The sequence below is a fragment of the Petromyzon marinus genome, chromosome 6 (assembly GCF_048934315.1).
Source record: "Petromyzon marinus isolate PM22_M1 ecotype Great Lakes invasive population chromosome 6, UKy_Petmar_22M1.pri1.0, whole genome shotgun sequence".
Classification (NCBI taxonomy): Eukaryota; Metazoa; Chordata; class Hyperoartia; order Petromyzontiformes; family Petromyzontidae; genus Petromyzon; species Petromyzon marinus.
In genome coordinates, this window is record NC_133672.1 from 17747457 (window position 1) to 17808404 (window position 60948).

At 46.6% G+C, this 60948-nt stretch overlaps 2 protein-coding genes and 1 long non-coding RNA gene across 5 annotated transcripts; 1 reads left to right on the forward strand and 2 right to left on the reverse strand.

Annotated features, from left to right (window-relative positions):
* Nucleotides 1-9319: 9319 nt before the first annotated feature.
* Nucleotides 9320-44575, reverse strand: LOC116939360 (steryl-sulfatase-like). 3 transcript variants are annotated; one of them, XM_032947603.2, is made up of 11 exons: nt 44447-44575; nt 43347-43451; nt 29889-30049; nt 29464-29585; nt 25361-25483; nt 24074-24497; nt 21567-21703; nt 20380-20517; nt 18127-18289; nt 17037-17158; nt 9320-16019 (listed from the first exon to the last, which is right to left on the reverse strand). In XM_032947603.2, exons 2-11 carry the CDS (start codon nt 43437-43439, stop codon nt 15658-15660), a joined length of 1845 nt encoding a protein of 614 aa, XP_032803494.2. In that variant the 5' UTR covers nt 43440-43451; nt 44447-44575; the 3' UTR covers nt 9320-15657. The 3 variants fall into 3 exon arrangements, with proteins under 3 accessions (XP_032803494.2, XP_032803495.2, XP_032803493.2); XM_032947604.2 differs by lacking the exon at nt 43347-43451 and having other exon boundaries at nt 44447-44572; XM_032947602.2 differs by lacking the exon at nt 44447-44575 and having other exon boundaries at nt 43347-43890.
* Nucleotides 44576-44795: 220 nt separating this feature from the next.
* On the forward strand, nt 44796-56467 carry EMC7 (ER membrane protein complex subunit 7). Its single transcript, XM_032947601.2, has 5 exons — nt 44796-45083; nt 47452-47571; nt 50941-51079; nt 51411-51491; nt 53240-56467. The coding sequence occupies exons 1-5, from the start codon at nt 44851-44853 to the stop codon at nt 53387-53389; spliced, it is 723 nt and encodes a 240-aa protein (XP_032803492.2). The 5' UTR covers nt 44796-44850; the 3' UTR covers nt 53390-56467.
* LOC142923994 (uncharacterized) lies at nt 55004-60743 on the reverse strand. The gene is made up of 2 exons (XR_012941117.1): nt 59944-60743; nt 55004-59252 (listed from the first exon to the last, which is right to left on the reverse strand). It is a non-coding gene; the product is annotated as an uncharacterized LOC142923994 (long non-coding RNA).
* Nucleotides 60744-60948: the final 205 nt, after the last annotated feature.

Below are 60948 nucleotides of genomic sequence, written 5' to 3' on the forward strand. Positions count from 1 at the left end.
GTGAGCTAACAAAGATCGCACGCCCGAGGTACACCACGGAAGCGATTGAGGAGCTGGCCGCAGAGAAAATCCAGCGATACTTAACGCGCACGGCGTGGTGGCAGCCAGACGTGAACTGTACGCGCCTCCCCTTTGATGCCCTTGTCGAGCGCGCGCGCAAATGTGAAAGAATTTCTAGCGAACGCGCACAGCTCCGAGGACTGGGACGGGAGCACACCATCGCAAGTCTGTCCACCGAGGAGGAAGAGGAGGAACAGGAGCTCGCCAGGACGGTAGGGGGTCGGGAAAGGGGGCCTCCGGTATCCCGCGAGACCACCCCGGGATGGGTAGCGGGGATACAGGCGGGCATCGGGGGGATCGACAACAAGGTAACCCAAGTGGACAACAAGGTAACCCAAGTACGGGCACATATGACTACGCTGCAGACTACGGTAGAGACGGTTCAGACCGAGTTGGGAGGGCTGGCTGGGAGGGTAGCCCGACTAGAGGCGGAGTCTGGGCAGCGGCGTACGGGAGGGGAAAGAGAGAGCGGGCGGGGAGGCTCCTACGGGGCCGCCGCCCTTCCCCGAGCATGCTACCTGTGCGACCAGCGAGGGCACCTGGTGAGGGACTGTCCCCAGATCGCTCGCGCTAGAAAGGCGAAGGGGTTAAACGCCAACGCCCCCTAGAGGGTGGACCACCTAGGGGTGCAATCAACGAGGTCCCGACACATATCCACGACAGTGGGAATAATGGCGAGCGAGTGATCTTCACACAGGTTCCAGCGACAACGCCCGTGGACGCGGTGACTCCTGGCGACTGGCTACGGGAGCTGGTGGCAGGAATCACGGGGGCCACGTCGCTGGTAGAAGGGCAGGTTAACGGAATGCGTACCCGGATCCTGCTGGATACGGGGGCGGTGGCCTCGCTTTTGTGCGCGGCGCACTGCAGCGCGGTCGGGGTCGACGTGAGCCGCCTGCAGGCCCCGGACCGTTCACTGCACATGGCGAGCGGAGCCGGAATGGGGCTCCTGGGGAGAGCCACCCTGGAGGTCCGCGTAGGCCACCAGGTGTGCACCCAGGAGTTCTACGTCTCGAGTGTGCTGTGCCACGAGTGTATCGCAGGTACCGACCTCCTGGAGAAGCTGGGGCTCAACGTGCAGCCCCGACAGCGGTGCGCCACCGTGGAAGGCAGCGGGGAACGGATTCCATTCCTGGGACGGGAGCCGAATCGCCCCCGCTTCACACCCGTGGCCGCTACCCTGACGACGGCCGTCACCATCGGGCCGCTCGCCGAGATGCTGGTGCCTGTGGCGACACCCTCCACCGACCCCGCGCACCGACCATCGGGGGAGGTAATGCTAACTCCTCACCCGGAGTTGGCAAAACGATACGGGGTTGTGGGGTCAGCCACGTTGGTAAACGCCGATGGGGGCCGATTGTTTATGTGTGTGTTTAACCCCCACGGCACCCCAGCAATACTACGACGGCGCACCACAGTAGCCACCGTGCACCCCCTACACGCGCGCCACTCCAGCGACTCGGTATTCGCACTCTGGGCGGAGGACCCCGGTCGCCCCGAGGACCAACAGGACCTGGCCTGGCGAGTCGGCCCGACTCCCCACGCCGAGGTCGTCCCCCTTCTTGACGCGGTACACATACCTTGGGCAGATTTACCCAAGGGAGAGGCCGATCAGCTACGCGGGTTACTGCGGGAGTACGCCGACGTGTTCAGCGAACACGATTCAGACGTGGGTCGCACAGATCTCGTTAAGCACCAAATCGACACCGGGGCCGCCCGACCCATAAAGCTCCCCGCGTACCGCGTGGGCGCACCCGAACGTGCCCAGATCAAAGAGGCGGTCAGGGACATGCTCCGCGATAACATAATTCAGCCCTCGGCGAGCCCCTGGTCTGCCCCGGTGGTACTAGTAACGAAAAAGGACAGGTCAACCCGTTTTTGCGTTGATTACCGCAAACTAAACACAGTCACCCTCGGCGACTCCTTTCCCATACCGCGTATCGACGACACCTTTGACAGCCTCGCCGGAGCGCGGTATTTTTCCACCCTCGATCTCGCGTCCGGGTACTGGCAGGTGGAGATGACGGAGGAGGATCGGCCAAAAACCGCATTCACCACCCCGATGGGACTATTTGAGTTTCGAGTACTCCCGTTCGGGCTCACCAACGCGCCCGCGACGTTCCAGCGGCTGATGGAGTTGGTGATGCGGGGCTTGCAGCGGGAGCAATGCCTGATTTACCTGGATGATGTGATCGTGTTCAGTAGATCTCTGTCTGAGCACTGGTCCAGGTTACGGGAGGTGTTCCAGCGACTGCGAGCGGCTCATCTCAAGCTCAAGCCGCGTAAGTGTTACATCGCACAGCGCGAGGTGGGGTACCTCGGACATCGCGTCAGCGAGGCGGGGGTGCGCACCGATCCGGACAAGGTACGCGCCGTAGTGGATTGGCCACAGCCAAGAAACCTGACGGAGATAAGATCATTTTTGGGGCTCGCCACCTATTATCGTCGATTTGTAAAGGGATTCAGCGAGATTGCACGCCCCCTCACCCAACTCACTTCCCCCAAGAACCCCTATCAGTGGACGGAGGCCTGCCAGACGGCCTTCACCACCCTCAAAGACCACCTCACACACACCCCCACACTGGCTTTCCCCGATTTTACCACCGACTTTATTTTGGACACCGACGCCTGCAGCAGCGGGCTGGGTGCGGTGTTGTCACAGGTGCAGGAAGGAATGGAACGGGTGATTGCGTACGCCAGCCGGACCCTGAGCGGGGCCGAGCTGAACTACTGTGTGACCCGTCAGGAATTGTATGCGGTGATCTTCGCGTGTAAACAGTTTCGGCCGTATTTGTACGGCAGGAAATGTCGGGTGCGCACGGACCATTATGCTCTGCAGTTCCTCCTCACCTTCAAGGAACCGCGGGGGCAGATGGCCCGATGGCTGGCGCAGCTGCAGGAGTACAACCTGCAAATCGAGTACCGGGCGGGGCGGACGCATGCAAACGCGGACGCATTATCACGGCGACCCGCGGTGTGTGCTGAGACGAGGGCGGAGGAGGCCTGCCCGTGCTTGACGGGGGGACGTTGCCGACAGGCAACGGATCCCCGGGAACCCGCTGAACCTAACCCCCCCCCCGGCGAGAGAGAGTGCGGTATGCGCCACAGAGACCCCCACAGGTGGAGGCGCGGACCCAGTCGACCGCCCGGCGGGCGCAGGGCCCACGACTCGGGACCCAGCGGACCACCCCGCCCCGATCGGACGGATCCAGGAGGACGTCGGCTGTGCCTTCCCGGGCCTGAACGACGAGCAGCTGAGGCAGACCCAGCAGCGGGATCCGGAGCTGGCGGCGGTGGAAGCGGCCCTGCGGGAGGGGAAAAGCACCCTACCAGGGCCCTGGAGCGGTTGGTATGCCCGGTTGTGTGTGCAGAATGGGGTGGTACGGGAGTTAACCGAGGCCGGCCAGCCGGGGTGCATCTGTGTTCCCGCCCAGGTGCGACCCCAGCTGCTACGGCTGGTACACGACCACCCGCTCGGGGGCCATGACGGGGAACGGCGCACTCGGGAGACTCTGCGTCGCCAGTATCTCTGGCCCAAATTGACGCAAGATGTGGCCGCCTGGGTACAGGGCTGCCGCGCTTGTCAGCAGTGCGGACCGAAACCGGCACGATACCAGGTACCTCTAAGGCCGTTCCGCGTCAGTCGGATGAACCAGCTGGTCGGCATCGATCTCCAGGGGCCGTTCCCATGATCCCACCGGGGCAACCGCTATATCCTCGTAGCGATGGAATACTTCACCCGCTACCCCGTGGCGGTGGCCATCCCCGATAAAACGGCCCTGGTAGTGGCCCGGGCGTTCGTGGAGCACTATGTACTTAAGCACGGGATCCCGGAGCGAGTCCTTACCGACCAGGGTAGCGAGTTCGAGGCCGACTTGTTTCAGGCGCTGTGCCGGGAGTTCGGAAATCCAGAAAGACCGAACCACGGCGTACCACCCCCAGGCGAACGGTATGGTTGAGCGTATGAATCAGACTCTGGCCGGAAAGCTCAAGCGTATGGCGGCCGCAAACCAACGGGATTGGGACGAACACCTCCCCTACGCCCTGTTCGCCTACGCCACCACGGTGCACACATCGACAGGACAAACCCCGTTCCTAATTATGTTTGGTCGTGAGTCTCGTCTACCCGCAGACTTGCTGTTCGGCATTCCTCCACCCCAAACGGAGGAAGGGAGTCGCCCCGTGGAGCATCTGATGGAGACCCTACAAGGGGTCCGGGACCGGGCCTACCCGCAAGGGGAGGCCGCGCATTGGCGACAGGAGCAGAGCACCCGACCCCGCGTGGAGCCCCCCCTTTTCTTGACAGGCACCAAGGTGTGGCTACACACCCCTCGCGTCGGGGCCGGACAGGTGGGGAAGCTGACCACCTACTGGTGGGGACCCTGGACCGTGGTACGGCAGATCTCTCCCTGGACGGTATTAATCCAGGGTGGAGAGAGGGGCCGAGAAACGGTGGTTAACGTCCGCCGCTTAAAACCATGGAGGGCAGCCCCGGCGGGGGAGAACCTCGCCGCCCGAGTACCGCGAATCCCGGTGCCCCTGCGCCACCCGTGCTCGGGGGCCTCGCGCACTACATGGGCCCCGCCGGGCCCCCAGCCCCGAGGCGTCCCGGCCCCGCCAGAGGACGGCGGGGACGCTGCCCCTTAAACCCCGCTGCCGCGGAGTTTGTCCCCCAGCCCCCAGGTGCCGAGAGACAGAAGGAGCTGCTGGAGTGGAGAAGGAGACCGCCGCAGGAAACCCCGAGGACGGAGCCACCTCCCCCGAGGCCAGCCACGAGGTCCGGGCGGATCCCCCGGACCCCGCAGCGCTACCTCGTGGGCGCGGCCCAGGCGAGGTGCTCCAGTCAACACGGGACGGGGACTGGCACCTCGGGGGGCTATGTGATGCTGCCGCCACGGAGCCGATCAGCGGTCGGCCCACCTGCGATCTCGCCGCCCCGAGCGACGAGGCCGACATTGCTCCACCCCACCACCTCCCCACCCCCCCCACCGGAACACACACGCACGCACTCCCCCCACCATTAGAGCGCGTGGGGAGACACCCTGGCCGACAGGTTTTCACCCAGAAGCCCTCGTAAAGGGATAATCTTCACGGTTTCCTGCGGCCAGGGAATTGGACGGTCTCCCCCGACGCTAACACACACCGTGGCGCCGTGACTTGAGTAGAAGTGACATGTTCACGGCGGGGCTGCCCCGCCACCGCGGTTAGTACGCACCTCACGCACACGGGTCGGCAGGGCAGGTAGGGGGGAGGGCGGAGCCACGAGCGGCGGGAAAGCAGGGTCGCCCTCTGGCTGGATGGCCGCTGAGCAGGTAAATTTAGATGCGGACGTCGCTGAAAGCAACGGCCCGGGGGATGCTGGGGTACAGATGGGCCTACCGATTGGCGGGTGATCCCAGCGAGCTGATTGGCCCGCGAGTCGGCACCAGGTAGCCCTTTTGATGTAGAAAGAATAAAGCTAGTGAGGGCGAAGGAAAAAGGTTCTCTGGCTACTCGAGTCAACCCCAGGCCCGTCAACTCCCGAGTCCAGCCGCACGAACGTCCGTGGGACGTATCGACGCGCCGCGAGGACCAGCCGGCGGTGACGACGAACCGTGAGTAAGACAGAGAGGGAAAGAGGGAGTTGGGACTTAGCTTAAGAGGAAAACCGGAGAGGGTAAAGGGGAGAAGGACAGGTAGAGTGTAGTGCCGACTATCGAGAGATAGATTGGTCCTGCCCCGCTGATCCCGACTGACTGGGTTAAATAAGGGCTCGCCGACGCGGTGGAATAAATCGTCGGCGGTTACATAACGGACTGGTGTGGTTTTTGCGAGGGTGTGGAAAGAGAGTGGAAGCGTGGGTGCGCTTGCTGTCGCGGTGGTCGCCGCGTGTGTGGAGCGGCGCCGCGTGGAGTGTGTGCGCTACAAACCGTCGGCTGCGGACTCCCACGTTGCGAGCGGATACCCATCTCGCACGCATGCCCATCGCATAGCCCTTTAAACCCGTTTAATCCAATCCCCCCAATCGCCGGAGTGAGCACGAACGACGTCGCTTACCCTCCGACCTTTAACCCCCTGTTACCCGCGTGTGATTGGTGTGTGGGACTGCGCGGGCGGGGAGCGTCGCGTTTGGGTGCCGGCGAAGCGCTAGCGGGTCCCAGGGCGGTCGAGGGTGATGCCTCACCGGCAGGAAACCCGGACTCGGGGGGGGACAGCACAGGGGGGGGAACAGGAGCACGACGACCTTTCCCCGCCCGGGGAGGAGTGCGGTGGCGGCAGCTCCCACACTAGTGGAGAGTCTGGGAGCGTCGGTACTTCGCGGACAGGGTCGCAGGCAGGAGAGATCCCGGGGGCCGGCGACCATAACAAGTCAATGGTGGAGACGATAGGATGAAGGGATGTCCCTTCTTTATGGCTTTTGGTAAGCCATACAATCTGGGTGGTGTAGACAAGCAATACCCCGGCATCTACAAACTAAGCTGTGTCTGCGGCAGTAGTTACATTGGGGAAACTAAACGACATGTCTCAGACCATGTTCGTGAACAAAAAGCAGATCTGAAACACGGTAGGACCAATCCCTCGGCCGTGGCTGATCATTGTTTTAAGTCACGAAGGTACTTTGCAAGCCCACTGGCTATCAACAAGACAAAGACAATTTTAACCAAGAAGATGGGTACAAACTGATCAATCATTGGAAGGACATTATTAACCAGTTTTATTCATAACTGGATGTGATGTTTCCATCGACTTTCTGGTTTTGCATTAACAGGTTAAATGTTTCACTAACACAGCCACCGTTGCTGGTTTTCCTCGATGTGGCGGTGGCTCTGCGATCTTGCATTGACTTGCTAATCTCTCACAATACAATGGCCACCTCCATAGCTTCGTCTTACATTGACTTGCTAATGTCTCACAAGACAATGGCCACCTCCACAGCTTCGTCTTACATTGACTTGCTAATCTCTCACAAGACAATGGTCACCTCCACAGCTTCGTCTTACATTGACATGCTAATCTCTCACAATACAATGGTGACCTCCACAGCTTCATCTTACATTGACATGCTAATCTCTCACAAGACAATGGTCACCTCTGCAGCTTTGTCTTACATTGACATGCTAATCTCTTACAATACAATGGCCACCTCCATAGCTTCGTCTTACATTGACATGCTAATCTCTCACAATGCAATGGCCACCTCCATAGCTTCGTCTTACATTGACATGCTAATCTCTCACAATACAATGGCCACCTCCGCAGCTTCGTCTTACATTGACTTGCTAATCTCTCACAATACAATGGCCACCTCCATAGCTTCGTCTTACATTGACTTGCTAATCTCTCACAAGACAATGGTCACCTCCACAGCTTCGTCTTACATTGACTTGCTAATCTCTCACAATACAATGGCCACCTCCACAGCTTTGTCTTACATTGACATGCTAATCTCTCACAATACAATGGCCACCTCCATAGCTTCGTCTTACATTGACTTGCTAATCTCTCACAATGCAATGGTCACCTCCACAGCTTCGTCTTACATTGACATGCTAATCTCTCACAAGACAATGGCCACCTCCACAGCTTCGTCTTACATTGACTTGCTAATCTCTCACAATACAATGGCCACCTCCACAGCTTCGTCGTCTTGGAGGTAGCTCTCCGATCCTACATTGATATGCTAATTTCTCACTTTAACATCACTAGCTCCGCCCATTTCGCTTATGACCCTTGGGCTACACCCATTTCAAACCTTTAAAACAGCCTGCCTCAGCAGCTTTCTTGCTATTTTTTCTCCTGATGACAATTGCTTGTGTTGCGATCGAAAAGTCGTATTTTTTTGTTATTTTTGTTATTTTCTTTGAAACTATCTACGTGACTTTACCGAAAGACCCAATAATATGAATTCCTGCAGTCACGGAAGCTTTAAATCAAGATTTGCAACTACTTTGTTTGGTTATTAACATTTATGGCAAGCTGCAGTAAAGGTTAATAACCACTGCATTATAGTATCACGCAGTCTATTTCCGTGAAAATCGCCGTGTAAATATCTACATTTTCTCAAATAATTATAATTGACCCGTCATAATTACAATGATTCCATTTCTCATTTACATTTTGAATTCGTGATGAGAAAGTGTAACCAAGGCCTTTAATATATGAGTCTGATAGTATCATGTTAACTTCACTGGGACACACTGGATGTGTTCAGAGTTATAACCTTGTACTTTGCATTTCACTTTTAAGACTCTGAAAGACTCTTGTGTTCCGAGTGTTAAAAAGGCTTATAGCTAGAATTTCTGCATAATTTAAAGAACGCAGAAACACATTCTCCATCTCCAGAGGGATGGAAGCCCTGGCATTTTACAAAAAGCACATTCCGTACATTCGAAGGCCGATCTGTGAGCAGCTGCAGCAGCTGCTGTATCATTAACGGAGATTTGTCGATTAACCACTTGGGCCAATGCAAATTGTTTGAATCCTGGTCTTAAAAACTGCCTCATCCGGGGAAGCTCCCATTACCAGTGCGGTTAATTAAGCATGCGGTGTTCATCCATGGCTGTTATGTAAACCCTTGAAAAACGCAACGTACGCCGTGCGAGCCGACGATACCGCATGCAAGAGGATTGCAAACGAGGGTCTCCTGCGAGGCTGCAGGTACTGAGGCAGGGAACTTTGCTTATGGTGAGGGAGAGGTCCCCGTGCCTCAGGTGTGGCTCACGTCAGCGATGCACTCGCCGACAGGAGACCCCTGCCTCGGATCTATCCCTCTCCTCACAAAAAACGCACATTTGCCAAACTCTCCATTACGGTATATATATTTATACTTGTAAGCCACTGGGTCCTCTAAAGCGGAGAGTTAAATTCACATTTAAGCTCCATGTTTTGCATAAGGGGCAATACGCATCATTTATATTTGACGAGCTTATTTGCCCGTCCTAGGACGGAAGCTGTAATATTTACGAAAAAATTGAGCAGAGTAATAATTGTATCTTGTGTAAATTTAATGGCAGTGAATCTTGCACGAAAGTAAGTCATGAAACACTTCACTGCATGTCACTGTAGCACTGTATATAACTGACCTCCAATTTGTCCAAATTCACTGCTCTGATACTTTATTGCCTTCTGCTTTCGGTCGCTGGGATTGAAATAAGTTGGAAATCGATACAATATCTGGAAAATCACCGAAAAATGTCTATTTGACCTTAATGTAGAAGCATAAATGAGACTTACCTTTTGTCTCAAGTGCTGAAGAAATAAATAAAGACACCAAATCCACTTTGTTGCTGTGTAGAATTATTTATTAGATTCACTTTCAATAAAGAAACGTCAAACTTAAAGCGAATTTGCGAAAAAAATGTATTTCCGCTCGACCTTCTGCGTGAGTGTAAAAATCCACCCGCTCATGCAAATTAATGATGGGGGGGGGGGGTGTGCATGTGGGGTGACGTCACGCGCGTTACACACAAACAGACATTCTTGGCTCATTATAGCAGTAACTAGGGGTTATTCGGGGGCGCCTGTGGCACCCCTCACAACCATTTACGGCCTCCGGCCAGGAGTGTCACGAAAAAATTGCACGCGAACGACGCATTCACGCAAGCGCCCGATGCTCCGTTGTGAAGTTTTAAAATGAAACATATTTTGAATTGAATTATGTTTTGAATGAATTAGATCATTTTATTTCTTAATTAAAAGCTTATATCATTTTTCGTCGTCGTGGAGGTAGCTCTCCGATCTTACATTGACATGCAAATTTCTCACTTTGACGTCACTAGCCCCACCCACTTCGCTTATGACCCTTGGGCTACACCCATTTAAAATCTTTAAAAACAGCCTGCCTCAGCAGTTTTCCCGCTGTTTTTTCTCCTGATGACGATTGCTTGTGTTGCGATCGAAACGTCGTAGTTTTTTTTGTTATTTTTTGTTATTTTCTTTGAACCTATCTACGTGACTTTACCGAAAGACCAAATAATACAAAGTAGTTGCACTTACGTGTCCGTGCTCGATTATTCACCTTTCCAAAAATCTGGCCACGTCTCACACCCCCAGGGGGTTCGTGCACCCCATGTTAAGAAGAACCACTGCTGTAATATAATGCCATCATTTCTGACCACTTTTCTCCAGGTTAACACCAGGGCGAATAGCTTCAAATCTGAGCACTGACCAGTTGGACAAGAGCGGCAGGGCTTCTTTTGCGGCTCGCCCTCTGTACACCGAGGAAGGTTTTCTGAGAACGCTTTTGGGCGTGGGAACGACAAAGCGTCTCAGTCTCACAATTATGAACTATGTGAATCAAAAGTTTGGATGCGACATCTGTCAAAAAGATGCACCAAGTGTTGGCAAGATTTGTTAACAGCAACGCGTTGTTGGATACATTGATTACACTCAATGTTTATTTCATAATGGTAAATATATTTTCTTAGCATAAGGCTTCACTCTCATAAGGTCACTGCTACTAGTACCTGTAATGGTAGGCTGGATTAAATACATTACAGTTATATTTATATTGAATCAACCTCATATTCTTGGTTCTTTTGGGAAAGTCACCACGTAGAAGGGAAACAATAAAATAATAAAACAATAAAATTATCACGTTTCAACTGCAACACAAGCAATCATCATCAGGTTTTATATTTTTATTATTTTGTTTCCCTTCTACATGACTTTACCAAAAGAACCAAGAATATGAATCCCTGCAATCACGAAAGCTTTAAATCAAAATTTGAATCAACCTCGTCATCCTAGAATATACTTTTGGTATTTTTTGGGCTGGAAACCTGTTATATTATCTTCTACTTCATATTTCTGTTTTTAAATTAGACTACAGTTTGCACACAAACAGTACCCTGTTTAGTAAGCACCTGTATATGCTTTGAGGCTCCACATTTGATTAATTTATAGCCCATTTCCAATCCACTACTGAATGAAGACCTCCCCACAAGTTGTCAGTCATTAAGGGTTGTTTGACAGTGGTCAATGCGTGTTGATGAATAGGTGGAACCCAAAACCAGTTCAGATATCACTCGCTACTGATGCTAGTCATGCCCAGGGAATGACCTTAGGTCACCTGGTTCGTAGTGCAGCGCACTAGCCACACTATGCGAACGCTACCCCCACATTGTCAATGATGAGTTACAAAACGTTGATTGGAAAATTGTGTTTTAAGAGTTACAAAACTCAGTTTTATGTGTTTGTATGCATCATAACAAAAACTTTAATCAGTTTTTTTGTGAACTGAGGCTAGTTACACAAAGTAATAATGCCGACTTTCACTTTTAATTTTGTATAATTTCAACAATTTGCATTCAAAGCACATGTGCAAACATCATCCACGCCACTACACAGATTTGACAGAGTGCAAGAATTTCACTACCATCATAGCTTGAAAATGTTTCGTTATGTAATCAAAATATATATGAAGTTCACATTTGCAAAGGTTCACATTCTGGGGTACACATGGGAGATTACCCGTTACAAGATTGGTTACTTAAAACAAGAGTAATATAAAGAGAAAATAGGCATACAGATATCTTCAGTGGCAGCCATTATCCCGCATCAGTTGCAGTGGTTAATCCTATGGCAGCTAAAGGCAAGGTCAAGAGGTCATAGTGAATACCATTGATGCCACCACACCAGACTATCGCCATCTTCCTACTACTAGATCCCTCAGCTGTAGCCGAGTAAACACTGAATTTCCCAAATATCGTAACAATTGTTTAATTACTGTGCCTTAAAAGGGAAACAGATGTTTCTTAAAGGGCAATGTTATTGATAAATGTATTGTTTTTAATTGTCATTGTGCACCACTGCCAATGCAGTATCACAATGTTTTGCTAATTTTCCTAAATCTGCCTTTAGTGTTCCTGAGTGGCTTTAGGTATTCCCTTGGTTGCCAACTCCTGGATGCCATTCCAATGCACTTCTCTTGTAATGTTCCAACCTCATCTACTCAAGCACAACCTCGAGCATGCCAATGCTCCACATATGCGCCTTTACTCAACGATGCAAGCGACAAAATTCTGCTGTCTGTGCACCTCTGCAAGTTTCTGCGTGTCACCACTATCTGTTAGGCATTAACTCTGCATTGGCAATTATCAGTTTTAAATATAAAAAAAATATTTACATCAATATAATTATATCATGTGTTTTTCAATTGAAATCAGTCACTTGAGCTAAAACAGATAAAAGATCAAATTAACTCGGGCCCCATTTATATAATTTCACGAGCAGCAGGATCATCTTCCCCAGTCTGACAGGCACAGATATTGGTGGTGCGATGATGTTGGGGTGATTGATCACCATGTCATGCATACACAGTGTCTCTTGACGCACTAGCATGAGCTAGTGGTATAGTAACCATGCTGTCATCAAAATGTCTCTTTAAAATAAGCTCGGTGTCCCCTACCGGTTTCTTCATTAACTTTGACACTCATTCTACAAATCATTGAAGGAACACCATTCAAGATACTGGCCACAATTGCCTAGATGTGCACTCACACTTAACATTGACGGAAAAAAATGTCTACTTCTGATTGGGACCAAGTAGATAACATGACAGCCTCTTCAGCCGCGTCAATGTCAGCTAAATGCAAAGATAACTTGATTTCCAAGTTCAAGCTCCTCTCCAAGAAGAAGCCAGTTCCAGAAACTTAAAAGTTAGATGGTGACAAGATTGTTATCAATCAGAGCAACAGCCCAATTTCCGACAGCCTAAAATCGATTCTAGCTAAAGGGTTTAATTTCGCAGTCACCCCTAAACACATCCCAGTTGATGATATCATTGCCCAGGTCGACGTAGCCCTTAAGGGTTTGGGACACATTTATGCAGACGTAGCAAGATCGGAAATCGCTGCAATCCTCAAAAACGCTAAGACACCTATTAGCAACATAAGCAAGGATGAGCGACTTGAACTCTCACAACTAAAAAAGAGATATGACATAGTCATCCTCTCAGCCGACAAGGGCAAAACCACATACAATAACAAAATTCAGGACCTACTTAATGATGGCAGCTATACCAAAATCAAGAGATCCTACCAACCGCCTGGTTACGAAAACCAACAATATCATCACTGATTCGACATCTTTAATCGAACCAACCAAGCGGTTTTCCTTAAAACCCTCTGCTGCTAGACCACCCAGATTGTATGACTTACCAAAAATCCATAAAGAAGGTACACCACTCCGTCATATCGCCTCCACCATTGGCTCACCCACCTACAAACTGATTTCTGTCTGAGACCTTGCAACCATTCACTGGCAAGACCACCTCAGCTGTACTTAACTCAGCTCACTTGATATCTTCCATTGATATCTAACTATCTCCAGGTTATTTGCTTGTCAGTTTCGATGTAGTATCTTTGTTTACCAAAGTTCCTGTGCCTGACACCATTGCAATCATTGAAGATTTGGTCCAACAAGGATTGAATGCTGATGTTCCAGCCCTGGTTAAACACTGCCTCACCAACACTTACTTCACCTGGAATGGACCATTCTACAAACAAGTTGAAGGTACCCCTATGAGTTCTCCCTTATCTCCAGATGTAACCAATGTTTTCATGGGGAAATTTGAGACAGATGCTATCCAAGCATCCACCCTACGTCCTTATGATACGTTCGTCATCTGGCCACATGGCCTACCAGCTCTGGACCAATTCTTCAACCACATCAATTCCATACACCCAGCCATAAAATTCACCATGGAGGTGGAAAATTATGGCAAGTTTACATTCTTGGATGTTTTAATTGGAAAGAGACCTGATGGCTCAATGGGACACTATGTCTACAGGAAAGCCACCCATATGGATAAATACCTAAAACCTGACTCCCACAACCATCTATCCCATAACAATTCTGTCATCAAAACTCTATACCACAGAGCTCCTTGTATTTCTGACCATCACCACCTAGCCAGTGAACTGGAGCACGTACACCAAACCCTCAAGAGGAATGCATATTTGGACTACACATTCCATAAAGCTATCAACCCAACCGTGGGGAGAGAACCATCTGAGGACCCAATCAAAACCATCGCCTTGCCATAAATATCAGGGGTCACCAAAAAGATTTCCAAAATCATGAGCAAACACAAGATCCAGGTACGATTCAACACAGTACATAAAATTCGTGATTTGATGCCTTCTGTGAAGGATGCAATTCCCGACATGCAATACCCGGTGTCTACAAACTAAGTTGTGTCTGTGACAGCAGTTACATTCGGGAAATTAAGCGACATGTCCTGGACCGGGTCTGTGAACATAAGGTAGATCTGAAACACGGTAGGACCAATACCTCAGCTGTGGCTGATCATTATTTTAATGCTGTGGGCATGCACGAAATAGATTTTGCCAAGACGAAGGTACTCTGCAAACCCACTGGCTATCAACAAAGATTCGTTCATGAAGCCACGCAGATATATAAACACAGATACAATTTCAACCGAGAAGATGGGTACAAACTGAGCAATCATTGGAAGGACGTTATTTGCCAGTTTAGATCATAACTGACTGTGATGTTCCTATCCTACTTATCAGTTATTTTAGATTCTCTGAGTTATATTCACTAACACAACCACCGTTAGCTGTGTTAGTAAATGGCGGCTTGCCATTCTTTACCACCTCCATGTGGCCACTGCGCCATTTTACATTGACATGATAAACTCTCACAATACAATGGCTACCCCCCACAGCTCCGTAGTACCTTCCCCACATTGGCATTAGCTGCCCCACCCATCTCTAAACCTTTATAAACAGCTCTCTGATTGGTGTAGACCAACTGCCGTTGACGGAGACCTCTCCTACATTAACATTAGCTGCTCCGCCCCCATCTCTAAACCTTTATAAACAGCTCTTTGATTGGTGTAGACCAACTGCCGGTGTCGTAGACCTCTCCTACATTAACATTTGCTGCCCCGCCCCCATCTCTAAACCTTTATAAACAGCTCTCTGATTGGTGTAGACCTACTGCCAGTGTGGGAGCCCTCTCCTACATTAACATTAGCTGCCCCGCCCCCATCTCTAAACCTTTATAAGCAGCCTGCCTAGGCAGATTTCCCCCTCTTTTTTCACCTGAAGACAATTGCTTATGTTGCGATCGAAACGTCGTGATATTGTTATTATTTTGATTTTTTTTCTATCTACATGGCTTTACCGAAAGACCCAAAGAATATGTGCACAAACAGTAACTCTTTGAGGTACAAATGTTTCAGAAACCCGTTTGAGAAAACATCTCTCAAGAGTCATATAAGACTGCCATCGAAACGACTGAAAATATCCACTGTCTCCATCAGCCATGGTCAATCCACTGCTGGATGAAGGCCGCCCCAAGCCAACGCTACCTCACACGATCTTGTGATATAACAATCCACCCAGCACCTGCACACACACACTTATTTCATCGCTCTCTCTTCTCGGTAGACATGCCATTGGGCACGTCCCATTATAACAATAATAAACATTTGTAATGCATATTCTATCCTAGGATCCCAATACCTGGACAGCGGTAATATTGATGGTAAATGAAATAAAATGTTGTAGAGTACCAGTGCGTTTGAAGGCAAATGTGATAACTGATCAAACAAATAATTTTCATTAAATTCCCCTTCCACTGGCATGTTTATTCATGCGGGAGGGTCGCATCGTTGTCACAGCCACACGATGGAAGAAAGCCACAACAAGGCTGCAGCCAGGGCTTCCAGAGCAAGTTGTTTAAGGAGAATTGGCTGGGCACCGGCGTGAGACTCTGTTGGTGCGAGGACACGGCCCTCTGGACCACAGCCAGCACCTCCTGGACAGCGGCGCTTGTGACGGCCAAAGGGGAGCTCTCTGAAGGATCGCTTTGCATCTCGAAGACCAGTGGGGGGTCGTGTGTCTGCACAAAGCTGCCGTGGCAGTGGCAAATGACCGTGTTGTAACATCCATTGCTTCCGGCAGGAAAAAAGATCGGCGAAAAGAAATGCACCTTCCAGATGAGCTGGCCTGTTAGGATAAAGAATGAACGTGAATGTTAGGCGTGAAACTTAAATCACTTTTACATAAAGCGGTGAATCCTTTTTACAGAGCAACAACACATTTACTCAATTCCATGATCTTAGATGGTGCAAGGGGTAAGTAAAAATGGTTAAACCGTTGCCATTCATAAAAAAATACTCGCACATTGAGGCGATTATATATTGCTCTTTCCTTTCCACATGAGATAAATTCTAGCATATTCCCATCTAATCATCAAAATTATACATTTCTGTATGCGTTGTAAGTTTTGTTATTTTGTCTTTGAACACCGAACCTGTTGAAGGCCGACAAATGAATGAGGCTTCCAGGCAGACGGTTCAATATAGAAACTTTGTAAAACCAATGCATGCGATTCTTTATATCCTTACTTTACAGGTGAATATATTTTATCATCAGTCATGATCAATCCACTGCTGAATGAGGCCTCCCCAAGTCGTCATCTCTTACAGCACAGCAATGTATAAATCCCACCGCGCACATGAGACCATTTCATCGCTCCCATTTCCTCGGTGGACATCCCCACGGATGCGTTCCCCTCCTTGGCTGCCACCCCAACGCTGTTATCGACGACCGGCCATCGAGCAAAGACGGTGGTCACCGCATCGCACGCTTTCAGATGCGCTTCTGCGGCCGTCTGGAATGCTCTTCCTTTCGATATTAGGAAGCCACCGGGAGCTATGCACATTAAAATAATTTCTTCGTAACTTTTTTTGTTTGCTGTCCTTCCCCGACACGTCCGATTAGTACGGTTGTCTACAATCAGTGCGAAAGAACTTCAACATGCAACATACATCCCTACGAGCAACGCATCCCTACCCCAGCCCACTTTTACTCTTCTTCCGGTGTTTCAGCGTAATTTCTGTGGGAGTGAAATCTCTCCACGCTTCTTCGCGCTCTTCAGTTTGCGTTCCATTTTTGTTGCCGTTCTCGCCCGCAATTTCCGAACCTCGCGTTCACATTAGTGGCTGCGCAATGCTGACGTACTGTCGCGAGGCACCCAGCGCACGGCATTGAGGTGTGTGCCACAGTAGTGGAAGAGAAACTCGTGCTCCGAGTAGCTCCGATTTCCCAGCAGCAGGGGCAGCAGGTCCTTCCCATCGATCACCCTGCACAACGCGGAATGTGTATGCGACAAAGAGATTAGACACGGCAAAGGCATGGGGAGCAGCAGCATTGCAGGTTAGTAAAGTGCGTGACGAACCTGGCGACCCGAGTTTACGTAAAGCTCGTAGGGAATTAGAAATTTTATATATCACGGCCGACGCAACTTACTGAATTTCTGATTCGCTGCGAGATTTATGTAAATGGGGGAACGTGAATTCACGTGAGATGCTACACGTGATCGGGAGCAGACTTAATTCCGCTATTACTTGTGTAGGCTGTTTGGTACTCGAGCCTCTGCTCACTGTAAAAATTCTTAAGTACATACGCTCTGTCCCCCCCCCCCCGATCCAACCTTTATACTTCCCCCTCCCTGCAGACTTCTGTGCCCCATCGACATATTTACTCACCAGCCGTCATTGGCTGCTACATTTAACTGATCAATCTCGATTTGAAGCTTTCGTGACTGCAGGAATCCATACTCTTTGGTTCTTTCGGTAAAGTCACGTAGGTATAAAATAAAGTAAATCACGACGTTTCGGGCGCAACACAAGCATCCGTCATCAGGTGGGAAAGCATGGTCTGCTGCTGAGGCAGGCTGTTTTAAAAGGTTTGAAATGAGTGTAGCCCAAGGGTCATAAAGAAGTGGCCGGGGCTAGTGATGTTAATGTGAGAAATTAGCATGAGTACTGTATTCCACACTCCATATTATGTGATTAAACAATGGTGTAAAGTTTTCAACTGTGTACATATAGATGTGGAGCGCCTTGCAAATTACTTGCGTCAAAAAGTCACACCTACAGGTGTTTAATTTCCGCTTCGCAGCTAAGAATATTCTCTGGTCATCCTGCAAATACATTATTGGACACCTCCATGAAACGAAACAATAAATGGTTATGAACTGGCCCGGTCACAAACATGACAATCGCTCAGCTATTCAGCAGCCCTGAAATGACCAGGATGAATGGCTGACCTGCCCTCTGGTAGACTGGCTCCAGCCAGTGACAGCACTGTTGGGTATATGTCCATGAGGCTGGTTGGGTGGTCCACTTGGACACTCGCAGGGAGTACTCCTGGCCATCGAAGGACTCCAGGCACACGAATTCCACCATCAAAACCACCCATCGACTTCCCACCTGCGGCACAGCACAGGGAAATGGCATTGGTGGAATCTTAGCCGGTGCTAAATTCACCCCAGCATTACTCAACCAAGTCTCAAACTTCTGTTTTAGGAAGGTCCTGCTGCATTTGAGTAAACAAGTGCATGGAGAAAAACTTTGGCACCAAAGTTGTGGGACAGCTCAGCCAGAAATATGATGAATGCACCCACAATTCATCACTTTTAGACTAAACTAAATACACGTCATTTCCATATGGCATATGAATAACTCGCATGCATTGGACAGAAAATTTTTAAAGCACATTTAAAAATTTAAATTTAGCTTTTTTTTTTCAATATTCATGTGCATATTATCTATACTGTATTGTTTTTCAATTCTGTATTCAGTCTGCAATTGCCTCTTTACTGAGTAATTATATATAATACCCCCTATGTTCTGTTTCCTCCATATGTTCTGCATGGGAGGCACTGTATAGATCTTTCGTAAGGCAGATGTAGATGCAAAAACAACAGCTACAATTTAACATTTAATAATTATTATTGAGGTGGTCAATCCAGAAAACCGTGTCAGGATTAGCAGAGTGTATCATCATCGCTGTGATGTCTCCTTCGTATTTGTGGATCAGGGCATTACGTCGTTATACGTTGTACGGTCTGTTCTGGATGACCACATTCGCACACTACTGGAGAGTTTTTAATTTTCCATTTGTGCATCCGGAATCCGCATCTGCCATGGTTTGTGCGGCTCCGGGGTTAGGGTAGGCCATGAGCTTCGCGGAAGATCTAACCGAGGGATCTTCTTTTGAACTGTGTAGACAATACATTTTGATGATGATGTCTTCTGCAGGACATCTAATTTCTCTGCCAGTAGCTGCCTTGCACTGATGACAATGTCCGCGTATCCCAGCAGCACCATCTCCACAGCAGCGCGTTACCGGCTGGTACCAGCACGTTTGGTACACATAGCCCACTCATGCGATCTGTGTACAGTCCGCGAATGTGCGGGGGGGACACGAACCCTCTGGTCGAATACTGACGCGTGTCAAGTGTCCACATTGTGGCCTTTTCTCTGACAATGATTTGAAAGAGCCCACGGTCTATTTTCTCTGTGGTAACGATCACGGTAGCTTGGGTAGAGCGAGCGGCTCACAATCAGAAGGTTATGTGTTCAAGTCTTGGTTGGGGGTTATCTCAACCAATCATCCCTCTGGGGCCCATAAATTATTTATCACCTTGTGGGTAAGTCAGTAGTGGTTAAATTTCGATTTAAAGCTTTCGTGACTGCAGGGATTCATATTCTTGGTTCTTTCGGTAAAGTCACGTAGAAGGGAAATATTGAAACAATAAAAATTAAACAATCAAATTCTCACGACGCTTCGATTGCAACACAAGCAATCCTCATCAGGTGTGAAAACCATTATTCTTTTATTTCTATGATTTCCCTTCTACGTGACTTTACCGAAAGAACCAAGAATATCAGTAGTGGTTGTTCTATGAATAGACTCACCACTGTCATAGGAACATGTAGTTTGCAACACTGGCTCAGGGCAGTCATTGTGAAAAGAGCACTGCCTCAATGCTCATTTGAGCAAGAAATCACTTTGACCTTTGAATGATCAACATGGGTGGATATTTGTATTTCATGCAATTAAGTGTATGCTTGTATATACAGTTAATTGCCATTCTTGTGCATATTTTGTCTGTTGAAAACAAGTTCAGCAGGGTGATTCAAGTTCACCGTGTTACACATTAAAACATATTTATTTAAGTTGACGGGGTGGCACAGTGGAAACAACTTGTGCCTCACAGCACAGGCACCTTTCTGCATGTGGTTTGTATGTTCTCCCCTTGTTCTGCATGGGATTCTTCTGCATTTCCTCCCATAGCTAAAACACACCCAATGTAACTGGTATTGGCCAAACATCCCAATGCTGAAAAAATACCTCCATATTATTCAATCTAGATTACACACAGCAGCAGCAGCATCCTCTATTGCGAAAACTTGGCAGGACCCTCCTGAAAACAGAATTGAGACTCACTGAGGCTTTCCTGGGTAAACAAGCAGAATAAAAAAAACAGGATGAGCATTTATACTAGGGAACTTACCTCTATAAATACCATTCCATCCACCTTCCACATCTCCAGAGTCACTAATCTCTTCCAAATGTCCGCCCTGGTCTGATGTAAAGTACACGAGGGTGTTGTCACTGAGTCCCAGCTTCTCCAGGTGGTTAACTACCTCACCTGCAAAAAGACCCAACAGGAAATTATTGCTTACAACAGTATTCAAAAGACCGGTGAATTACTGCCAAAACAATTTTAATAGTTTCAATAACAATAGGCTATGCACTGGTATGTCTGATTATAAATGGGACTGATCAGGATTCAAATCGGATCAAGTGCTCTTTTCATATCTGCCAAAGTCACACCCACAGAACAGAAAACAAGTCTACCCATTCTTAAGCGATGGCAGGAATTTTCGGATCAACATTTAGCACCAGGGAACAAGTTGAAACAATGGTGCAAGTTTCTTAAATCCCGCCATCTCTGTCCACCCAGAAATATAAACGGGTATGTAACAGGCGACGAGAAGTTCTCGCACGGTGGGGTCGTGTGAGTCGTCCCAGCTCGTCCAAGACGTCTGGCCACCATGGCGGAGAGAATTACACGGACATATGTCTAAGGATAATTGGTAATAAAGAGTTGGCCGTACATTTTCCAGTACATTTTCAAATGAATTCACTCGGTTAAAAATTGTTCAATTCAAATGTAACGAAACATCAAACAAAAGTACAAGTTAGATTTAAAAAAAAATATTTATAAAACGTCTATATAATTATAATTGGCCAGTTACCAAGTCTTACGCGAGCATTTCCAAATATACATGTAATACTAATAATAGGGTTTTTCCACTTTTTTCTGGCAACAAAACTTAAACCTTTTTACAAGGATTCATGTCTGCATTAACCACAATACCTGCAGTCAAAATGCAAACAAAAAACATACTATGATAATATATGCATTGTCCTTGAAACTGATTGGTCCACACCAAGGGACGGCTTTCTTTTGAGCCTCGACCCAATTGGTGCTCGACCAGATGACGCCAAAAGGCGTTTTTTGTTTGCATTTTGACTGCAGGTATTGTGGTTAATGCAGACATGAATCCTCGTAAAAAGGTTTCAGTTTTGTTGCCAGAAAAAAGGGGAAAAACCGTATTATTACATTTTGGTACTGGCAAAGGAGGTCTAACGATACATGTAATACATCGACAGGACGATGAAAGTATCGCATACCAACTGCCCAGTCCATCTCGTGCACGTTGTCGCCGTAGAAACCGTGCTTGCTCGTTCCGTGGAACCGCTTGGCGGCGAACAGCGCCGTGTGGACGTGGACAAATGACAAGAACAGCATGAAGGGGCCATCGCGGTTCCTGGGACAGCATAAGTAAATCAGTGACGTAATATCATTTAGCTTGACACGGAACAATTCTGATCAATGTAGCGCCTAAATTTCGATTTAAAGCTTTCGTGACTGCAGGGATTCACATTCTTGGTTCTTTCGGTAAAGTTACCACCACGTAGAATGGAAATAAAATAATAAAAATAAAACATAATAAAATGAAATTATCGCGACGTTTCGGCCACAACACAAGTAGCCTTATTCTTAGTTTTTTCGGTAAAGTCACATTGAAGGGAAACAACAAAATAATAAAATATATATAAAAAATAAAAAAATTGGTTTGCAAACCAACACACCTGAAGACGACCGTTTGAGTTATGGTCGAAACGTCGTGAGATTTTTTTAAATATATATTTTATTATTTTGTTGTTTCCCTTCAACGTGACTTTACCGAAAAAACTAAGAATATGAATTACTGCAGTCACGAAAGCTTTAAATCAAAATTTACAAGTAGCCTTCTTCAGGTGAATGAACAGGACTGTCCAGAAGACAGCGCTTGAGTGAACGTTGCTAAGCATGGGTCGAGGACGTGACTTTGCATTATGGATGGCAGCAAGACTGCAGCACTGCCTTCCAAACAAAATGTTCCATGAGCTCCGATTATAGAACAGATGCTGCCAGCCGAGGGGATTACTGTAGTAAAACTCTGTAAATGTCATGACCCACCATCAAAGTGTGTGCTTGTAAATAAAAAAGGAGCTTTTTTTTGTCGGATTAATGTACTGTTTTTTTATAGGCTTCCCGTTATTTTCAGTTTATTTCATGCGGGATGTATTGTTACAAGACGATGCACACAGTGTTTGCCCCGGACTCCCTTATCTACGAATATCAGTGTTGTGCTTCATAGGAAGATCAAAAGCAAATAGTCGTTGTGCAGGAACAAAGCTGGTTTAGAGTGGATTATTTTTTATGAAACGTTCGCCATTGGGAAGGCCAAAGGGTAAGGGAGCACGATGGGCAGTGGCATGAAACAATACGGAGAGGAAATGGGCTGTGGGCAGGAGAAATATTGTTCTTATAATGGGGTAGGAAACGGATGTTGAAATGGTCAGCAATGGTTGAGAGTGAGGAGAGGGGCTGGCTACGTACGGTGCGAAAAAAGTTCAACATACATACGTATGTGGAATGTCGAAACTATTTAAAACTATTGAACTAAACTCCGTGTGGTTGGACAGCCGTTTAGAGGCAATGGGCGGTAGGTAAAGGGGGTATAGGATAGGAGGCAAAGGAAGAGGGAGGGTGGCACTATTAGGGATGAGGTAAAGTACGGTAACTTTAGCGTTCATGGAGGTATGAGCAGGTAAAATACATCGCACACAAACCTATCTGCGGCTGATGTGCATCACATACCTCAACAAATTTTACTTAAAGCCTGTTGTGTTTTAATTTATGACCTGCTCTAATATAAGAGTTGCTGCTGGATGAAAGCATCCCCGTGCCCTGGGGGTTGTTTCACCATACTTAATCATGCTGGTCAGTGTGGGTTGATGAATGGAGGACTCAGGAGTGGTTTCAAATCATTATTCACCACTGATGCGAGTCTGGAATTGAACTCTGGTCGCCAGGTTCATAGAACTGCGTTAAACCGCTGTGCCACTTTGGTGAAGTATGGCAAAACCCCAATACCCATCAGCATGCAGAGGCCATTATCCAGGAAATGGTTTGATATTTTGTAGCAGGTCAGGAGTTAAAACATAACAGGGTTTGGGTTAATTTTGTTAATTATTACCACAAAACTATCAAGGTATATGTTTTCATTATACTAAACAGCATAAAAAATATGCCAACTAAAATTACAATTATATTTAATTCAATTATAACAATGTGTTCATTTTGGTTTAAAGCTTTCGTGACTGCAGGAATTCATATTCTTGGTTCTTTCGGTAAAGTCACGTAGAAGGAAAACAATAAAATAATAAAAAATATAAAACAATAAAATTCTCACGTTTCGACTGCAACACAAGCAATCATTATCAGGTGTGAAAAACTGCTGTGGTTTTCACACCTGATGGTGATTGCTTGTGTTGCAGTCGAAACGTCGTGAGAATTTTATTGTTTTATATTTTTATTATTTTATTGTTTCCCTTCTACGTGACTTTACTGAAAGAACCAATAATATGTTGATTCACAAAGCCACAACTTTATGGAAACACACTGACTTTCAAAAGAAGACTGAATTACCAGTGACATGACAAAATTTCAGGCGCATTTTTTGTTGTTGCATATTCCAATTTTGCATTTCTAAACACAAACCAAAATCCTAAATTAGTTATAGACACCAAGTATAACCCGTAAGTAAAGAACGTGTATGTAAACTGGGTAAAAAAAAACTGGTATATACCTGTCAATGTAGCCAATGGCTTGGGAAACAATCCTCTGCGTAAGGTTTTCCAACACAAGCGGTTGTTGAATGACCTCGTGGTTCAGCATCAGAATGCAGTTTAGCATCCGTGTGTGACTAATGGTGAACACAATAAGTCCAATGACGCTCACCAAAACTACACCGAGAGCGAACCATATGGTTCTCGGAATGCGCACAAGCCCTGCCCAATGGGAAAGGAGTAGGGCAAGCAGAAGTGGCAGGGAGAAGGTAGCAAGAGATATGGCTAACTTGGAGCTTCCTGCGATTATCACACTGGCTTCCCCTTGCTTGCAGTCCCGTAGGTTTGTCATCGGCATTCCATAGAAATAGTCAAATCCATGACTCAGCGGGTGATGGCAGTGATCTCCTGCCACGTCACAGTTCAGCCCCTGGTGCCACTTTCCTACAGCAGAGAATTGAGAAACGCGGCGAGTTTAAAATACATACCTGCATATCGAACATTAAAAACAGTTAAGTATTTCTTGTTTTGAAAAGTGTAGACCTATTGTGAGCCTCCTCACCGTTGGCAACGCGGATGAGAATGCGCGAACCAATTGGCAGTTTAATTTAATGACGCGCGGGTTTGTATTAAATTAGGACAGTCGCGAGTAATGCCTTCCAGAGTATGGCAATAGAAACGATGCAGAAACGCCGTGTGGACAGTCCACAAGGAAATTCAATTGCCATGGCGAGACGAGGAGAGGTGAGTAATGCCAGTGGGTTGACAGACGGGTGGAGTAACGCGAAATACTTGAGAACAGCATGGACCATAGAAGCATATGCTTAATATACAGGGTAATGTATGTTGAACTTCGTTTGCACCGTATGGGGCAAGGGAATGGCAATTAGAGGCAAGAGGGGCTGGATTATGAATAAGAATTCTGCACTGGATTCCATTCAGAAGTTCCAGTGTTGACTGATGCACTTAGCAGCAACAGTGCTATAATGTCTAGACGTGCATTGTACGACATGGAGACCTTTAAAAAGCAATGTATAATCTCAAAATGAATTACATTTATTTCACATGCGGGAAAGTTAACTTTATTACTGAAATGATTACACTCATTGTGGAGATTAATTCTTGCACAACGCTCATCAATGCAGGCTGGTGAAGGCAGGGAGCATAGAAGTACAGTCTAACAGAGGCTTTTGCTGCACTGTTCTCTACTTACCACCACATAATGCTACCCTGTGGATTTCACAATATGCTAGTTTCATAGGTTTTCTCGATCAACAAACTATAACCCTTACACAAAATTAACTCACCTATTATCGCAGTGGAATAGCCCTTCTCCTTTAACAATTTGGGGAATGTAATTTCACTTGTGGGAAGACCTCCGGAATTGGCATTGAAAATGAAAACACGCAAATATCCACTTGAAGCCATTCCTGCCATGAGATAGGAAAGACATTTGCATTATTGATATAATTCAAAACAACCCACTGTTGTCTCAATAAAATTATCACAGGGGGATTTGTGTAGCTATTGTCTGTCATTAAAACATAAATACGTTGATAAACCAATACAAAAATTAAGCAAGTTAAAGTTACATATACAGTTCATCAGTTTGCAGGCCTTCGGGGACGTATTTTCCAGCACCATTTGTTCAATAAACATGAAGCACTTGGCCAGTTTGGACTTTGAGGCACATTATGAGGGTTCAATGCGGCCTGGACTGTCCATAGGGCAGCAGTCCGAGCAAATGCCTGGTGGGCCAGTCCATTCCCAGGGCCGGTGGGCCCGTCTGCGTGTTTGCAAATGTTTAAATATTTTAACTCCTCCTAATGTGTACACTTCTAGATGTGAAGCTTTCGTGACTGCAAGGATCCATACTCTTTGGTTCTATTCGGTAAAGTCACGTAGGTACGTGACTTTACCTACGTGACTTTACCGAATAGAACCAAGGAGTATGTGTACACTTCATTGCTTATTTGCGCTCCCAGTTGGCATCAAGTCTCATATTCGGCAGCCCCAAAGATTCTTCCTCACCGGCCCATTTGTTTTCTTGGACCTAGCGCAAATGGGACGATGAGATCGCACATCAATCTTGGTCGGTGTATTTCCAAAAGCCTGGGCTGACTTTTATTCCCAGTTCATCACTGGTTCAGTGTCACTGGGCTACTCAGTGTTAGGGAGAGACGAGACCAGTTCATGAGTGAGATGGATTGTGGCATTGCGGGGACTGCATGGGATGACTGTGGTGTAGGGAGGTCTTCATCCAGCAGTGGTTTGAAATTCTTATCTTGTATAGATTTACATAACGCCTGAATGCAAGGCGCTTCACAATTGTTGTTGGTGTAAACTGGAAGCGAGACTTCTCTTTTAGAGGCAACGCGTTTATTACATAAACGGTAACAACGCTAATAGCCGTAACACTTACAGCTATGGCCTCTGTAACACTACGGGGTACGGTCCCGTCACCCGATAACCTAAGGGAGGTACAGCCTCCCCTCGAGCATGCCCTACACACTCCGGGCTACGCTCTCACGGGTCCTCCGCTACGGGAGCTAGGGGAGGCGAGCCTGACCCGACCTAGCCAGGGTACTGGTCTCACCGCTGGTCCACTGCAACCCGGCTCTGACAAGAGCTTCGGTTGAGGGTCCCTGGGTGCTGGTCTGGTCTTCAGGCGTCTTCGGGTCTTTAGCGGACGAACACTGCCGGTCTCTTTGAGAGGGCCGGCTTTTATACACAAGTTGGGGCTTACCCCGCCCCTAACCACACCTTCCCCAGAACCTTCCAGAAGTATCTTGAAGGGTCGCGAATGAACCGTTGGCCCCTAGCCCTCAGCCCCCACCCCTTGGGGATCTGGGGTCTCAACCTCCGGTCACGGGGTACCCAGGGGGGTGGGGGGGGGTTACCCCAGGTCAACCACCACCCCTCCTGCTCACTCTCTCGGCCGCCCCCTATCGGCCTGTGAGGGTGGTGACCACAAGAATACCCACAGTGCCTTGTTATGGCGCAACGCAATTATGCAATTGTACGTAAGATAAGTGGTTAACATAAAGAGTGGGATTATTAAAGGTGGTGGCTGATGATGAAAAAGAGGGCCAAATATCCTCAAGTAGGTCTCTCTAGAGCTCCCTCTGGTGCAGGCTCTTTCTGACAGCAAAAGTATGATAAATCACTCTGGTTCTTTAGGTAAAGTCACGTAGGTAAAAATAAAATAAAATTAAGATTAATCAAATCACGACGTTTCGGAAGCAACACAAGCTTCCGTCATCAGTCGGGACAACCACAGCAAAAATACATTTCTGCTGAAAAAAAAATTGCTGTGGTTGTCCCACCTGATGATGGAAGCTTGTGTTGCTTCCAAAACGTCGTGATTTGATAACGTCGTGATTTGATTACGCCTTTTGGCGTCTTCTGGTCCAACACCAATGGAGACTAGGCTCTAAGAAAAGCTGTCTCGTGTGTGGACCAATCAAATTCAAGGACAGTGCATATTATTATCAGAGTTGTCTTTTTTGTTTGCATTTTGACTGCTTGTGTTGTGGTTATTGCAAACATGATGCCTTGAATAAAGGTGTCAGTTTTTGTGCCAGTTAAAAGGGTAAAACCTATTCCTATTGATTAATCTTATTTTTATTTTATTTTCACCTACGTGACTTTACCGAAAGAACCAAAGAGTATGGATCATTGCAGTCACGGAAACTTAAAATCTAGAATACGATCAATCAATTACAAGGTTGCTGCACCTTTAACTCCCTTTATTATTTGTATTCATGAGGAGCTGTAATACTTTTCGTTATTGCCGATGGCAATATACCCAAGGAGATAGATGCCAATATCGAGGTCTGCTAGCCATGAGAGGGTTAAAAGAGAGAGTTTATGTAGTTTTGCTAATCCCCCTCCGTTGAAGAAGCGCAGACTACAGTGGTTTAAACTTGATTTGAAGCTTTTGTGACTGCAGGAATTACTCTTTGGTTCTTTCGGTAAAGTCACATGTGGAAAGAAGATAAATTAAATAATAGAATACGACATTTCGATTGCAACACAAGCAATCGTCATCAGGTAGAACTAAATTTGAGAGAGATAACAAAACACAGACACGGAGACACACAGACAGACACACAAGCAGAGAGAGACAACACAGAGAAAGAGACACACAACATTGACACACGTGTCGTATGCTATTATTTAATTTATTTTCTTTCTACGTGACTTTACCGAAAGAACCAAAGAGTACTTTTTGGTCCACAGATTGGGTTGCATGGCCAGTCTCGGTGTGGTTTGTCTTTAGTTGTCCATTTGTGAAGATGTGCATATTGCCCTGTTGATGTTCTGATGCGGTTCATTATCACACCAGTGTCTTCAAAGAGTTTCAAAGCCAGGGGGTGCGATGCTTGGGTTTCAAATGAGATGTGTATTCTGAACATCTGTGTTGTTCCTATGATTACTGTTTTTACATTGTTTTTGTAGCTTTATTTTGGTCTGGTTGTGGTGTAATAGTTTTCTGCAATGTAGATTCATATTTTGTTTGTTGCGGTTGCACCCGACTTAAGAGCCGCATGGCTCACAGGGCTCTACCTAATAAATGAAACTTGAAACTTGTTCACCAGCATTCTCCCGAATCCGGCTCAGATTATAGGATGGCAACAGCAGCGCAATTCCAGAAGGGGGATCGGATTTCGAGTCAGCGTTGAGGTGCATCGTTGAAAACGTGTAAACTCCCTTGCAGTTTGCATGTCTCTGGATATTTGGTGGCAGAATGTTCACCAGAACAGGGAGCCCAGGTGGTTGGCGTTCCGCTTCAGTGTTCCGGTTACAATGCACATTGCGTTATTTAATTGTGCATCTCGCAGTTTGGTGTACAAGCTCCCGGACCAGGCTGGAGAACAGTGACCCTGCCACTAAGTAGGTCAGTGACAGGGCGGCAATACGCAAAACTATAATGAACTATTAAAACTAAACAATTTGAACATTTTTTTTTTATTTTACCAGGTAAGGCCCACTGAGCTGTGTAGCTCTTTATCAGAAGCGACTTGGCCACAAATAATAGCTCAACAAAGTGGCTTATCACGTGGAAATTTATAGCAGCCAAATACTCGAAATGCGTGTTTCTAAATGTGGAGGGAAAAACCAGAGGACCCGGACAAAATTTCAACGCGACCACGGGGGGAGCATGAGAACTCCAAATATACAGCAGGTGTCAGGGTTGGGATTGAACGCACGACCTCCTGTACACCAGGCGAGGTAGTTAACATCTCCTAGCCACCGTGATGATGATGAGAGAGAGACATGCGAACTCCAAATATACAGCAGGTGTCAGGGTCAGGATTGAACCCATGACCTTCTGCATACCAGGACGAGGTAGTTAACATATCACCACTGCAGCACCTGCTGGTAGTTAACACCTGGTAATGCTTACCAGAGCGGACAGGGTAACGCCCAGTGAGAAACGCCGCTCGGCTTGGGGTGCACAGTGAAGCAGCAGCAATGTGCTGAGTCAGCTTGACTCCTTCTTGGGCGAGACGGTCAATATTAGGGGTCCTATCAAAAAGCACATGGGGAAAAGTAACCCTCAAACATATCTCACTCCCAACAATTAGAGAGAACATGCACGGGTACATTTTTAAACGCATCAAGGAAAGAACCAGAAAAATAGCGAATCATTAAATACGGGCACTTACATCGGTGAAAGACTTGTTAATAATCGACTGAAGTGATTTGTCGTGTTATTGGCGTAAAGTAAAAATTCCTGAAATCAATTCTCATGCGTCTGATACGAACATTTTAAGACAACTTAGTTCATTTAATTTTAAAGTAGCATTTGGTGGTGTGGAAATCTCTTACTTAATGGTGTTATTTCCATAACAGCCAACGTCTCCTATTCCCAGATCGTCGGCCATCATCAACACAAAATTGGGCTTGCGAGGGTGTGGGTCTGCATTGCCAATGGGGCTCATCAGCAGCAAGACCAAGCCCAGAAGCATGATCCTCATGGTACCAAGAGACTGCAAAACAAAACGAGGCAATTATACTCATCGGCATTTAACTGCAGATGTCTCGTATGTAATAACACAACAAAAGGCATACTTTTCATCTGTGATCGCTGTTAAAATATGTGATGATTATATTTTTTGCCAAGTCATTAAGAATGAGTATATTTTCAAAGAACAAATAACCTGCAATTCTGTGGACACCATAGATTTTTGTAAATATCATGAAGGTAAAAACATCTTCTTGTGAAAAGTGTTCTTACTTTATTGTCTTGATCATACAGGAAGTGGCTGATATTTTTTTATATTGCTCACAAGTTGGGGCTTACCAGGCTTTCATGTATGAAGTGAGATTGTTTTACAACAACGAGCTTTAGTCATTACCAGTCTGAATTCCTCGGCATCGGAATCGGTTTACATCAACCTATAACCCACTGAGGGTGCGGGGGGGAACGGTGGACACATTTTTAGAAGAATTTCCAATGTGACCCAAAGTCATAGTTGTATCGACACGCATGTTGTACGTGTCTACATGTATGTGGCTGTGGAGAGTGGTAGTGTAGCGGTTAGCACGCTGCGCTACAAACCCGACGAACCGGGTGCGATTCCCACTCAAGGTCAACATCAGTGACGATTATCTGAACCGGTCCTGGGTCTCCGCTAGGTCGACTCAGCCTCAAATAAGTACCTAGTGCGGTGTGCAAACATTGCCACGAGGGAGACAAGAGGCGGCCGGGCATCGTGCTGGCTACCCACCCCCTCGTGTGCTGTGTTAACCTTCATTAGGTACTCGCTAACAGCACCTACCCCAACAGTATGTTAAGGCTGTTGGGGTAGGTGAGATATCACGGATGTATGTAAATGTGAGCAATGGCGGCATTAAGTCTACTCCTGACCGCGCGTAGCATCTCACGTAAATTTACGTTCCCCTCTTTACGTAAAGCTCGTCGGGAATCGGAAATGCGATAAATCGTGGCCTACGCAACTAACAGAATTTCCGATTCCCTACGAGATTTACATGGCCATCCGTGTCATGAACTGTGCGTCATTGTGGAGGTCGAGGATTGGGCGTGAAGGGGAGGCAAGGCTTCTTCTTCATCTCCCAGGCGTGGATGACAGCGAAGAGATTGTGTGGAGGAATCTCCTTGGCGGCATTTCTGTGAGATGAGCATGGTCACGCATGCACCAGGCTTCCACCAGCCTTCCCTGAAGCCTGCTGTGTGACCCTCTTATCCACGAAGCCTGTATCCACAGGGTCTAGAAACCTCAAGCTTTCTTATATATGTAGTGAGTTCAACTGAGTCGCAGACGTACTCCTTGAAGGCAACACATTTATTGATACCAACACACGGGGTCACTGCCCTTTACCAGATGACAACCTATGGTGGTGGACCACCAGGCTAACTACACCAATTACACCGTAACTAGCTACGTGACCACCAGGCTAACTACACCAATTACACCGTAACTAGCTACGTGACCACCAGGCTAACTACACTAATTACACCGTAACTAGCTACGTGACCACCAGGCTAACTACACTAATTACACCGTAACTAGCTACGTGACCACCAGGCTAACTACACTAATTACACTGAGAGTAGCTACGTCACCACCAGGCTAACTACACCAATTACACCGTAACTAGCTACGTGACCACCAGGCTAACTACACTAATTACACCATAACTAGCTACATGACCACCAGGCTAACTACACTAGTTACACCGTAACTAGCTACGTGACCACCAGGCTAACTACACCAATTACACCGTAACTAGCTACGTGACCACCAGGCTAACTACACTAATTACACCGTAACTAGCTACGTGACCACCAGGCTAACTACACTAATTACACCGTAACTAGCTACGTGACCACCAGGCTAACTACACTAGTTACACCGTAACTAGCTACATGACCACCAGGCTAACTACACTAGTTACACCGTAACTAGCTACGTGACCACCAGGCTAACTACACTAACTACACCGTAACTAGCTACGTGACCACCCGGCTAACTACACTAGTTACACCGTAACTAGCTACGCGACCACCAGGCTAACTATAATAATTACACCGTAACTAGCTACGTGACCACCAGGCTAACTGCACTAATTACACCGTAACTAGCTACGTGACCACCAGGCTAACTACACTAATTACACCGTAACTAGCTACGTCACCACCAGGCTAACTACAATAATTACACTGGGAGTAGCTACAATGGACAGGACCCCGGCTTGGGTCCAGGTGCTACACCCACATGTACGGGGTGTCCGTAATGTACGCCGTGCCTCGCTAAGGCCGGCACCACACAGTGATGTCCTCGGTGTCACTACAAATACATGAATACGCAAGGATTTGCAGAATATTCAGGTAATGGTTCACAAAATCTAAATATTAACTTTCAGCTAAGGATTGAATTGTTTTTAGATATTTTACTGTGATAACAACAAGGAGACAGAGTTCTTGTTGATACAGTGAACCTGGCCATATGCACAAATATGCAGATCAGTCTCTTCTGATCTATATTAGTTTTTTGGTCAGATATTTTTCATACATGCCAACGGATTGATTAACTTCTGGCTTGAGATTTTTCACGACTGAATTTCATTAGTACAAATAATTGTAAAAGTGTAGTGGTTCACATCAAGGAGGCAGAGACTTATTAGAGACAACACGTTTATTTAACAATAAAGCCCTAACGACGAAGGGGTATATCTGCCCCTTCACCAGCTATCCTAGGGAGGTATCTCCTCCGGACTAGCTAACCCTAGCTCACACGGAGTGGCTATCTCGGACCGGACCCCGGCTTGGGTCCGGGTCTTGTAGTCGGGCAGGTCTTCTCCAGGTGACGGCTTCAGTCTTGATTCTTGCAACAGCCAGCCGGACTCGTTCAGGGCTCCGGCTGATATTGCCCGTGGCAGGGCTTACTCCGCCCCTAGCCACGCCCCCTTTCTCGAGCCTTCGAGAGGGTCCTGGTCCTGGTCCCGTGTTCCCCCAGTCCCCTCTTTGGGGCCCCCGGACCGGTACCTCCGGTTCCAAGCCTCCGGGTTCACATGGAGTGCCATGGCCCCCCTGTGTACCCCTGCACCGTCCCTGGCACTCTCGCCCCCTAACCTCCAGAAGCTGCACTCCTTGATCAGCACTCCTTGATCAGCGATCTCTGCCGGCCCCCGCTAGGGCCAGTACTGCATTCCCACTGCAGTGCTGTAGATGGTGTGAGCGGCAATGTGTCGTGCTTCACACAGGCCGGCTTCACACAACATGCAGTGACATCCACCGATGGCACTACAAAAGTAACAATCTTGTTGGGTAGTGGAGGGTTAATGACAATAATTTTTGAATAAAACTACCATGTGGCCTTACCCAAAAACAAATATGGATCATTGTATTGCTATGAAAACTTACGTTTCAAGTAAATTGCCACTTTTATTTCATATTCTAAATGTGCGGCCCACTCTCCTGGACTCCAGCCAGAAGAAACTTGCCACTGACTGGAAAGAACATGAATAAATATTTTTTTTTAAATGAGATATCACGCTTAAAGTACATTAAATATCAATGTAAGTGGGCTCTTACCTGGTAATGCTGACTGAGCTCAAGAGTTAGATGAGATGAATCTCAATGAGAAGATGGAATTGTCCCATCAAAGTCTTCCTCTATAATCACAATACTTTGCTGATCTCGTCAGGGAGTATAAACGATCACGCAAACTCCGGTCATTCTCACAGCGGCTTTTGGCTAACCCATCGAACAAAGATGGTCACTGCATCACACGCTTTCGGATGCGCTTCTGCGGCCATCTGAAACACTCTTCCGTTCCAAGCCATTGGAGCTATGCACTTTTAAATCTAGATTGAAAACTAATTTATTTTGAAGTTGGCTAGGTATGGTGCAAAACAAGTTCAACATACACATATACATATGGCCGATCGAGCCTCGTGTGCTTCATAATGAACTGAAAAGAGGGCTTATTGTATGCCAGGAAGCTCATGAGCAAATCGTGTTTATCAGGAGTGGTGTAATGTTCGTATTTCTGCAGTGGTGTAATTTCAGTGGTGCTGGCACAACAACTGGGCAGCCTTCAGTTGCTCTCCCCACCCAGTCCAATTACTTGGTAACCCCATAGTGATTACACTGACTTCAGATTGTTATATACGAAAGATCAAATATCGTATTTGAATGTGTTGTTAAAATGTTGGTATGTCAAGTATCCCCTGACATACAAGAAAAGTTTGGCATGCTCAATGTTAAAGCTTTGCTTGCATTTTTCATGAAAGCTATGGGCTTGCTAATGATTAACTCGTGTAGATTATTACTATCTGACCTAGGAGTCAGCAAAGCCCCGTCTCCCATGTCATACAATGTCAACACTGGAGACGCCATGTTTCTCACGGAATCTACATGAGACCCCTTCATGTGGCTCTAGATGCAATTCGGTGCAATTTTCATGCAACCTTGTTATTATTTGTTACACAGTTAGCCAGTTAGTCAGCAAGTTTCGATGGCAACAGCCCCAGCCACGAACCAATAGTTATTATTAGAGTGGTGAGGAGCCCAGCCAGCAGCCAGGTAGGAAACTGGAGGCATACATTTTTTTTTTATAGAACGATAAAAGTGCGGTGGAAGGGGGCTCGTAGACTTCAGCCATCTCGGCAATCGCACCTTTCAACGTATTCTTCTTTTCTGGGGGAATCGACCTGAACACAGCTAGAGCGTCGTCATCCAACACAGTCGGTAGAGCGACCAACGCCTCTTCCTCCGACCAATGAACCGAGCGGAACGCCGCTTCGAACCTCCAAGTGAAGGCGCTCCAATCGCCGCCGGCAGCGAAGAATTATTTGGTATGCGGGAGCCGCCGGGTGCGCTTAGCACCGCTCCGCCCAATATCAGCGGCGGCCCCCGCAGGTCGTGTGCCACGCGGCCCCTTCAAAATGGCGGGCTCCGACCGCGCCCTTGCCGCGCCGTCCGAGATGGCGGCTTCCCGCCGCACGGTCTCCGTGGCGTGCGTAATGGCGGACGTCTCTTCAGCGCCCGCAATGGCGGACGTCGTCTCCGCGGGGTGAACCCTCCGAGGCTCCGGCCCCGAACCTCCGCTCGTGACCCCCCGGCAATGCTTCAGGTGGGCACCCCGCCACCGTAGACGACGCGATAAGCGACGCCAGCTGGAGAAGCACCGTCCGCAGCAACTCTAGCTGCTCCTCCACCCTCTTCCGGCCGTCTTCAGCCCGCTGCGGAGGAGATGCCGCAGCCGCGCCGCCCGCCTCCGGTGCGGCGACCTCACCAGCCGTGGTTCCTGTGACCGGGACCACGGATCCCGGGGTCGGCAGTTCCTGGGTCCCCGCTTCCTCATCGTCGGAAGACGCAACAGGTGGGTTCTTCCTCTTGAGATGCTTAGACATTTTTCACACTAGTGGAATATTCTTGTCTCTTGGAGGACCACTTCTGACTCCAATGTAATAAAAGACTTCCACGACGACTCTTGCATGGTGCTTCTTTATTAACTGAATTACTGTACAGTTCCGCTCCTTCCCTCTCCGGGGTTTTTTTCCCATTTATCAACCGCCGCGGACGAGGCGTTCTCTCCGTTCCACCATCGAGGATCGCCACTCTCTCTCCGATCCCGCCGCTGGCTGGCGGTGTGCCGGAGAGAAGAGGCGAGCTCCGCTGGGGATCCGCCACGTGGCCAATGGCGAGGAGAGGATGAGCAGCGACGCGGTCCGAAACCGAGACTTCCTACACCGACCTCGAGTCCTCCCCTGCCTTGTGGAACCTTCCTGATGGTTCCCGAACATCCCCTTCGGCTCCACCCGTCACCTTTGGCCCAGATGTCATCCCCGCTCAGGATTGGATGAAAATTACCCGATAGTGCCCGTACAGTTACCCCCTGGCGCCCACTAGATGGCGATCTCTCATTACAAAAACATTGTATTCAGGGGTATGTTGTACAAAGGTCCTTCATAAAGTCTGAACCGGACTCTTGGGGAAAGTGCTGTTAGCGATCACCTATTAAGGCCGGAACGGCACACGAGGGATTGGGTGACTGGAACCACACCCGGCTGCCTTTGTCTTCCAAGTCGCTACAGCCAGATTTGCCTGTCGCCTGATGAAGCTAGTTGTAATTACTGGCGAAACGTCGTACTCAGATTATAAATGTTGTGGCTTTGCTCTCCAACACACCTGTGTGCTGTGCTCGTAACGAATTGGCATGTTCTGGTTATGTGACAAACCTTACAAATTGGCTGTGTCGGGTGGTGTCGGGTGGTGGCGGGTTTAATGACACATTTATATATTTACGCGATCTAACGCAAAAAACCTGTATTATGGATGATATTGATCGCGAAAGGCTACATGTTAAACTAACATTATAGGAGGTAAAAGTAAAAGAAAGGTAAATAAATCATCCAAAAACATACAAATGAAACTAAATATCCCCCATCCGACCAGGCAAAGCCCACTGAGGTATTAACTTATTTTTCAGAAGCGACCTGTTGACTAATAATAACTCAACAAAGTGGCTTATCATTTGGACATTTATAGAAGAAAAATAATCTTAGCGCACACACTATCAACACCCTACCTACACACACTATAAACACCCTACCTACACACACTATCAACACCCTACCTGCACACACTATCAACACCCTACCTACACACACAATAAACACCCTACCTACACACACTATCAACACCCAACCTGCACGGGCTAGCAACACCATACCTGCACACACTATCAATACCCTACCTACACACACTATCAACACCCTACCTGCACACGCTATCAACACCCGACCTGCACACGCTAGCAACACCCTACCTGCACACACTATCAACACCCTACCTACACACACTATCAACACCCTACCTACACACACTATCAACATCCTACCTACACACACTATCAACACCCTACCCACACACTATCAACACCCTACCTACACACACTATCAACACCCTACCTACACACACTATCAACACCCTACCTACACGCACGATAAACACCCTACCTACACACACTATCAACACCCTACCTACACACACTATCAACACCCTACCTACACACACTATCAACACCCTACCTACACACACTATCAACACCCTACCTACACAGATTATCAACACCCTACCTACACACACTATCAACACCCTACCTACACGCATTATCAACACCCTACCTACACACACTATCAACACCCTACCTGCACACACTATCAACACCTTACCTACACGCATTATCAACACCCTACCTACACACACTATCAACACCCTACCTGCACACACTATCAACACCCTACCTACACACACTATCAACACCCGACCTACACACGCTAGAAACACCCTACCTACACGCACGATAAACATCCTACCTACACGCACTATCAACACCCTACCTACACACACTATCAACACCCTACCTACACACACTATCAACACCCTACCTACACACACTATAAACACCCTACCTGCACACACTATCAACACCCTACCTGCACGTATTATCAACACTCTACCTACACACACTATCAACACCCTACCTACACATGCTAGAAACACCCTACCTACACGCATGATAAACATCCTATCTACACGCACTATCAACACCCTACCTACACACACTATAAACACCCTACCTGCACACACTATCAACACCGTACCTGCACACTATCAACATCCTACCTACAGCCACTATCAACACCCTACCTACACGCACTATAAACACCCTACCTGCACACACTATCAACACCCTACATACACACACTACAAACACCCTACCTGCTCACACTATCAACACACTATCAACACCCTACCTACACACACTATCAACACCCCACCTACACGCACTATCAACACCCCACCTACACGCACTATCAACACCCTACCTACACACACTATCAACACCCTACCTACACACACTATCAACACCCTACCTACACACACTATCAACACCCTACCTACACACATTATCAACACCCTACCTACACACACTATCAACACCCTACCTACACACACTATAAACATCCTACCTGCACACACTATCAACACCCTACCTACACACACTATCAACACCCTACCTACAAACACTATCAGCACCCTACCTGCTCACACTATCAACACACTATAAACACCCTACCTGCACACACTATGAACACCCTACCTACACACACTATAAACACCCTACCTGCACACACTATAAACACCCTACCTACACGCACTATAAACACCCTACCTGCACACACTATCAACACCCTACCTACACACACTACAAACACCATACCTGCTCACACTATCAACACTCTACCGACACACACTATAAACACCCTACCTGCACACACTATCAACACCCTACCTACACACACTATCAACACCCTACCTACAGACACTATCAACACCCTACCTACACGCACTATAAACACCCTACGTGCACACACTATCAACACCCTACCTACACACACTATAAACACCCTACCTGCACACACTATCAACACCCTACCTACACACACTATCAACACCCTACCTACAGACACTATCAACACCCTACCTACACACACTATCAACACCCTACCTACACACACTACAAACACCCGACCTGCTCACACTATCAACGCCCTACCTACACACACTATAAACACCCTACCTGCACACACTATCAACACCCTACCTACACACACTATCAACACCCTACCTACACACACTATCAACACCCTACCTACACACACTATAAACACCCTACCTGCACACACTATCAACACCCTACCTGCACGCATTATCAACACTACCTACACACACTATCAACACCCTACCTACACATGCTAGAAACACCCTACCTACACGCACGATAAACATCCTATCTACACGCACTATCAACACCCTACCTACACACACTATAAACACCCTACCTGCACACACTATCAACACCCTACCTGCACACTATCAACATCCTACCTACAGACACTATCAACACCCTACCTACACGCACTATAAACACCCTACCTGCACACACTATCAACACCCTACCTACACACACTACAAACACCCTACCTGCTCACACTATCAACACACTATCAACACCCTACCTACACACACTATCAACACCCCACCTACACGCACTATCAACACCCCACCTACACGCACTATCAACACCCTACCTACACACACTATCAACACCCTACCTACACACACTATCAACACCCTACCTACAGACACTATCAACACCCTACCTACACACACTATCAACACCCTACCTACACACACTACAAACACCCTACCTGCTCACACTATCAACACACTATCAACACCCTACCTACACACACTATCAACACCCCACCTACACGCACTATCAACACCCCACCTACACGCACTATCAACACCCTACCTACACACACTATCAACACCCTACCTACACACACTATCAACACCCTACCTACACACACTATCAACACCCTACCTGCACACACTATCAACACCCTACCTACACACACTATCAACACCCTACCTACACACACTATCAACACCCTACCTACACACACTATAAACACCCTACCTGCACACACTATCAGCACCCTACCTGCTCACACTATCAACACACTATAAACACCCTACCTGCACACACTATGAACACCCTACCTACACACACTATAAACACCCTACCTGCACACACTATAAACACCCTACCTACACGCACTATAAACACCCTACATGCACACACTATCAACACCCTACCTACACACACTACAAACACCCTACCTGCTCACACTATCAACACTCTACCGACACACACTATAAACACCCTACCTGCACACACTATCAACACCCTACCTACACACACTATCAACACCCTACCTACAGACACTATCAACACCCTACCTGCACACACTATAAACACCCTACCTACACGCACTATAAACACCCTACATGCACACACTATCAACACCCTACCTACACACACTACAAACACCCGACCTGCTCACACTATCAACGCCCTACCTACACACACTATAAACACCCTACCTGCACACACTATCAACACCCTACCTACACACACTATCAACACCCTACCTACACACACTATCAACACCCTACCTACACACACTATAAACACCCTACCTGCACACACTATCAACACCCTACCTGCACGCATTATCAACACTACCTACACACACTATCAACACCCTACCTACACATGCTAGAAACACCCTACCTACACGCACGATAAACATCCTATCTACACGCACTATCAACACCCTACCTACACACACTATAAACACCCTACCTGCACACACTATCAACACCCTACCTGCACACTATCAACATCCTACCTACAGACACTATCAACACCCTACCTACACGCACTATAAACACCCTACCTGCACACACTATCAACACCCTACCTACACACACTACAAACACCCTACCTGCTCACACTATCAACACACTATCAACACCCTACCTACACACACTATCAACACCCCACCTACACGCACTATCAACACCCCACCTACACGCACTATCAACACCCTACCTACACACACTATCAACACCCTACCTACACACACTATCAACACCCTACCTACAGACACTATCAACACCCTACCTACACACACTATCAACACCCTACCTACACACACTACAAACACCCTACCTGCTCACACTATCAACACACTATCAACACCCTACCTACACACACTATCAACACCCCACCTACACGCACTATCAACACCCCACCTACACGCACTATCAACACCCTACCTACACACACTATCAACACCCTACCTACACACACTATCAACACCCTACCTACACACACTATCAACACCCTACCTGCACACACTATCAACACCCTACCTACACACACTATCAACACCCTACCTACACACACTATCAACACCCTACCTACACACACTATAAACACCCTACCTGCACACACTATCAGCACCCTACCTGCTCACACTATCAACACACTATAAACACCCTACCTGCACACACTATGAACACCCTACCTACACACACTATAAACACCCTACCTGCACACACTATAAACACCCTACCTACACGCACTATAAACACCCTACATGCACACACTATCAACACCCTACCTACACACACTACAAACACCCTACCTGCTCACACTATCAACACTCTACCGACACACACTATAAACACCCTACCTGCACACACTATCAACACCCTACCTACACACACTATCAACACCCTACCTACAGACACTATCAACACCCTACCTACACACACTATAAACACCCTACCTGCACACACTATCAACACCCTACCTACACACACTATAAACACCCTACCTGCACACACTATCAACACCCTACCTACACACACTATCAACACCCTACCTACAGACACTATCAACACCCTACCTACACACACTATCAACACCCTACCTACACACACTACAAACACCCGACCTGCTCACACTATCAACGCCCTACCTACACACACTATAAACACCCTACCTGCACACACTATCAACACCCTACCTACACACACTATCAACACCCTACCTACACACACTATCAACACCCTACCTACACACACTATAAACACCCTACCTGCACACACTATCAACACCCTACCTGCACGCATTATCAACACTACCTACACACACTATCAACACCCTACCTACACATGCTAGAAACACCCTACCTACACGCACGATAAACATCCTATCTACACGCACTATCAACACCCTACCTACACACACTATAAACACCCTACCTGCACACACTATCAACACCCTACCTGCACACTATCAACATCCTACCTACAGACACTATCAACACCCTACCTACACACACTATCAACACCCCACCTACACGCACTATCAACACCCCACCTACACGCACTATCAACACCCTACCTACACACACTATCAACACCCTACCTACACACACTATCAACACCCTACCTACACACACTATCAACACCCTACCTACACACACTATCAACACCTTACCTACACACACTATCAATACCCTACCTACACACACTATCAACACCCTACCTACACACACTATCAACACCCTACCTACAGACACTATCAACACCCTACCTACACGCACTATAAACACCCTACCTGCACACACTATCAACACCCTACCTACACACACTATCAACACCCTACCTACACACACTATCAACACCCTACCTACACACACTATCAACACCCTACCTACACACACTATCAACACCTTACCTACACACACTATCAATACCCTACCTACACACACTATCAACACCCTACCTACACACACTATCAACACCCTACCTGCTCACACTATCAACACACTATCAACACCCTACCTACACACACTATCAACACCCTACCTACATACACTATTAACACCCTTCCTACACACACTATCAACACCCTACCAACACACACTATAAACACCCTACCTGCACACACTATCAACACCCTACCTACACACACTATCAACACCCTACCTACAGATACTATCAACACCCTACCTACACACACTACAAACACCCTACCTGCTCACACTATCAACACCCTACCTACACGCACTATCAACACCCTACCTGCACACACTATCAACACCCTTCCTACACACACTATCAACACCCTACCTACACACACTATCAACACCCTACCTACACACCCTATAAACACCCTACCTGCTCACACTATCAACACACTATCAACACCCTACCTACACACACTATCAACACCCTACCTACACACACTATCAACACCCTACCTACACACACTATCAACACCCTACCTGCACACACTATCAACACCCTTCCTACACACACTATCAACACCCTACCTACACACACTATCAACACCCTACCTACACACCCTATAAACACCCTACCTGCTCACACTATCAACACACTATCAACACCCTACCTACACACACTATCAACACCCTACCTACACACACTATCAACACCCTACCTGCACACACTATCAACACCCTTCCTACACACACACTATCAACACCCTACCTGCTCACACTATCAACACCCTACCTACCCACACTATCAACACCCTACCTACACACACTATCAACACCCTACCTACACGCACTATCAACACCCTACCTACACACACTATCAACACCCTACCTGCACACACTATCAACACCCTACCTACACACACTATCAACACCCTACCTGCACACACTATCAACACCCTTCCTACACACACACTATCAACACCCTACCTACACACACTATCAACACCCTACCTACACGCACTATCAACACCCTACCTACACACACTATCAACACCGCACACGCAACACCGCACTGACCGCTGCTCGTGAGCTCTGCACTGCGACTCTCCGACCTCCGTCCGGTTCACGTTGAGCAACTTCGTGACGCTCCCAACATTCCAGCGAATCCATTCCATTGATTCGCTTTTTTCGATTCATGCATCAAACAAAATCCGCGCCCAAGAAGACATCATATCTTATTAAACACCCTCCCTGGGTGCACGTGTGTGTACGCTGGAGAATGGTACGTTTGGGCACCCGGAATTAACGAGACTAAACAAGACAGTAACAAATTAGCTCACAAAATCAATCGATTCTTAGCTGGCATGGTGACTTAAGCGATTCGGTGCGCGAAGCACTACGCCTGCACGGCCATGCCACGCCTTATCATCATCCTCCTCTTGCGTTGAACCACAGCGTGCCCCCATCCCATTAACAAACACAATAATATTTAAATTTCGAGTTAAAGCTTTCGTGACTGCAGTGATTCATATTCTTGGTTCTTTCGGTAAAGTCACGTTGAAGGAAAGCAATAAAATAATAAAATTGAAATATATAAAACAATAAAATTCTCACGACGTTTCGACCGTAACACAGTCATCATCAGGTGTGAAAACCAACCGTTGATGATGACTGTTACAGTCGAAACGTCGTGAGAATTTTATTGTTTTATATATTTTATTGTTTCCCTTCAACGTGACTTTACCGAAATAACCAAGAATATAAAACAATTAAACATTTTTTTAAACTATTTTTAATTGAACCTGGGTAAGGCCCACCGACCTGGCTATCACAAATTATATCTCTACAAAGTTTGATTATCGTGTGGAAGTGTATAGCAGCAGCAGCAGCCGAATCCTCTATCTAAACGCGTGCTTCTACATGTGGTAGAGGGAAACGGGAGGACCGCTCCAAGTACACAGCAGGCGTCAGTCGGGATTGCAGCCAAGATCCTCCTTGTTTGCCAGGCGAGGGCGTTAACATCTCGCCAGAATGTTATTAGCCACACACACAGTGATCATGCCCATCGCCTCGCCAGAGAGTCAACTTAGTACCTCGTAAAATAAAACTCGATTAAATTTTCATTTAAAGCTTTCGTGACTGCATGTATGTGTGTTTCGTTAAAGTGATTTTCTTACCTGCGTTGTTGTATTGTTTGTTTTGTTATTTTATTCTCATTCTACGTGACTTTACCGAAAGAACCAAAGAAGATGAAAGCTTTTTAGCTCATCGGATTCCTCCAGGATAAATACTGAACGCACCCTCCTACATAGCCCCGCCCCGTCCCACAGAGCCCCGCCCTCTACAGCATAGCCCCGCCCTCTCCCAGAGAGACGCTCCCAAAGAACCCAGCCCCTTCCCACAGAGCCCCGCAGAGCCCCGCCCCCTCTACCAAAGGGCCCCGCCCCCTCCCACTGCGTCCCGCCCTCTCCAACTGCCCTCTCCCATTGAGCCCCCCCCCCATGGGAGCACTGCTACGAGCGGAACCACGTGACGAGCAAGAGGAGCTCCCCCCCCCCACGTGACCGACCGGCAAAGAAACATGGCGGTGTTGGTGTCGACGCTGCTGGTGGTGCTGCTCGCGGGCGGCGCCGCCTCCGCCTCCTCCTCCTCCTCCGTCTCTTCTTCGTCCTTCTCTTACCTCGAGGCGGAGGACGCCAACGGGGAGCGATTCAAGATCGAGGGCCGCGTCTCCGTGCCCGGGTTCAAGATGCAGGAGTGGATCTCGGGCGCCCGGGTGCTTGTGGAGGGCGGGGAGTACGTGGGGCTGCTCAGGTGAGACGCAGGCCTCGGCGCGTCCATCCGCGGTCACTCCACTGCTCGATGAAGCCTCCCAGAGCCGTGGCGACAGTAGAGATACACACCTGATGCGTTTAATATGCTCGTCCGTACTACGGCAGTACACGTATACACTCGACTATAACACTACAGCAGTATTAACTACACGCACACTACATGGGCAAAGATCCCTCGCCTGTCAGCGAGCACCTATGAAGGCCGGCACGGCACACGAGGCGGTGGGTGGCCAGCAACACGCCCAGCCGCCTTTGTCTCCCCAGTAGCAATGTTTATACATCGCACTAGGTGCTGTACTTACTTGAGGCTGAGTCGACCTAGGGGAGGTCAAGGGCCGTGAGCGGGAATCGAACTTGTGTTTGCCGGGTTCGTCGCGCAGTGCGCAAACCACTGCACCACCACTCCTCCCTACCGAAGTACAAGTATACACTCAACCACAACACTACAACAATATAACCACACGTGCACTACTGGTACCTATGTAAATTCATTACGCACTACGACAGTATAACCAAACACATTAACGTCACTACCCCAACCGCATAAGTACACAACTGATTGTACACAATAAGTGCAGTGTAACAGAACTATGTACACCATTACTATGTACACCCTGCAGCAGTACGTCCACCCACAGCCGGTATCGTCTTGTCGGTTGCTGGATGAGGGCCTAACGAGTCTTGGGAGTTGTTTGACCATACTTCACCCACGCTGCTCGGGGCTGGTTCGTGAAGGCGGCGGGGGTATAAACAATGGGGCAGAGCAGAAGACGGTTAACAACGATGCTTTTTATTCGCACCGCCCTCTGCTGTCAAGGTAGCCAACACAATCGTCTGCAGCAGGAGGGGTGGGCGTTTGGTTCAGAGATTACAGCCCTGAACTGGCTGTCACCACAAAGATTCGGGGTTCAAAGCCGTCTGAGATAAAGCCTGGTTCTGAAGTACAGTGTAAGGTTTTTATGACTTCGACACGGTCAACAATGACTGCGCAACAACAAACAACAATAACAAAAACCGCAACATTCGGTTCGTCAATTTTTTGGGCTAAATTCGAATGACTGTCACGTTGACGACATGGCGTGAACGTGCTGCCTTCTGTTGTGTCGACCAGGCGAGTAGGGACCTCTGATACCCGCCTCCTGGGGACATTCGCTCACATTGCTCTCAAGAGAGATCCGAATGGATGCTTGCTCTCGTGACACAGCTCTGGGTAACACAATCGGGTTAAAATTGGGAGAGAGAGAGAAAATCTACAATATTACAATAATGTATCTCTTTAAACATAACTTCTGTACTCTCACTGTACACCCTACATCAGTATAGCTATGCAATTATAATTCCTGTATATGCTCCTTTAGGCGAAACGAGTGATGTTTGTGTGTGTTTGCATGGATGTGTGTGTGTCCTTCATTTTACTTCAACCGCGAGCAGACTGAATGTTTGATGAGAAAATCCTACTGTGGAACAATACTAGTAAATGTAATGTTTAACCTTTTTCCAGCGCAGACATCCAGACTATAAAGGCTTTAGATAAAAAAAAACAATTGTTACACTACATTGGCCGAGGTGAATAAGCACATATCACAAAAACTCAACACATTTGTCAATAACACTGGCCTAAAAGAGGGGAAGTATAAGTGAAGTTTGGCGCAATAAGCCTTCCTCATAGCAGGAATATTTCTGCTTTTGTTAATCATCTTAAAACACTGCAGCATAATAGGGGATGACGTTTGATCGTGTGTGATACATTTCCTGTGTTTGCCTGGTAATGTGTCATGCGACAAGTCCATGAGACGGTTTGCATGCATCAAAGATGCTCAAATGACGTTTGTCATGAGATGGAGAATACGTCCATAACTCTTGTAGAGCATTGTAACCCGTTGCAGTGGAGTGGCCCACGGAAGTACACATCACAGAGCTACCTCTGAGATCGGTTCAAGTGACCCCTGTTCTACACAGTAATGGGCAGGACTTTCTCACCCACTGTATACAAAAATTGTTGGTTGCATTATAGTCAAATCATTAGTTTTATTCTTAGACCTGTAGATTTGCCAAGTTAAATGAAGAACCACATTTAACGTTTTTTTGTGCACGTTTGCTTTTCGCTTGGTCTCCAAGCTACCACTGTGTCCTCTTCCAAGCTCCATTTCGTCTCCCTTGCCCTATTTTGCCATACAATTATTGATGGCAGGATTGAGGCCATTGATGTACACTTGAGAATCCAGTTTAACCACAGCTGGCAGGGATGGATTAAAACCCAGAAACTCCACGGTGCCAGCTCAATGCTCTGACCTCTGAGCCACATGGCCACCTCCGCTCAAATGACGCGGTGTTCACTGGTTTTGCAGAACGGATGGAAGCTTCACCGTGCATAACGTCCCCTCTGGCTCCTATGTTGTGGAGGTGGCATCCCCCTCTTTCAAGTTTGATCCTGTTCGAGTTGACATCACCACGAAGGGGAAAATAAGGTAACTACATCAAGAGTTGTTGCAAATCAACGTGCTGTACATTTGTTGCATTCTATTTTTTGTAGCCACACATGTAACTTTTAGTTGTATGGATTTGGAGGGGCATAATAACGATGCCCCACAACAATGTCTCAGATACCACCAATAGTCTTTTAAAATCGCAAACCTTCAACAATGAGTAGAAAGCATAGTGCAGGTGACAGTGCAGGTGGTGAGCAAAAGAAAAACCGCTGTATTACGCTCAATGTTCAAATGGAAGTGATAAAGCGTCGTAGGAAAGGTGAACGTGTGGTTGATATCGGGTGCCATTTGAATCTTTCTACAACGAGTGCACGTACGGTAGAAGAAGAATGCTGATTAAGTAGAAAGTAAAGCTAATCATCCTTTAAAGCATTCGGAGATTAAAATTACACGGCAAAGAAGTGTTAAAATTATATCTGCCCACAACTTGTCCACTCCTCAAGGTAACATCAGAAAAAATTATAGGTTAAGCTAAATTATTTAGAAAATGCTGCTTAAGATTGTATTTGATAAGTATAATTGCTGTTATCAGTATAACTATTGCTGTTTAAAGGTTCTTGAACTCACAATTGGTTATAAATGTGTACATTGTGTTTTACAATATAGTACAGGTACTGTACATGTACAGTACATGCTTTTCTGTACATGTAAAATACGTATATTTTGGTTGTTAGGTATGAAACACCACAATTCCATAAGTTACGGTCACTATCAGTACCTTATTCCATTGTTTCTTATAGGAGAAATTGCCCCGCTTTCCATCGCATAGGCAATGTTTACGCGTTTACGAGCCAACCCCCTCCCCCCCCGCCTCATTAACATGAAGGATTCCTGTGGGAGAAATGTCCCCGTAATATGAACCTTATCGCGGGACACTGAGGTCCCATAAGCCCCCAGCGCTCGCATAGACATATTGCAATGTCAACAAAAACTTAGCTCTTTTTCGCCAATGGATTTGAAGGATGGTGGCAAGTGTTGCCTTGTTAAACTATGCCTTTAAAACTGAAAACTACTTAACTGCAGTACCTCTATTTAAATACACTATCGAAAAAATAATTTACACCCCTCTGTCAATCATCGTGTTTCTCAGTGTGAATTTGTGAACACACTTTGTAAACGCTACATAAAATGGTATGTGTTTTCAATGTGCTGTTCATATTGCAACAAACGTTTATACTGGTAGGAACAAAGTTGTAAATTGAGTGTACCAGCCTGCAATAGATTAATGTGTCCGTCCGTCCCCTTTCAATACTTTAACGAAGTGAAATCTCGTGCTGTTGGGGTGTAAAAATAAAATTGCGCAAAATTCCAATGTTCCTACCAGCCCACCCTGCAGGGACCTGTTTCCAATGTTACTCTACAGAGTAGTGGGTCGCCGCTCTTATCCGCTTTGATACGAGCGGTATGTGGGGACTATGGCTTAATCGCAAAAAAAATCTGCACAGATGCATACGTACATGAGAAGTATTATCAAACAGGAGGAATTAACGGTGCAACGCATCTCATCTGTTAAATATCTGCAGGTAATTGGATTGTCATCGATTGATCCTGGCTACAGACATTGGTAGGTCACAAATAATAATTAAGATAAGAGAGCAGTTTCACTGTATTATGCATACCGTTATGACAAATAAAGGACTTAAGTCGTGTAGGCAGTTTGAGTAGCTTTGGATAAGACTTATGATCCTGCCCATACCCGTGCATGGAGTGCATTCGCTTGTTCAGCTCTTCTGCACATTCGTCCTCGCTGCTGCGCTTGGACGATATGACAACAGAATGATCCGCGCCAGGTGCATCGCGGCGTTTATGTGCACGGTGGGACGGAGTCGCCAAAAATTGATTAATTAAGATTTTGACTTCCGTTTATTCTGTACCCCGGGGTCCCGCCATAAGGTTCATATGTTGTTATAAGTCGCAACGTTCCAGTCCCTAACTATAGCGGGGACCCCCTGTAAACATACCGAGTTGGAGTTTAGGTACAGCGTAACAAGTTAGGCATTCGACAGATATGCAGCAGGAGAGAGATCACACCCACCTGATATACAACACCTATAACAGATTAACATCTTAAAATGTTAGAGGGAGAAAGACCACCAGGCTCTGGCATAATGATATACAGTACATATTGCTTCGCGTTAAGGCCTGATGGCATACAACAGATCTATATGTGTGAGGCATAAATAATTAGAACATTGATCATGCATTTAGATTTCATGTGCGGTCAGTGCACAAAGCACTTCTACCCTTTACATAGTCATTCCATTGCATTATATTTAGAGGATAAAGCTGAAGAATCAAGACAGTACATATATTGTTAACTGTGTAGCAATTACTACAATATAAATGAATGCTCGTTAAATTGTATCTTGCCACCTATGCTCAGTCAAGTAAATTCTTACAATCTGAAATTTAATTCGTGGCTATTTTGCACGACCGTAAAAAACGTATTTTTATCAAATTATGAAGGCTATTGCCATGTTTATGTAAGGATATGACATCCTATCTCCCAACTGTAATAAACACATACATAGCTGCACATGCACACAAGTGTACACGTACAGAGACAGAAACGCACACACACACACACCGAGTTCCTGCTTCTTACCTGTACAGCAAGCCGCCACTATGGTTGTACGCCTGTCCCTTCCTCTATGCTGCCGTACTCTCTTCCAAGTACAGCTGCATTTGGAAATTTTTATTCGGCCACATATTAGAAATGTCGGAAGATGCGGTGCACCCCTAATTATGTCACCATACTTTGTGTTTTAGTTTTGTGTATTAAAATTTGTATGTATATGTTTACATTTAGTTCCTCTAAAAGGGAGGTAACTTATGTATTGCTTATGTAATATCCATACTCAAATAATAGCTTTTAACCTATACACAAACCTCAAATATCAAAAAGCTAAATTTGATAGTTGACATGCCAGGACCCAAACACACAGGCCAGCTTTTTTAACAGCCAACACGATGTCTCTGATGTATGTTTGTTCTCAGATCCATTTGTTTTTCTCACTTATTTTTTTTATGATCAGTGTCCGATGTTTCTGATCCATGTAATAGCAGGTAGTATAAGTATCCAAATCCTTACACCGAAATAATATCTCCTTGTTTAACTCCTATTGTTATGTGTATAGTCATCCAAGCTCTCAAACCCATGTCTTAATTAACACATATTACCTAAATCATTTACAAGTAAGGAATCACAATTGATTTTACCTTTGAGCACAGTTGGCCAAATACGGTTCTAAAGACATTCAACATACATATTGACATTGCATGAACAGTGGTAAATACTGTTTTGTATTATAAATATAAAAATAAGAGATGCACATTGCACCTTTGCAGGGCCCGTAAACTGAACTACATCAAGAGCTCCGAGGTGGTGCCAATGCCTTACCCGCTGCGGATGCGAGCCTTCGGAACGCCCAACTACTTCATGAAACGCGAGACGTGGAAATGGACCGACTTCCTCTTCAACCCCATGGTTCGATTCCCCTACAGATGTCTGAGCGTGCACGTGTTCATTTTTAGTTTACTTGGGACAAAATCACATACATGCTCGTCACACAAGCAGCTTCCAATCTCTACAGATATACTCGTTAAGAAGAATGCAGGGACGATACTGATGGAGATAAGTGCAGTTGCATACTTTTGCTGGGCTGTAAATTCAAGAGTTATTTGTAACGTTTATAGCAATAACCAATACAGTTGCAGTGACTATACAATCACTGTGGAACAATATTTATACAAGAGGATTGGCACCACTTGTTATGAAAGCTACGTTTGAACTGACTTGCTCTTTTGTGTTTTCACAGGTGCTCATGATGGCCCTGCCCTTGCTCATTGTCTTCCTCTTGCCCAAAGTAATGAACACCAATGACCCAGAAATGCGAAAGGTAAGCATAGTTTAATGTATATTCTTGGTTCTTTTGGTAAAGTCACGTAGATAGAAAACAAAAATCTAAATTAAAAGCAAAAAAATCCACGACGTTTCGATCGCAACACAAGCGGTCTTCATCAGGTGGAGAGAAAGGAGGGGGCAAGCCTCCAAATGTAGCTGCTTTAAGGGCTCCAGAGTGAGTGGATGGGGGAAAGGGCTACGCAAGAGACAGGGGGAGAGAGAGGGGTGGGGCAGAGATAGGGGGGAGGAGAGAGGGGTAGAGATGGGAGGAGGGAGGAATTGCACCTTGGTACACCGATCAGACAATGGGGGGGGAAGGAATGGGGCAGAGATAGGGGGAGAGAGAGGGGTGGGGCAGAGATGGCGGGGGGTGGGTAGAGATAGGAGGGCGGGGAATTGACGGGGAGAGAGAGAGGGGTGGGGCAGAGATGGGGGGTGGGGGTAGAGATGGGAGGAGGAGGGAATTGTACCTCGGTCCATCCTTCAGACAATGGGGGGGGGAGGGAAGGAATGGGGTTGCACAAATTCAAGTGCTTCAGAGTGAGTGGGTTGGGGAAAGAGCCGCGCGAGAGACAGGGGGAGAGAGAGGGGGTGGGGCAGAGATAGGGGGGAGGGGTAGAGATGTGAGGTGAGGGGGGAATTGCACCTCGCTACACCCATCCACACTGCTGACGGTAGAGGTTGACAAGGAAACACAAATTCCACGTCATGACCCTAAGTGGTTGATGACATCTTTCCAATGATTGCCGTGTTTGAAACCGTCGTCTCGGTTGAAATTGTGTTTGCCCCAATTCCTCCCCCCCCCCCATTGTCTTCATGCAATATTGAAAATAATGTAATGTATTATCCATAATGCTCTACAACTGAGATAAGTGAGGTTTTATACAGTTTCACATGCAAAATGTATTTGTTAAATTGACGGTAACATATATATTTTTCAATCTGCAAATATCTTACTAATATGTAATTAACTTTTTAATAAAATGGTTACGTATAACAACATTAACTTTTTTTACATTATTTTATGAACGACCGAATTCAATTAACAAAACGACATGTCTCTGACCAAATTCGCGAGCACAAATCAGATTTGAAACACGGCAGAACGAATTCTTCTGCCGTAGCTGATCACTGTTACAACACTGTGGGTGATCACAATATAATTTTCTCCGATACCAAGGTTCTTTGCAAACCCACGGGTTTTTATCAGAGATTTGTTCACGAGGCAATTCAGATTTACAAACACGGACACAATTTCAACCGAGAGGATGGTTTCAAATTAAGCAACCATTGGAAAGATGTTCTGAATCAAACTAATTTTCAATGGTACAGTATATTTTTTCAAGTAGTGGTATCCCAAACTTTCGCAGCTGCTGAAATTCCCTTTTCACACCATCAATATGTAAACTCCCCCTCCCCCCCTCGCCAACCTGCACATGTTCACCCCCTCTACACTGTTCATCATGCTAAGTCCGCCAATTAAATGCTAATTTTTATGCTAATTCCTTTGTCAAGGCGCTCTGTTTCCTCTCACACAGCTTAAAGGTCGCGGTCTGAGCTTGGCTGTGTTCACTCCAGCGCTGTCCTCTAGACAGTCTGGTCCCTTCACCTGATGAAGGCCACTTGTGTTGTGGCCGAAACGTCGTGATTTTTGTTGTTTTATTTTTTACCTACGTGACTTTACCGAATAGAACCAAAGAGTATACCATTCTCATCGTTGTAACTTTTTTTTCTACTTTACAGGAAATGGAGCAATCTATGAACATGCTGACACCAAACAAAGATCTTCCCGACGTGTCCGAACTCATGACGCGCATCTTCACTACGAAGAAGGCCGTTAAGAGCAGCGGCAGTACGAAAGTCAGCAAGCCAGGGCCGGTTAAGAGGAGATAGATGGCGACAACTGTCACCTGCACCCTCTGCTCCCTTCCCTCTCTTCCACACAACCACAGCATTGTTTTTTTTTGTTACACTCTGCCCCATTGCCCAAAACGAGACATCACTATTTAGTAACATTGTTTTGTATTTTAAAAAAAAGCTCGATTTTATTGATCCAATTTATAACTTTGAATCCCTTGTCAGAAATTGGAATAAAGTCTGAAGCTGAAAATGTTGGTGAATTTATAGCGTGAGGAAAAACATCGCATCAAGACACGTTTCTCACGATATCGTGTTGCTGCGTGTTTTTATGCTACAACTGCCCATAGAACAGGTTATCTCATAATACAAATTACATTTTCCAAACACACGTCCAAATTTAATAGTAATTTGTTCATATTATGTTTGTAGTCATTAGACATTTCCTCGTGAGGCTGTCATCAGATAACCATTAGTATATGTGTATATACATAACAGATTAAATAGAAATAACAACAGGTTATTTTTATTTGAACTGTTATTTTATTTATATGTACATATTACGCCAGTAGTTTTTTCTAAGCTCGCAAATTATTTTCTGGCCTGCACCACAGTGCGATGTGCTTTAATGGTAAAACACTGAAGGAAAGTGCAAATCTAACCCTTTTAAAACGACCTAACGTTTTGCAGGTAAACTTGCAAAATTACTCATCCGTGGTCACTCTTTGGTGAAACACTTGATTATTATTATTATTTGAGTACAAATGCAGATTTAGCCAAGACATTGTTTCAATAAAATGCGAGAGCCAGTTTGTTTAAATGAATGTCATCAATGATTTGAATTCATACAAAAATCTGCAAATAAATCCTGCACGACTAAAACCAATGGAAAAAAATAAGCAGGGAATGCTTTCCAAACGTAAACTTAGACGCACAACGATACTCAAGATTTAAATTTTGTGGTACATAAGAAATCTGTGACTGCAATTTGAAAATAAATCCCTTTTCTTCAATCATATCATTTCCGTTAGTCCTTGTGTTACTTTCATACCAAGTACTGAGCAGAGTAAATAATCGTTAAGTGCAGTTACAAGATCTCAATTTATATCATTACCTCTGCTTGGGGACGGGGGGGGGGGGGAATGTGGATATTTGTAAATTTTCGCATCCAGAATACATGAGCCCCATAAATGAAAACTCTTGTGTAATGTTGGTTGGCGATGTCTCTTGCAGATGAGTAAACAGACCACGCACAGCCAGCCCATATACAGGTGTCCCTCCTTATGTGCGGATTCAGTCTGTGCAATTTCGTGCTGTATATGCGGCGATAACATTTCTACCCAAAATTTGCAATATGCGGTTTGAATTCACTCCTTTGCGGTCGGACGTGGGCCCACATTGTGTAGTGTGTACTGTATTGGAACGGCGTCCGCCGCATGGAGCGAAGGAAACCTGTACTTCCCATGCATAGGGCACTTCAGTTGCTGGTTCAATGCAATCGACCGTTTCCCTAAACAATTCTAAGCTGGTAAGAGACATTTGCAACGTGTATTGGCATGTTGTCCTTGAAAATAAACTGTTTAGCCCCATTGGGCCTTAAAACATGTTGCATTGAAAACATGATACAATTAAAACATCAAAAGAGCTTACTGACATTCCACAACTGTTTATTATTGATTCGTTGTGCTTTCAAATAACTTGGCACACAGTTTTGGCATACACAGTTCTTAATCAGGTGGGAGTGGCAGCAGCAAGACAGTATGAATATGGGTTTGAGTTGGTGACTTGCAAAATAATAAAAACTTTGTGTTTGTAAAGGCAATGCACTTTTTGTACCTGTATTCACATTTAAGGGTGATGTAAAACAATGTTCATTATGCACTATCATGATGGATTATAAGGAATAATATAATATACATTGGTCTGTTTTACCCTGTAAATAAATAACATTTAGGTCCATCAGCCTATCAGCTTGTGGACCACTGATTTCAAGCATTTGTTTAATGGGGCAAACTGGACAGGTTTTGGCTTGATCCGCGTTTTAATCGAGTTTGCTGTGAGCTGTGGCACTGGGTTGCCTTGATAATCTGATAGGGAGGAAGTCTCCACAAAACCCATGCGGCTCAACAGCGCAGTACAGCAGCATTGTACAACGTGTGTCATGGATTGTCGTAGATTCGTTCGCAGCAACTTTGTGCTATTAAATATTAATTGATATGCATTTCGGCTGATGAACCATGCTGTCATGGCGAAAACAAATCCCTATCTTTCATATTCCATTGCTCACAATTCAACATGACGGCACGTACACTGTTGTGCATTTTTGCTGTGCTAACGCTTTAGTCTCTTTCCCATTCAGGGAAGGCAACAGAACTTGTTTTAAAAAAAGGACTCGCTCAGCTTATTAGACAAAATCAAGACCAGTCCATGGTTTGCTGCTTAAAACAAATGCTGCGGAAAAACATTGGGCCAGAAAGCTCATAAGTTAATGCACTAAAATGGAATTATATTTTTATGGAAACAGATCCTTGTCTGTTTATAACTTTATTCGCTTGAAAATATAACCAATATTCACTATAATACAGTTAAATTATTGTACAGCTTGTGTTCTTGGTGTAAATTGGTAGTGGGGTGCTGTGATTACGCAATGGTGAGTGAGCGTCTTGATTATAAATGCATGATGAGGAATGAAGTGCCTGCCTTGCCTGTGGCTGTGATCCATGGAAACGCAGAGAAAATTTAGACGTTTTGATGACCGCACAGCAGGTGTGGCAGTAATGGCTACTGAACATTGGGGCCCGAAGACCGTAAAGGAAGTGTGATTGTGCAATGACTTATCACAATTAAGAGATAACAGAAATAACTCGACAATTGATTAAACATTGTTTTTTTTTCCCTTTCTGTTGAGTAACTTAACGGAATTGTTTCTCCTTGACAAGCCACTTCCTTGCTGTATAGCGACTTGCACGTTTTTGTTTTTGACGGTAGAATCCTGAGCAGCAGAATGCTCTGGCGAGTGGATGGAATGCGTCACGTATAGTTAGTCTCATTTTTCATTTATTGCATTTTCATTCGCTGTGTTTCTTTGAAAATAAAATGACATAGAAGGCCGTTTACATGTGTATCATTGTCATCAATAGAAAGTGTATTATGACGGGGACTAATAACCCAAAAACCTTTATTATGAATAATATTGGTCGCGAAAGCCTACGTGTTGAACTAGTATCAAACAAATTGTTACATATATCCATGTGACCGGTTTGACAAAATAAGTTACGCGATTTTAAAAAACGTGTATCATAGTGTCTTAACAGAAAAGTTACATGGAAACAAGTATGTTCAACTCATATCGCTGATGTGTGTTCCGTGGGAACACCTAAACATTACACGAGTGTGCATCTATATTAATATTGTTTATGATCCATATTTGTTTTTCGGCTAGGCCACGTAGTATAGTTTTATGGCAAACTAAAATCACGACATTGCCTTGCCAAAAAAATAACATGATGAGAGTATCGACAAGGAAACCACGTTTTTATCAGTGGCGGCTCGTGACATTTCCATTCGGTGGGGCTGTTGTGAGTGACCTCTGAATGTTCTAATTAAGAAAAACCTCGTCATGTTATTGGCCTTCTCGTGAAAGTGCTAAAACTGTCTTGTCTTTACCAACAACGGTGAGGCATTTATAAACAATGCAAAACAACAAACTCGTACTGTCCCCATGACCCTCAAGTCCACACTAGGCTTTTGACATTGACAAGAGCGTGTCGACCGTGACCTGCTATATTTACACATGCAACCTAGCGTTGTGACATAGTAATTACAGCCATGGGCGCCTTTTCCAGCGCCCTGAATGGGTATCAAACGGCGTGGCTACAATGCGAAGATAATCGTAATTCATGAAGGGATATCTCTCACTCGGACGCCTTCACAGCTGCCCTGAGACCTCCCCAAGGCACAAATCAGACTTGCAGCGGTTTCTACATATGAACTTAACATTTAATCTTCATTAGGCAATTTCACGTTGAAATGATCATATTTAAACACAACAAAACAATTTATAAAAAAATATTTTTTAAAAAAATAATTGTCACCTCCAGCTGCTTGGTAGCACGACGCCCCTAGTGGACGAACCTCGCCTGCGTTTTATGTTGACATCAATATGCAAGATGCCACTTTAAAAACATGAATTCAAGACAGCGGTATTCCTGTCGGAGAACACACAAATATCCTATTCCATTCACGCCAATACCACAACATGCGCGCAAAATTGAACGTTTATGGTCATTTTTAAATATTTGCACACCAAAGCCATGGCTTGTTGATGAGACTTGTTCTCCCATCCATGTATTGGGTTGTGGGGGGGGGGTCCTGCACAAACGTAACGTGTTCTAAAAAAAAAAGATACAAATAATGTTTCCTGAAACAGAAAAAAACACATGCCTGTGCCCTTCCTTGATAATTATCCTCAGAATCCTTAAGACCACAGCCCAGCTCCGTGCAGGTTGTGCGCAGCTTTGATCTTGATTACCTCTTGTGAGGATGTCTCGATATCCCACGTGGCTCCACTCGGCCCTCCTTGTCCCCACGCACGTGGCCTCGTGCACATGGAGAGGGCTTCTGCGCTTACGGACACGCGAGGGAGCTGTTGCTGCGCGAACAGCACAGGACCTGGTAACAATATGCATGCGTGTTCCCGCACTTCAGCATTGTTAAAGTTTTATTGTTTTATATTTTTATTATTTTATTGTTTCCCTTCTACGCGATTTTACCGAAAGAACCAAGAATATGAATCCCTGCAGTCACGAAAGCTTTCAATCAAAAATTGTTAAAGTAATTTACTTTTATAAGAGTAATGTTGCGATTTAACATCCATGAGGCTCACGGAGACTTCAGTTCCGTGTTATCGTCGTACAACCAAGGGAAAGGCCAGCGGGATTGAGAATCTGCATGATTCCTTTTGGATTTTTTTTCAATAAAGGAACAATCAGCCGATGGATAACGGGGGGTCAATCCGAGGTCGCGGATAATAATAATAATATGGTTGTGGATAAAAGGAGGTTCGCTCTCGTTGCACGATATCGAGCATTCGGGACACGGCTAGGGAAGCAATTTAGTTGGGAGGGCGGGGTGAGTTACAATAAAAACAACTTTCAACAAACATTAAATCAGTGGGCTTGGCGCATCAAGCGTTTGTGAGGTTTGCCAGGTCTCCTCGACAACAGCGCCTCCTGCCTGGGGCGAGCAGAGTCGCTTCGACTTCCTCCCCCTGCGTGGAGTGGGCAGACCCCGCCCGCGTCTGAGATGGTGGCCCTGGGATTGAAAAACAAAATACGAAACAACCCCACTGCAGCTCTGCACTGAATGTGGGGATCTTGGGCGGTGTTCTGCGTTGCGCCGTGACCATGCATGGAGCGCACGGGCAGTTCGGGGTGCTTTTTTAACACGGAGGCTTACTAGTTAGGGATGACTGTTGGCTACCGATGAGCGGTGTGAGCTCCAGCTTCCACTGAGATGCCATCGTGCCGGGATCATGAATCCCGAGTCAATTCGTCTTGTCCCGTTCCACTATCTGCGTTGTGTTACGCCTCAGTGTTGTTGCCATTAGTGGAGTACATGCAGCGTCAGCGTACCGTTTGCATGAACAGGAGAACAAAATGCGATTGTCGTGGCGTGATATTTGGTGCAACATATCCAATGCCGCAGATTCTCTCACGCAAGAGCAGCTTTACCCGTGTATCGCGAGCGTGAGAATGTGTTCAGGGCGATTGGTGCATCATCGACGGTGACCGTTCCGTGCCTCGTGTTTGGTGGCACCGCAGCGCCTGCCGTGCGATGACCATTGAGCACCACACGTGGTGGTGGTGGAGGAGAGCGGTTCGCGGGGGTCGGGTGATGTCTAGGGGGGGTTGGGGGACAAGGCAGAAGTGGTGGGGTTGTTCACGACAGACAACACACGGAGACAGACGCAGAGGCGAATCAGGTGACAGGGAGAGCTCGAGACGAGATACAGCGGGACACAGGAAGACGTTTATACGGAGAGAGATACCGTGCGGAGAGTTGTCGAAATGCACAGGAACACTGGCGAGAGAGGCAAACGGGGAGACGGACTCAACAGACACGGGGCGAGGCACTCGGACGTAGAGACAAGACGACAACAAGAGAACAGAGACGGAGAGATGGAGACAGTCGCAAGCAGAGACAGTAACACGGAGACCAACAAACACCTAAACACACAGAGACACGGAGACCAACAAACACGCGGCCATACGGAGAGTCGGGACGCTCGCCTGTTCGTCTCTCACTGCACCCTACGCTGATGTTCGTCTGTCTTAGGGGTAAGGGATAATCATTAAAACATAAACTGGAATAGGAGGAGGGGGGGGCACATTCCCGATTCCCGTGGTTCAGTATAGGCCCTATAATCATGATGGCACTGCTAGCCATGGTAACACTACACGTTGCATCCTCCTATAATATGAAACACGATGACCCATTTATTTGGGGACTCGTGTGTACAATGTGCGGACCGCGTGGCTCCTGCGTCCAGCAGTGGATAGAGCGTGGCAGTAAGGCACGACCACTCCTACCTGCCCACGGCACCACGCCACCTCTCAAGGAGTTTTCCGTGACTGTCGTTCCGTGCGCCTCGCTCAGATGTCGACCTCGTCCCTGTACGCGCCCGCTTCCTTTGCATCCGCTGCTCGTTAATCCGTCGGTACACAGCAGAGACGGAGAACAGATGGTGAGCGAGACTGAGAACGAGAGATAGGTTGTGTTCCCATGACCAAACACATCTGGGCAATGTTAGTGCTGGTCTATTATTAGCACATGGTGCGCGTGCGACCTCTTTCTGTACCGTGTTTGTATGTTGGGGACTGCCCGTTGACAAACATTTACTAAACCAATGATTTGCATTCTAAACCTATGGTTGTGTTCACGCGCATTTCCCGCAAGATTGGCTGTTCGCGCCTTATTCAGAAGTCGCGGCTCTGCCTCTGCAACAAATCTCATTCATATCCAGTTGTCCGCTCATAACCCAGCAGCAGCAGCAATTCTACAACCCGCCATGATCAACACCAGCAGCGCCAAAGACAAAGACCCCCCGTGGAGGCTCAACAGACATTTGGGGCAAGTGCTGTGAGCGAGCTCCCACCCGAGGGGTTGGGTGGCCACAACCACGCCCGGCCGCTTTTATCTCCAAAGTGTCGATATTTACACACCGCACCGGGTACTCATTTGAGGCTGCGTCGACCAAGGGTTGACCCACTGAGATGCACCCTCACTGCGCCAACTCGCTGCGTGTCTTTTTGTATCCGCCCGCCAGGAGCTCTGTCCGCCCTCGTTGTTGTGAGCAGTCGCTCCTCCGCCCTCCCTTGTTGCAACACCACCCCACTATACACCACTCCATCCCACACCACATCACTCCACTCCACTCCACCCCCACTCCACCCCACACCACTCCACCCCACACCACTCCATCCCACTCCATCCCACTCCACTCCATCCCACACCACTCCATCCCACTCCATCCCACTCCACCCCACATCACTCCATCCCACTCCATTCCACACCACCCCACTCCATCCCACACC

What these genes read in the sequence shown, in the direction of transcription:
- LOC116939360 (XM_032947602.2), bottom strand. Translation starts at nt 43,466, where the DNA reads ATGAATCGAAAAAAGCGAATCAATGGAATGGATTCGCTGGAATGTTGG. An exon ending in TGCAGAGCTCACGAGCAGCG is followed by an intron (nt 30,050 to 43,346) that starts GTCAGTGCGGTG and finishes TTTGTTTTGCAG; the next exon opens with TCTCTTGGTACCATGAGGAT. An exon ending in ATGGAATGGTATTTATAGAG is followed by an intron (nt 18,290 to 20,379) that starts GTAAGTTCCCTA and finishes GCTGTGCCGCAG; the next exon opens with GTGGGAAGTCGATGGGTGGT.
- EMC7 (XM_032947601.2), top strand. Translation starts at nt 44,851, where the DNA reads ATGGCGGTGTTGGTGTCGACGCTGCTGGTGGTGCTGCTCGCGGGCGGC. An exon ending in GAGTACGTGGGGCTGCTCAG is followed by an intron (nt 45,084 to 47,451) that starts GTGAGACGCAGG and finishes CTGGTTTTGCAG; the next exon opens with AACGGATGGAAGCTTCACCG. An exon ending in ACTTCCTCTTCAACCCCATG is followed by an intron (nt 51,080 to 51,410) that starts GTTCGATTCCCC and finishes GTGTTTTCACAG; the next exon opens with GTGCTCATGATGGCCCTGCC.